This window comes from Dromaius novaehollandiae, chromosome 3 (genome assembly GCF_036370855.1).
Source record: "Dromaius novaehollandiae isolate bDroNov1 chromosome 3, bDroNov1.hap1, whole genome shotgun sequence".
Taxonomy (NCBI): Eukaryota; Metazoa; Chordata; class Aves; order Casuariiformes; family Dromaiidae; genus Dromaius; species Dromaius novaehollandiae.
In genome coordinates, this window is record NC_088100.1 from 12,163,548 (window position 1) to 12,235,636 (window position 72,089).

At 38.0% G+C, this 72,089-nt stretch overlaps 1 long non-coding RNA gene across 1 annotated transcript; it reads left to right on the plus strand.

Annotated features, from left to right (window-relative positions):
• The first annotated feature begins 697 nt into the window (after positions 1–697).
• LOC135327800 (uncharacterized) lies at positions 698–16,019 on the plus strand. Its single transcript, XR_010388176.1, has 2 exons — positions 698–889; positions 2,064–16,019. It is a non-coding gene; the product is annotated as an uncharacterized LOC135327800 (long non-coding RNA).
• The last annotated feature ends 56,070 nt before the right edge of the window (positions 16,020–72,089 follow it).

Genomic DNA, 72,089 nt, shown 5'->3' on the forward strand with positions numbered 1-72,089 from the left:
AGTGGCAGCCCCACGGAGGTCATTGAGAACTGTGCGCTGACTTCCAAATGCAGCAGTCACAAATCACTCTTGCTGCAGTTAAAGCTGCCAAACAACTTCCATTATAACCTCATCTTTTACATGTGCATAACTTCCCCCAGCTTGATCTCTGTCAGAAGGCTTATTGTTGAGGACATGGCCAATAGAGGACTGACTGCATATGTAATAGAGCTCATATCGCACAGATAAATGCACATAAACAACATACTGCTTTAAAAGTTATTTAGGATGAAAAGTGAAGCTACTGAAAGTTAGGGAATGCCACATCACCATTACCTTCACAAAGGTATCTCTGCCTTAGTTTACATCCTTTCTGCATATTGCATGAGGAGGCCCTAGCTTGATGTGGGGAATGCTCAGCTTGTTTTTTTCCAGCTTTCAGATGTTTGACTTTGGAGCTCTAACACTCCTTGCTCATCAGCTTTTATGCATTTAATTTCCTATTTTTTTCAGATGAGGAAGACTGAAGAAAGAAAGTTGTGGTGAATCCACAAGTTTGGAGCATTGCATTCTTGTGGCACAGAACTGCTAATGCTGAATGATGATGCTCACCATAGAGGCTGACTGCAGGCTATTCCGAAAAGGAAAGTGAATATTATTTTACTGGCTCATGGAATAATAAAAGGAACTAGATCAACATCTAACACCCTGTCCCCCCCCCCCCAAAAAAAAAAGGGGATCATGTTTTTGTCTAACCTTTTCCAGCTTTACTCCTCAAAAGTTGATCAGTCCCTGAAAAACTTCAAACAATTCCAGACAAAGACTCTGAGGCACAGAGTTCCCTAGAGGTGAAGCAAAGGCTGTGTACTAGCAAAGCATCCCAACAGTGGGAACGAAAAGGGCTTAAGAAGTAAGTTTACACATTTCCCTTTTTTGTACCCTTCCGTATGCATTTACTTATGGCTTACTGCTGAACTTAGGAGAATGGGTTAGCTGGACTTGGTCTGACTGAATACACAGTCCTTATGTCCTTATATAAATCTGAAAATTAGAGAGCCCAGATTAAACCAGCTGCTTCAACTCTATTGTCAGTGGAGAGAGACAGGGTGATATATGGGTGGTTTGTCTGAGTTGCATTATAGAAGTACCTGTCTTTCTCCACTGACAAGAGAGGCACCTTGCATAAATCCAAGTTTGGCTTAGACTAGATCTATACTCTTAGACTGTTGAGCTAACTGAGCTGAATCCTATTCCAGCCCATAATATCAGGAAGGGTTCGTTTTGCATTGGTAGAGTGAAACAATATTGTCTCCTCTGAATGAAATGAAACTATTCAATAGAAAATTTATGCTCCTGAAACAACTTCTGCTGGCACAGTTACATTAGGCAAGGCTCACATCTCTTCACATAGCTATGCAAGAAAAGTCTGCAACCTAGTGATCAGATCCTGATACTTTTACTCACTGTGTTTAGAAGTGGTGTCTTTCTGTAGTCTCACTGATTTTAGTGACCATCCTGTGGGAGAAGACAGTGCTTCAGTGTAGCAAGGTTGATTCTCCTATCCTGTGTGTGCAATTTAGGGAAGAGAATTACAGGCAGTAATATTCATGAACATAATCATTCACCACCTTTGCTGTAAGAAGTTTATTAGTTCTCTTTTCACATAAATATTAGTATTAAAATAGAATGTCCTGACTGGAAGATGCTAGTAACACAGCAGACAGTCTGAGTCATTGCCCTATTCTATACCCAGGTTGTTTTTTCACATGGCGCCCAGACAGGATGAATGCAAATTATGAATTTTTTAAAAGCAATTTACTGCACAAGTGGCAGAAAAAACTCAGACTCCAAGGATATAGATTATTCAAGATCATTCTTTAATTGTATATGTGCTTTTTAAAAAGAAATATGGGAGAGATTGATTACCTGCTTGTGTTATACAGTTGCTGTCTGTGTTTTAAAGGAGTATTAACTGTGCTTAGGAATAGATCTTTGTATTGTTTTTAAAGAAGATTCAAATTCCTACCATGCCATTGTTTGCTTTAGTTTCTCTTCCTTTATTTTTTTTATTTAAAAAAATGCAGAAACATGCCGACTAGAAGTAGAGATGTGTTCAGACCTGTAACCTTACAGATTCAGGAATACTTCAAAGTTGAAACTGGTAGGATCTGATTACATTTCATCACAGAGGATAAATTTATGCCTGTAAGCCATAACCTTTGGTCAGTCTTCTCTGTCTCTTCCTATTGGCTAAGACATATAGTTGTGCTGTTCATCAGCCATGCAGTCACACTGAATACAATTCTTGCTGTTTTTTTTTCTTTTGTTTCATTGGCTACTTATATCTTCAACAAAGATGGGAGCTATCCAAATTGACTGTGTGCTTATATACAGAAGACAAGTCAAACTTATTTTATGATATCCACTGTGCTAATGCAAGGGATAGTGGATGCTCGTGTTGCTGTAATAACTGGAAAAAGAATGTAGAACAGGTGTTATTCACAAAGCAATAGAATCCAGAAGGTAAATGTTCAGCTTTATTGGCACTGCAGTTGGGCAGCCATGGTGCAGAACTCTGGGGCTACTTTTATATCAGTAAATAAAATAGGCCAGGGAGAAGCTTTGGCTTTATGGCCTGTTGACATGAGTAAGCTCAGGATCAGCCAGCTAAACTCTTTAACTCTATAAAAGTGTGGCTATCTCCAAACAGCCTGTTGATTTTTGGGTTAGCTAAGACCTGAAAACTGTGTCCAGGCATTATCTGGAAGAGTATTATTTTGGACCAAAACTGTACCGGAAAGTGTGCTAATAATTCAACATCATGGCCTGGCCCTGTTTAGTGTGCTACTATAGAAGTAGTCAAAGATGCCATGTGTTGCACAGAGCCAGAAACCAGTGCTTGCCACTCAGACACTGAGGTAGGCAGCAACGTCAAGAAGACAGCTAAATATAACCCTGGGTTCTGCAGTGATATATATCATTTTCCTTCTGTGCTGCAGAGCAGAATGAGCAGACAAACTTTCTGAAAAAATTTGGAAACAGATGTATGCTGTTTCTCCTACTCTCAAAAGTCTGGGAGGGGGCATTTGCTTTCTGTCATTCAAAAATGCTCCTTTTATCAACGGAAGAGCAGTGTGTGAACAATATATTACAAGCTTGTCATGAAAATTCAGCTTCTCAAAACCAAAACAATATGAAGCATTCTCTTTTCCCCAACTTATGAGAGTTTCAAATTTCAACCTGAATGAACAGTTCTGTTTCCCACCCAACCATATTTCTTGGACAACTCCTGTAAACCTGATACATGACCACTGCTCTTTACGGGAGCTCTTCAGATTTTCTGTACCAATCTATATCTGTATTCTATATAACGGCGTACACTGAAATAGATGCTTGTTCATATTGGGAGCCATGAAACTATGCAGGTCTGTCTTGTGTGCCTTTATTGTAGAGGTCACTAGATATTACATCTACCTTCTGCTTTTTTAACACATGATCACTGTACTGAATTATGATGGAGTGCTCGGTGCAGGCCAGCTGGTTTCACAGTGAAGAAACTAAAGCTCAGGTTCCTATTTCACCTGACTGGGCAAACTCCCTCTGGATCCCCTCCTCATTTTATGGTGAGAATGGGCCAAGATCTTCTGGCACAAACAAATTATTGTGAGAAGACACTGGAAAACAGACAAGTCCTTCAATTTGTTGTGAAAGACATAAGTACCTGAGTTGGCTTCAGGACAAGGCACCTCCAGCTTCTACCTATGAATCAGTGCACCCTAGGAAGGACTCAGTAATTTGGCTGCGAATTTCTTTCATTGCTGGCTAAAGCTAACCCAGTCACAGAGATGCTGGTGCCGATTATCTAAATTATCTGTCTACAATGAAGATAGTCTGTTTAGATTTGATTTCAGAAATCAGTTCTTGCCTTTGGGCTGAGAAGAATTTGGCTGCTGGTCTTTTGAGGTACCTGCAGTAAAACAGAGGATGTTGCAACCCAAATTACTGGCTCCAGTTCTTCCTTGAGAGGAGGGATCTTTCTGCTGGCTGATGATACTTATCCAAGGTGGGGTTAAAACTTTCTTGCATTCTTAGATGTGTAATGTGCCATCCTAACCAAAGGTAACTTATTGTTAAAAGTACAGCTTTCCTGGCAAGCGGTGCACAAAAAAAGCAAGGCACAGCTGGTGCTGAATAAGGCTTCTCCACACTTTTGCAAAACACAGACTGCAGCCCAAGATGAAGCCACTAGAAAACCTCAGAGCAGGCAAGATACACAAGACTGTATAGCCAATGATAACAGGAAAGTTTAACACTAGATCAACACAAGTATAATTAGCTGTTTCAAGTGGAGACATTATTCTTCATTTCCTGCCCTCAGCTTGTTGCTCTGAACTGTTAAACAATAGCTGTGTTTCATGCAGGAAGGGTAGTATTTCAGAGGCTGGTGAAATGGCTCTCCTGCGGGACCAGATCCAAAGGCAGATAGATTCACTGCGAGTGTCACTAGGCTGCTCCAGGTGGGCCAGAACAACCTGACAAACACAGAAATGGTGGAGAAAGGTGGCTAAGTTGGCAACCAAAAAGACATTAGCATTATTTCAGCAGCATTTGTATTCACTTGGTTTCAGTTCTTTTGCCTCACATAGGCTTCATATCTACTGGACTAAAACATGACCAAAGAATCCTCTTCCTTTTTTTGGTGAGTTGCAGATTACTAATATGAGGACAGATTTTACATTTTTTTGCCTACTAGTCTGTGTGGGCAATTCTTTTTTCTCCTCACTCTGCCAGTCTCCTTCATCCATCTCCCACCTTTCAGTCATAGTTTTTCAACCATATTTCTTTCACTGCTGTGTTTTCTGCTTTCTACCAAGTTTCAGATGCACTGAGCCTTCTTTCTGTGGACCCAGACCTCTTCCAGTCCCAGCAGGCCTTGGCAAGGATTACTAGCCTTTGGAGGCAGGCTGGCCACGATCTAATTCAAATTCCTGGGGTAACAGGCAATCAGGAGCAGCTAGATCCAGGGAAAAGCTGCCCTCTTTCTTCTGATGATAGTTTGTTCTGCAAGTTTTGGCAGAATCTGAACTCAATATTCAATAATGAGTCTAATGCGAATGCAGTGATTTTGGGTCTTCCTCCAGGTTCACACCCACTCTGCAAAACCAGCAGTGCCTGGCATCACTCTGTGAGGTAGGAAAAACAGTTGGGAAATGTCAGGATGAAAAGTTTATATAATGATACCAATCATTAGATGCTTTGTATAGTATATGTGCAGACTGTAGTTATGCACATGTGTGTCTAATCCTTTTGGCTTAACATAGTAAACATTTGATTATTCCAGCTGTGCCAAACTTTCTGCCATTTTAAAGCCTAGGGAAATTCAGGTTAGATGCTCCAAACACTTAGAAGTTATTTGAATGTATACATGCTATCACTGAGACAAATTTTGTCGATCTGCATATGCAAACAACATGACAGGCAAAAAGGATTAGACATAATTATATGGAATTATATTCTTTTGCTCATACTCTATGCCTTTATTTGTTCTTGAATGTCTTATAAAAAAACCACACACACACACACACACACACACACAAAGAAACAAACATGTACACTATACATAAGAACCTGGCAATCTCCCAAACCACAGTCTAGCATTTGGCAAAACTATCAGATAAGACTGAACAGAAAAACTACAATGTGATGATGAGCTAATTTTGGAGACAAGATGTACTAGGATGACAAGATCTACTACTAGATGTAATAGGGCTCTGAGACGGTAAGTTCAATTCTTCCTTCTGCTACAGGTTTCATGTTTTATAGTGAGTCATTTCTGAGTCCCATGCCTCACTTTCCCTATTCTAAATAGTAGAATAAAACTTTTTTTTTTTTTACCATATTTTAATTAGCTTCACTCTTTTAATATAAATAACTCTTCAAGGCAGAAAATAAGCAGAATGAGACCTTATTTGTAACAAGAGTTTCTAGTGCACACTATTCTCTGATAAATAATAGCATGTTCATGCATTCAGGTGGTACGTATGAAGCATTTTTCTGCAGAGGTGTTTTTGTTTTTTGTTATACATAACAGTAGGTCACTCTTTCCTTGTGCCAAACATTTTATCTTGTCCTCCTTTTAAAAAATATACAAATGGCAGAATGGAAGGGTTGCATGGATGGTGTGGCCTGGGATAGATAGGACAGGAAGATTGTGAAGAAGCTGTGGAAGATATATAAATGGCTGGGGAGTGTGTGTAAAGACTTTCTCTGCAATCTTTAATCTTTAAGTAACATTAAACTGTCTGCCTTAGGTCTTCTTCAGCTGTATCACTCTACACAACAGATGTCGATCCCGTGAATCTTTCAAGTGAAGACATTTCGTGATTCACAGAAAATTTATGATTAAAAGATGGTATAAAGATGAGAAACCACCCGCCATTATGAGCCATGATGAACATGTGTGCAAAGTTATTGCAAAAGACACTCTGCATTCTACTCCCAGAAAAGGGAAAAAATGTTCCCTTTGGTTGGGTAAAATGTATAAATTAAGTAAAGATGGCCCTCTCCTACTGTTTGAGTCTTTCATATCAGTTTACAAGCAGTAAAATCATAAGAGCTCAGCAATGAGTACAACATTACTTCTACTCATCTGTCAATTTCAAGAAATTGGGGTATATAATTTGTTGAGTAATCCTTTGAATTTCCCTTTAAAAAAGAAATGTGGTATCACTTGATGTACCTCTCTATGACTTTTCAAACTGTAAACAACTCTCAGTGCCTAGCTCTGTTTGGCTATCTGAAATGATAAGGCAGATATTTGAATTAACAAAGAGTTTGTTTAAAACGGCTGTTTTTATCTAATGAATGCTATGGTTCTTCCCCCTCCTGAGGATGTATGGAAAAGGCATAGAAATGGTAAAATTTTCATGGTGTTACTGGTTTCACTGGGAGAAAGAAGAAAAAAATGCCATGTGAATTAAGTAACTGCCAAATTGAAGAAAATTGCACAATTCTGACTATTCATAGCCATTTCACAGAACAAGAAAACTTAAAAAGTTTTGCTGTGCATTAGAAAATAGAGATAAAATACCACTTTGCAAATTTTATCTTCTTTTTTTCCCCCAAGCTCTCGCTAAATTAGATATTGTCAAAATGCCAAGAATTTTTTAGCAAATTGAAATCTGACAGCAAATATTCGCAACACGTGTGTCAGGGAGCAGCGAGGGCCAGCTGCTCCCGAAGGGACCGGGAACCCAGTAGTGCTTCCCAGCACGGCAGAGGCCTGGCCAGGCAGGAGCAGGGGCTGGAGCTGGTAGCGCTGCGGTATTGCGAGGCAGTGACTGATGGCGTGGACACTGTGATTTTAATTTTTGAGTTAACTTTGGTCTTTATCGCTCTTATTATACTGACATTTTCAGTTGAGGTTACTTCTTTTCTTATTCTGAAATATTTTCTTAATCCTACTGTAAAGTACTGGCATAACTTGTAGGATGGATAAGAGTGCTTTGCACTTCATTGATGGACGAATTATAGAATACAATGAGCTTGGATGCAAATACTGAGCCTATCTCTCTGCTAAATACTAAATAAAGCGCAGGCACAGACCAAAACTGTTGCCCAGTTTTGGCTCAGCCATGTAGCAGTCTCCCCAAAAAGTCCGAACCTCGTGGCAGGGACAGCTCCCAACAGGCAGTTCAGGTGGGGACACCTAGTTTTGGGGGGCACACGAGTGTCACTGCAGGGACGCAAGACATGTTACGTTGTTTGGCCTCAGGCACAGGAAATACTGCATATCCCATTTTATCTACTAGTACAGCTATAGTTTGAGAGCTTTGCGATAATCTTCTTTTGCTAGAAACCTTATGGGCTTGTTCCTCAGCTGTTCTGATGGACCTCATTGACAGAGTAGCTTAAAGGTTTGTCAGATACTCGGTCTTATCCAAAGACCCGGGAAAGGTTAGTGGGAATTTTATATTTGGGCTTTTTTTTTTTCTGAAATAAATGAGGAAGATTAACTTCACCTGAAGTTAGCCATCTACAGACTATAACATCTACTCTGAACTCGTCATCTTTTCAGTCAGTGGGAAAAGACAGGTGCGTCCAAACTAAAAATAGTCAACTGTTCACTACAGCATGGCAACACTAAGTTATTATATTCTATAATAAAAAAGAAGAGTGAAAAACAGAGGAGCTCTTTACACTTCAAAACCTTCTTTTAATAAAGCTGCTGTGCACATCTTGAAGTTCATATGTTTCATATTCCTATAAAGGGTGTCCTTGACGTGATGGCCCCAGGCACTTCTGAATATGCTGCAGTTTTATTCTGTGTGGATATGCTACTTTTTAGTGGCAGTTAGCGTTATGCCCTTGAATGAAAAGAGAACAACCAAACTACAGACCTTGCCTGGAACAGAGATTAGGAACGCTAAAATGTTGTCAGACCTTGGCTACAGTGAAGGAAGAAGATTATCTCTATGGTAAGGAATTATCATGATGTCCTCTTCTGTTCCACTGATAAGCTTAAGTGAGGAACCGGTTAAGGACATTTTTATTCCATTTAAGACTTCTTGTAATAATTTCTGTAGCCTTTTTGGATAAGTTGCAATATTAAAATATAGCTGTTTATCAGTTAAGGGAACAGATCTTTCTTTCCTTTTTTTCTTTTTTCTTTTTTTCTTTTTTTTCCTTTGGATACTCTAGAAGCATTTTCTCAGGTATCCTTGTCAGGCATTTTTAAGATAGTGCAGAATTTGCTTGATCATGTTCCAACATGATTGTTAAAAGAATGCCTGCCTTTTCTTGGTCATGCTATCCTGAGAATTGTGAATTGCTCTCCTGGATCTGGGATGGTTCCAAAATAATTTAAACTGGGCTACAATCATTCTTTTGTTAGAAAAGATGTCTTTGTCCATGGATGATTTGTTTAATAGCCAACCAGTTCATAATTTACACATTTCCGTTAACAAGATGGAAAAAGTAGTTTAAAGTTCAGTCTGGTTTTTATATACGTTGTAGTACAGATCTGGGAGACCTAGCTTTTGTCATTGTCCCTCGGCGTTGCTTATAGTGTGACTTTTTGTTCTGTCTTGAGCTGTCTCCTTCTTGGTAGTTTACCTTTTGGCAGCAATACGTTGAAGAACTTAAATATCTGTTTACTTTTATGCACAATCCTTTTCTAATAGCTGTTACTGTGCTTGCCCTTCTATGGAAAGCAAGATGATACTAGTGTCTTCTTAGTGAAAGGACAGTATTAATTCTTAACGCAAATATTAGTCTTAGCAATTAAGTTTCAAAAAATCATCAACATGATTGTCAGGAAATGAGTAACTTAGAAAACTATAGGTGAAACATTGCAACACGAAACCCTAAGATATCTGTTAATTCTGATCCATTTTGCATGAAAATCAATGACACTGAGATTCCCTAAGTTTTCTGTAAGGTAGGTAGAGAGAAATGAACACTTTCAGGGAGTTATTCGTCATTAGGTGAGTCATAGACTGAAAGTACCCATTTCTTTCCATTGTCTCATGAAGGGAAAAGGCTCCCTAACGTAGAATAGACCATTGCTTAGTTCAGCTAGATTAGTCTGGGAGGGCTCCTCTGGCAATAAACTCCAAGTGAAATAATTGGGGCTTCTTAGAGTTAGGAAGGCCAGCCTGTTGAATGCCAGTGTCAAGGCCAGGGTTTTATTTAGCATCTTTGCTTGATGAGCGCTGGTGATCTATAAGTCTTTTATAATTTCTTAGAGATTGACACAGGATTGCCAACTCTTACAATTTTTTTTATTTTTTTTATGTGGGTATGGTGATCTTTGGTAGTTTCTCATTTCCCTCATTGCTGAATTATATGATATGTAAATATGCCAGAATTCATTAAAAAAAAAAAAAAAAGAAGAAGCAGCAGCTTTTTCTAGCCTTCAGGACAGCATAAAAGAAGCTGTGAAATAGAAACCATATTTAAGTAGTAAAGTTGTGATACTTAATGTTTTGGAATAGTTATGGGGCCTGAATTATTACAGCCCCATCATAGTTTCAATCTTCTGAGAAGCACTCCTACTCTTAAGATAAATACATATTTTAAAAGTGAAATCTCTCTTCTATTAGTGAACCTACTGAACTATTTATTGGGGAAAAGTTTAGCTAAGTTTCAGGAAAAAATCCTAATGTATATGGAGGAAACAGAAAATATCCTTCCAATAGTCTCCATACCAACAGTCTAATGGTGGGGAGAGTTTCACTGAGAGTTTAAAGCTTTGTGTGAACTTGCTGTTAGAGGCTGTGAGCTACCTTCCAGCTCTTTCAGTATCAGTTGGAAACGAAAAAAAAAACCTTTATGAAAGATTAAAATAGTGTGCTGATGTCTTAATATTTCATATATCACACCAGTCTTTCATGGAGGGACTTTTCTAGTTATATGAGAAAAATAATTTCTTAAAACCTCTCCAAAAATCATAAAAAAAGTTTTAAAATAGTATAAAACAATTGTAAAAATGGCAAAAATGGTTTATACTTATTCACTGCTTTAAAGAACATTAGTTTAGCAAGGACTGGATAAGGAAGGAAGAAAGAAATAATAACACGAAAACAAAACACTTCATTTGAAAAGGTGAGTTCCCCTAATGCAGATTATGGTAAGTCTGACTAAAACCTTGATATGGTGAAATTGCAAACATCTGGAATCCTCAAAATCAGTAGGAAATTATTTTAACACTGAATATGGGATTCATTTGCTCAAATTTAGACATCTACAAAGTAAACATCTAAGCCTGAACTGGTTTTCCAGGCTCTAGGTAATCAATAAAGATAAACAGGCTCTTGCAGAGTACAATTCATCCCCATTCTAAAGCAGACATCTGAAATGGGCCAGATGAATTACTCCCAGAAAATGTTTATTTTTCATTGTTGAACACAAAGACAGACATGACTGACTGCCTTGGATGTGCAGCGTAGTCTAAAGTTAGGCAAGACACCTTCAGTACCTTCAGAACTATAATAGCATGTGTGTGAATATGTAGATTGTCTACTCCAAATTCTGCTATGGAAAACAGCTGCACCATTGCATTTCCTTAAGGTTAGCTTGGTTGCCTTGAAATCTGTGCATGTATGTTCATGCATACATGTATCTACTTGTGTGCACATGCAGGAATGTATAGTCTCCATCAGGACTACCATGTTACATAATATCAGAAATAATATTCTCGATAACCTGACTCTATAATGTCACATACAAAAACCAATCATGTTACTCAGACAGGATTTTCAAATTAATGCTATGGAGTTAATCAAGAAAATTAATAGCACTGGGGTGGAAAGTTCTTTAACTCTTTTGTCAGCCTGAGCTCCAAATGAGTGCCACATCATCTCTCCCAACTCATTCCTACATGTGTTTGGAAATTAAAAGGAGATGAGTTCTGCACCATGTCCAGAAGGTTAGTGAGGTTTAGAGCATCAAATGATAACTTCACTATAAACATCTTCTGATCCACAACATACAAGGTAAAATGTGGAATTATTTAACCAGTTTAATTCACTGATTATAAAATTATGAGAACCATCCTATGAGAAATGGGCTCATGGAGGTAAGTGGTTGCTTAGCTGTTAGGCAGTGCTTAACAAAACGTGAGATATTTGAGGTTCTGCAATCTGTGTGAAACTCTTTAATAAGCAGTCAAATGCTTAGCTTCCATTTTGTTTGCATAAAATCTACTTGGGAAGTGGTGAAGACAATGCTAAGTGCAGTGCTCACATTACAAAGACAAAGCTTGGCTTGTGTCATATGGCATAGATGAAAAATAGTTCTTGTGACAGTCATTTCTGTCTAAGACCACCATCTTACAAACCCCTATAGCAAGTGCTGAAGCATTTCCCATAAGGGGAGCTGATGCAATCCTTAGCATCTCTCCTAGTTGTTTCTAACACACTAGTATTTTATAACAATATTCTCTTGAATTTCAGCCAGTATCCCTAATCTATTTTAAACAATTTCTTTCATTCTATTGCACCCACCAGGATGAATGTCTATGGGTATCAGATTGCCTTCATGCCTCCTTCTTCATGTCCTCATGACACACAGGACATGATCCAGTTTAAGGTCAACAGTGTCTATAACCATGCTATAGTATCTGAGATCCCATTAGTGCTATTGGAGAACTAAGGCTGAACTCAATTGCCTAAACCTAAGCATCTAGCATCATTTAAAATGCCCTGGGTTATCTAGGACAACTGGACAGGGCTGGAAGGTATGACACAAGCCCTTTGGGGAATTGAAGCCTGTTGGATCACTGGAGGCTTGACAGGACACCTTAAGGCTAATCAATATGTAGTTGATGCCTGTATGTAGGCAACTAACCTTGAGCCCTTGCTGTATGGGATGTTGTTCACAAACATATAAGTTACATCTATATAGGTTGTCTTATGGATAGTATACAGCATATAATATGTACCTAGGATACAGGCTATATGTATTTGCCACCATTCTCATAGTCCAGCTTGGGCTAGAAGTGGTGGAATTTGAGCCAAGCATGGATCTGTAGCCCAGGGATTGAAATCAATCAGGCAGGAGTTCTGGGTATGGCCTAAATGTTATAGAGGTTGAGAGAATGATTTTTCACTGACCTTGCTATGCTTTGGATCAGGCCATCTGTGCATGAAATAGCTTCCAGGATCAGACCTATCATGACTTTAATGTTCACTGCAGATTTAATGAAACTGCTTCAGCAACATAAACTTGACTGTAAAATAAAGATTTTAAATCAGCATTCGTTCCTTGCAGTGTTTTATGCATATGATCCACTTATAAACTTTCATTAAGGAAGCTGGGTTAAAGCAGTGAGCCCTAGTTTTTATAAGCTTTGTCTCCTTCAAATCTTATAAAAATAAATTTAAGTAGCTTACATATCCCTAAATAAACTATAACAATAGTAGAGCACAGTTCAGTTAATTTAGTGTGGTAGAAAAAATTTCCTTGCTGGTTTTGAAAATGTTAGAGATTTGCCGGATATATCATTACCACCAAGTTGGTACTGACTTGTGGAGGCTATAAAACAAATAAAGTCATTAAAAATAATTTGAACAAAAGGGGTAACTTGATATCATAATGCCATCCACATTTGGTTAAAATGACTTATTTTAAAGCTCTCTTTCATCTTACTAAACAGATTTCCAAAGTTAAAAAAAATGTGATTAATAAATTATCCTCCATAAATCTTATGATAACTATGATAGTCTTTGGAGAATTATGAAGCCACATCTGGAAAAAGTATTTTACTGCCTGTAAAACAGCATGCCATGTATTTTACTAGTGCACATTAGTAAGTAAAATACGGTATATAATTTTTGCATTCATCAGTGTGAGTGCAAAACACATCATTTTCTCCTCCCCAAAACTCTTAGATTTATTTCACAGTAAAGGTTTCTTGTAAAGTTTATAAGGAGCTTGTTTTCTATTATTCATACAGAGATATTTCTCCATTATATTAGCTGTAATTTACAAGATGAACTGGAGAGTACCTAGCATCGGAACAGAAGTAAGTAAACAGTAAGAGTAATAGGGTTCATTTGTTATTATTATTGCGCCAAGGCTTAAATGAGCAAGGCCAAGCCACCGAATAAATGCCAAAGCACTAATCAAAAGAGAAAGCAAATAAGTTAATTTTCTGCCATGTAATCCAACAATAGCTATTACGTTATTCTTTTTCATTAATGACATTTTAAAATATATAGATTTGAGTTGCAAGTCATTCAAGATGAGTGGCTGTAATATTTCTGGAATTAAAAACTTGATTAAACTTAAGTATTTCTTAAATAAAATGAGCAATGTTCTTTTAGAGCCAAGTATGTCCCAGGGAAATATAAAACCCTTTCTATTTCCAAGCAGATGTTTGCAATAAGAAATGGATGGTGAGCGAAAGGGAAGAACACCATTAAGCTAAGGTAACCCCTAAAGATTTTTATATAGTTCTGCAATCATATAAGCTCCATCAGTGATAAATATCACAATAGTAGTTGTAATGTACCTGGTTTTATTTATGTGTAGATCCTTGAATGTGCTTTACCTCAAGTAATATAATTCACTTAATGACCATAGAAAAGCTATATTTTAATGTAAATGAAAGCAACATAACTTTTTTAACCTGAAAAGGTTCTTTCTCTAAAGATAATTTGCAATAAATCTGAACAATAACATCTGTAAACCTATGTTTTGTTTTTAGAATATAAATAAGTAAAAATTCCTGGCTAAACACTTACTAATGTATGAGGATTAGATTCTGATATTCTTCTTTATTACAAGTGATATTTTGCATAATCTCAAAATTATTATAGTTGTTTGTATAACGTTATTCAGTGTGAGAATGTGGATCATATTCTGGTTGCAAAATTCAGATAACAAAATCTAAATCTCTTCTCTTCTGCTTTGAAATGGCTGTTATTTTGTAGTATTATATTGCTGATTGTAGCTTATTTTTTGAATATTCAAAACTGAAATGGGCTTGCACCTATTGATGCTTGTTGCCTTTACCTAAGGCAAAGACTTTGATTGGTTGTGTGATTTTTATAGAGGATAATGAATAATTCCAGGATCTCTTCACAGCTATTATGATGCTGTTACAGAAAGAGTTGTCTAATGTCAAAATCAGGTGTCCTCAGACAGACTACTGACTGAAAGTCAGCATTGATTTAGGAAATGAACATTCAGATATCATGACCCTATGTGTAGAAGCTATGCACGTAAATAGACTGGTGCAGTGCAAAGCATGTGCAACAAATCCACGCTTGAATAGCATGGAGGTATATCTATCTTAGCTTCATTCATGCAAAGTCATCTCAAAGTGAATGCAACCCACTTGGAAAGACAACTACAGAATATGCATAAGCTGGTCACATAACTTGCTGTATGAATTCCAGTGTGTAAAGTGTCTTGAAAAAACAGCAGTGTGAAAAAAGATTACTCTGTATCAAAAGCCTCTCTCCTTACTAACAAGGTGGAGCACATGCATACTCTGCAAACTCTGGGTCACATATAAGAACACGAAATCAAATGCACAAACCAGCCAGGAAGCATTAATTGTAGAAAAGGCTCTAGGGACTACAGGGAAGCACAAAACCTACACATTGCTCTTTGATGCTACTGCAAAAAAGACACATCTCATCTGGGAGTGTGATAACAGGAGTGTTGCCTGTGAGACAAAGGAGATAATTATTGCTTTCTACTCAGCACTAGGGAAATCTCAGATGGAGTACTCTGCCTAGTTTCAGCACCACACTTTAAGAAAAATGTTGACATATTGGAGAGAGTCCAAAGGTGAGCAAAAAACCAAGGGATTAGGAAAACATGACCTGTGAGGAAATACTAAAAGAACCGTTTTTTTAAAAGAGAAGATTGGAGTTGAGTGGAGTGGGACATGAACTGGTGACATGATAAGATATGTAAAAGACCTCAGAAGAGAATGATTATGAGCTATTTTCCATGCCTTTCATGAGTAGGATAAGAAAAAAACTGACAATCTGGAAAAGGGAAAATTCTAATTGGATATTAGAAAAACTTTCAAACTAATGGAATAGTTAAGCCCTAGTAAATGTTTAACTAATAAAATTTTTGAAAGTCCATAAAGCTGTGAGCTCAGTGCATTAACTCATGTAAGTACCAACACTTACTGAGGAAGGGTTATAGAAGATGGCCTTCTGAGTGGCCTATGCTGATTTTATTTACCTAAATTTCTTCTGTCAATACAGTTCAAAAAGATGTTCATATTTACTTCTTTCCAGAACTACCATGTGAGGAGTCACTGACCTTTGAAAATTTATAATTTTTAGTATAAAAAATAGTAAATGGGAGATATTTGAAAATTCTTTTCTGTGATATCTGCTTCTAATTTATTTTTTAGCCAGTAACAAACTGGCAGCAATTGTATGAACTTTAAATATTTGTAAACAATATTCCTATATTGTTAGTCTTATTTCTTATACATCCTTTCCCTTTAATGGACTAACTCCAGTTGTGAGAAGTTGTTTTAAGATGAAATAAAGTTGCTTTGTTCTGTTCCTGATGTGTCTGTGTTTGGGTGAAGGAACAAAAGATTCCACACACATGTACACTGGACTGCTTTATAGTGATAGTCTTGCAGCAATATAAAAGCATACAGAACTGAGTTTGGTGGAAGTGATAATTCCCTCAGCGTCTGAACAGCATGTCTGTTCTTGGCATTGACCACCAAATCTTTGAAATATGGAACAACTGTATATGGAATATGTTCAGTCAAATTATCCACTTATTTGCCTATTTCTTGTAAATTTGTGAGTAAATTAGACATCATTCAGTAACAAAACAATTACTATGTTCTCACATTCTCTTTCATAATTGCGAAGAGACTACCTGCTAATTTTACTTCTTTGCAAGCAGCACTGATAGCCAAATGTAGGAGCTTAGATTCTTCTTTTAATAACGTCTCTCTTAGTCACTTAACTTAGGAATAACTGGTTGCCATAGGTCCATTTATAGTCAGTAAAGAAAGACGTGTGCTTCCAGAGAGCAAGTCATATCTTCATATGGGCTGAACGGCTTTCCAGAGGTCCCTGTCTCTCTCCACTAATTATGGATGATTAGCTACTAACTCAGGAGGTTCAGTCAAATGCTGAAGTTTACACCATGCAATGGATGACCACATATACCTAAACTAGTTCCTTCCCGGGTTTCTGATATAGCCTGGTTCTACTGTGCTTCAATTCATTGCTCTCTAAAACAGAGAACACTTGAAGTGCTCAAAAGCTAATTAATACCAAGACAAGGTGAAGAATATCCAAGACATGGGTGACAAATACGTTTCACAGGTCATGACCATGGGAGTCTCACATGACTCTGTATTTGCTCTGTGAAAGCTGCTCTCCAGATGGGAGGAGCATCAGGAAGTGGCTGTCACCTCAAGGATTTCAAGAGGGAATGAGGATGGAAACCTTTTCTCTGTTACGACTCATCTTGGGGAGAGACAAATAGTTTCTTCAAGAGACACTCTGACCAAAGGCCAATTCTGAAACAGAATAAAAGGGATATATGCCTGGTGGCTACAGAAGGGAGATACCACTGGTGAAGGGCAGAAGCACAAGGGAGCCACAGAACAGATATGCAGAACTAGCTGGGGGAACCCTTCATTCAACCCATCATAATATTAAACTCATTTACTTTCCAAAACACATTCAACTCCATCCAAACTATCTATTGAGTGTGGTCCTTGAATTGAACTAACTGCTGTGCTGTGCTGAAAGTTGTTTAAGAGAGTGTTGGTTGGTCACAGTGAAAGGGGTGCCAGCAACCAGTCTAACACTTTTAACAGTACAGATGATTGAGTTCCAGGCCCCAGCGATGTTCCCTGTTTAATTTCCTGGTATGAATGAAGTCAGCATGTCCTGAGTTAATAAGGGCTGGCAATTAAGACTGCAACTCTATCTCTTCAAAAGCATCTGTTCAAATTCAGAGCACAGTGTTCTGGATGCCTGGAAGAAAAGTTTGCTAATTTCTCCATCACGTCTCCTCCTGAAGAGCAGAATGGACATCCCTCCAGTGTAAAACACAGGGCCTGCCTACCTGTGATTAAGAGGGTTCCTCTTTACATCAAGCTATAGAATCATAGGTCATAATCTTGCTGTACTTTTTGGTGTCTATCTGTGAATGGTGACAGTGGTCCTGCAGTGCAGATAGTTGTTGTGAGGGTACATATACAACGGCCCGCGACAGTTAGATGCTATTGTGAAGTGTTCTGTTACAACCAAGACAGAGAGACTGTGAGATGCCACAGCTTTAAATAAAGATAGATGCACATAGGTATCTCTTAATTGGAGAGCCACTGCTAATTTGAACAGAGCTTGTGTGCTTAGGAAGACTTAAGGGAATTTGTCACTTCTTTGTTTGTTTGCTTCTTTTAGGCAACATCATTTACCTTTTCCTCAGTTTGCCTCTTCTGGTTGAAATCAAGATGTTAATAATGTTCCTTACAAAATATGTATTAAGTGATTTTCCCCCATTTGATGTGTATTTTAAAATCTATATTCCTAGGTTGCAAGGAGTTCTGCTCTAAATATCCTAAATAAAATGTTGTTGGGTTTCTGCTGTCATTCAACCATAGAAAAAGGATTCTAGAGAGATAGCAGACATGACACTGAAAAATATTGATGGTACTGATCCTCTGGTTAGTCTAAAAAGTTCTTCTGTGTTTAACTTTCCCATCTCTCTGCACAGAAAATCATAACATATCTCTAGGCTTGTAAAACTCCTGGAACTCAAGAGACAGCTAGTGCCATTGATTTGATGATGTGTGAGACTCAAAACCTGACATTTTTCTAACATAACAAGATGGATAATTTAGGCTTTTTGTCCTTAATTTCCACATTCTTATAAACACAAAAATGATTTGTTTAAATAGTATTGTTACAAAATACATTGCAAGCTCTTTCAAAGTGTATTTTCTGGAGGAGCCATGTGGGGCAATTGCTTTTGTCAGAAATGCCTCTTTAATTTTGAATTTGAAAAATCAAGAACTATAACGATGATGGGTCACAACCATGGGTGAAACTTCTGGGATCATCACAGGCCAAGACAGCTACAGGGAGTTTAACCAGAGTAATTTGCTCAGCTGTCACTTCCTAGCCTGGACTACCAAAGAGGTGAGTTTACCATTCACTATTAGTTCAATGAAATCATAAAAGCAAAAAGTGATTGTTACTACTTAAGAACCAGGACCTTTAAAAGAGTAATGTTATCAAATGAAAGCCCAGAATTCTTGGTATTCATTTTGAGGCTGGAATTGTTTTCCTACTCTCTCCTCTAGAAAATGTTGCAAGAATTTTTTTTATTTTGAATTACCTACAAAACTGAACTAAAATGCTGTGAAGGTATGTATATGTGTATTGCCAGATTATTTTGTCTGTTTTGAACTCCAGGAGAATCTCTTTTAAGTTGGAATCTCAGAAAAACCTTTATGGTTCCTTCAGTGCACCAGAACACCAGCACTTCTCTAGATAAAGAAATATGAAATCACTGCATTTTATTTTTGTAGCAACCATAATTGTGGGATGTAATGTGTGAGTTATGATTAGAAGATATATATATATATTTATATATAAACCATTAAAATAGACATTAACATAGATTTACTGAAAAATTATGGACAAATTTACAAAGAAACAAAATACATTTTCCTTCTAAAAGTCTTACATGATTTTTGTATTTTGAGGGAAAAGAAAAAAGGATGAGAATACAGAAAAAAGGGAGAATAAAGAAAAAAAGGAAGAAAAGTCTTAAAGATTGAAGGTGAATAATATTTCAAAGTAGTAAAAGTGACTGAGGAAATGCTAACCACTCAGCTCCAAAACATAACATGAACAAATGCCTTAAACACTGTCACAATTCACAGAAAGCAGAGCATGGAGGTTACATTAGTGATGCTAAAAGATGTCTCCTACTGGCCATGGCCACAGAAAAGCTCTCAGTGCTCAATGAGCAGGACCTCTCTTCTGCTACAGTGAACCTTGAGATTCCCTTGGGGTCCAGCAAGAGAAACAGCTCCAACTGCTTCTCTATGACTCCTCAGAGTGCAAATGATCCTCCCCACCTCAAAGGCAGTAGGCTTAATGGGGTGCACTGATTTTTCTTCTCTTGATGTAACAAAATTGGATAGGTTGGACAGGCTGGCAGCAATGTGTTGATGACATTCAGCTTTACATGTCACTCCCACTGATACTATTACCAGGACATTGTCTCCAAATCAAGCAGCCCAATTGAAAATACTACTACTACTAGTGCTACTAGTGCTACTACTACTACTACTACTACTACTACTATAGTATTCTAGTGGCCTGGGGGGAGGGGAGGGGTGTCTCACATCTTGCAATGGCAATGTAGTCAGTTTGCTTAATTAAAAAATGTCTGTTTATTTTCTGAGGAAATTGCACTCCTTCCTCCTGGGAGGAGGAGAAGGAGAGGTGTCGGTGATCTGCATCCTTGTAACCTTATTGAAGGTTTCATTTGAAACTGAGGGAGGCAAAATTTCCAGCTGGCACAGCATACAGCTGCACCTTACTGAGGTCAGAGATAACATGATTACTCCAAATTTATGTTACAAATCCTCTAGTGGCCATCAGTCAGATGCAGAGCTGGCTTAGGCTTTGATTTTATTTTTTAATCACCTTCCAGATACATAGAAAATTAAACTGCAGTCCATGAACACTCTCTAATCAGCCTCAGGTGTCTGGGGCAAAGCTGCTCTCACAGTCCGGGAGGACAGCTTTAGAAACATCCCAAAGTCTTCCTCTTTAAGACAGTCTTTCCACTATAAAGGACATCACCTTTTTTTATTCCTAAACCCCACACTGTCCCCACTTCCCTGATTCTGATCTCAAGCAGAGTTTTAATGCTACAAAATGAGAAGTGCTGGAGGCTTTGTGAACTCCTGTGAGGACCTTTCTGTTCAAGATGTGTGACTTGCAAACTTTGCAGCAATGACAGGCAAGTTAAAACTCTAAAATAAATAGACAGACAGACTTTTACTGCCAAAAATATTAGAAAAGACCATTATTTAATGCAGTAATTCAAAGTAGCTGTAACACTGAGATAGGATTATAAAGTAATTCCTAAAGTTGTCTGGCAGAAATTTAGCTATACAACTTGTTCACACCATTAAAGGGTAAAATTTCCATTACACCAATAAGGAAATGGTGTAATGTCTATCTTGAAATAGGAAAAATAGCATGACAGCCATCCTGACAGCTGACAAACAAGGATTTGGACAGGAACCATCAGCACTATAACTATGCTGCTGAAGCTTGGAGAGATAAGCTAAGTCTCTCTCTTTCTCTGAGACAAAGAAAAGCGTATTTCCTTGTCAGGCACAGGGATGGATCTTCGAAGCTCACTCATCCCGTTATGCTGAGAGAACATATGAGCAGAGTACAGGAGGTGAGATGCAGGGAGTGCTTTGCATTTCATTTCCCTAAAAGTCTATGTAGTAAAATTTATTTAATGTCCTTGATTATGCAAATTTTACATAGGTGAAGTATTTTACCTGGCTTCAAGTACACTGGTTGTCTTTGTCATGAGAAGGTGCTTCAGTTTCTACATTGGCTGAGCAGTTTTCCTGCTATTTGTTGCGCAGTGTTACATTAGGCTTACACCTCTTCTCTTCTCTTCTCTTCTCTTCTCTTCTCTTCTCTTCTCTTCTCTTCTCTTCTCTTCTCTTCTCTTCTCTTCTCTTCTCTTCTCTTCTCTAACATGAGTAAAAGGATGTTGGGACTAATGCTTTTGCTGGCTTCTAAGATGAGAAATAACAATTCTGTAAAAAATTAAATTCAGATCTTTCCCTAAGAGAGTGGATAAATCAGCACTTGTTTTGATCTCCAGAAGAGAAAGGAATGCATTTACCCTAATTTGTCTTAAAAAAAACCCAAACAAACAAAACCCCCAACTTGGCTGTTTTGACCAACATCACACTCCTAAATGTCTAACTTCTTAGTTTTTTAACTTAGCTTTCATTTTGGATATTTACTGTGTTTTGGATCAGTTTTAAGTTTGTTTGGAAATATAAATAACTGCCTGATGAGTCTATGTGCAATCATGTCACCCGAAGAGAAAAGTACATCTCTTAATAACAGAATTCTTTTATGGATGGAGAACTGCATTTGGGATTTGAACCAAATTGATTTTGAATAAAATGAGAACTGACTCTTCCCACAGTTTCAAACCCAACAATTGTTTTAAGGTTTGCTGAATGCTTTTTTTTCTTCTTTTGTCTTCTTTTTTCTTTTTCTTTTCTTTTCTTTCTTTTTTTTTTTTTTTTTTTTTTTTTTTTTTTTTTTTTTTTTTTTGCTCCCCTGCAATTCCTGGTTTTGGCTACAAAATGGAAATACCAGAATATCACAGGAAAAGGTTGTTCTCAAGACTTACAGCCTCAACAGAAACCAAATTAGTTTTCCATTTTGCATGATCTTGAAAAAGTTTGTGTTTGACTTTCAGTTTAAAAGCAAAGACTCCTTAAGCATCTGAATAATTGTTCATTAATAGCCTGTTTACAGCAAGCACTTTTCCTTCACCCAGAGACTGGATTCAGCATTCCTGTATCAGAAATTGTCTGATATCTGATTGGAGTCTTTTGGTAAAATTAAAACTAATTCATGTGAATAGGGCAATAGAGAATTATTTTCTGTACCAGTCATCATCAGCAAATAGTCACGTGTTAATGCAGCCACCAGAGGGCACCCATATGGCCATGTGAAAGTAATATGATTCTAATGAAGTTGCAATAGAAGAATTAATAACAATTATTAAATGAGGTCAACAGATGTCAAACAAAGCACGTTCACTACTTCCTGCCAAATTCTACATGTGTGGAAAATTAAAACAATGCCTCAGCATTAAACAATCTTAAAACAAATCACTCAGGTTTTACGTAGGAGATAATCTGTTGATTGCCAAATCCTGAAGTCCTTACACTTTTAACCACTACCAGTTCTAGAAAGCTTCTATTGATGTTCTCCTGAGTAAGGACTGACATAGTATTGACTAGCTACTATATCATACAACTCCATGGGACAACTTCTTGTCTACAACAAAGGGATTTTTAATTTTTGGCCCCAGACAATGCAAAATGATGCTGGTAAGATGTTGACAGAATTTATATTTTTTAATACAGAATGTGAGGAAACTTTTTTCCAAATATCACAGAGCTAAAAATAATATCTTCTTACACTGTATGTTCCATAAATATAGGTTCGACAGGCCCAGAAAGGAATAAGAGGTCAATGGATTTATGTCCAGAATGCCAGTTTTCCACAGTAGTTTTGAGAAAAGTCAACAATCTCAGTACTGTGAAACCTGAACACTTTCAAAAAGTGTTGATTTCTAAGAACTTTTAGGAGGGAATGGTAGGACTTCAGGAGTGGAGGGACTTTCAGGACTTCAGATTTTGCACTAATGTTGAAGAGTGTATCTCAACAGCACCATGAGGCCTCTAGGAACTGTAGCTATGCCAAGGACTGTGCTGTATCTCCTACAAGGTGATGTCCACCACCATATCCTGCTCCCAAACATATTAATATTTTGGGGCATTAAACAATTGACTACATATTTACATAGCTAAATTCTATGCACTGTGGGTAAGGCAGAACTCATTAGTGTCCTGCTGGTTTTGGGGACAGTCACCATTGCTGTCAGCATTCTCAGAAAACAGCTCCTAGCATACAATTTTTGGACTATTTGTGCTTTTGTGTCCTGTTCAGTCAATAGGTGGTGAACTGTTAAGCTAAAAGCAACACTCAAGCCCATTGCAGGGATATTGTTTATGATGTACTTATATTCTCTTTATTTTACAAATGAAGTCCTACTCTTTGAGATATTAATGCATCTTCTTTGAGGAGTCAACGCTTCCAAATCCGAACTGGACTTTAAGGAAGAAGGTTTTAATTCAAGGCAATAGTGCATCAGAGGAAGAAAGGAGAGTTAGTAGTAGTTATAGAGAGTGCCAAAGAGTTGTTAGACTAAAGGTAAGAAGCTTCGCAGAAGACTGCAAACAAAATTTCAGTCATTGATAAAGGATGAATAATTATCTTCAGTTCTGTGTATGAAAAATTGTATGTTACTGTAAATATTCTTACTAGCAGGCAAGTCTGGTGATATGTATTATAAGTAATTAGTTTAACTGATGTGGAATCACTATAACCCCAAGACTTCAATAATTGTTTAAAGATTTAAGTTTCACAGTTGGTTTCATAAGCCAGAATAGTCAGCAGCCAGGTTTGTGGCTGAATTGTGAAAGTTAACAGAACACTGTGTCGGAACTCACTTTAAAAAAATATTAAATTGAAGTCACGAGACTAGCAGTGAAAACTTTTAAGCACAATGCAAAATTTTACCTGCCACAGTTTAACTTGTGAAGAAACCCGCAGGCTCTATAGGCAAGCTACCTAAACTAAGACACAGATTTCTTCCTGTCCGAGTTTGTTGATGCAGACATTTTCCCAGTAAGATCTGAAATATGAACTGATGCTTACTGTGATATACCAAGAAAAACAAATACATACTAGACAGGAAGCTTGAAGTAAACCCAAATTTTTACACAACAACACGTGCTTGAGAGGTACTGGTCCTGTGAACTTGGAAGCTTTACCATAGGCTGTAATTTGATAATATTTCAATGGTTTTCTTTAAAGGAGAATGGCTCTGTCTGTTTAGGAAGGTCCTATAGAAGGCCCTCCTATCTCAGATAGCAATTCTAAGGCATAATCAACCAAGAATAAACCTAGAAGTCATTTGGCTGTCTCCTGTTTGAGGGAGAAACCCAGTCTATTATAATAACATCGTCTCCTGTACCAATAGACATGTGACTGCAAATTAACTGGGCTTGTGTCAGTTAACTGAGTTTATTCTAGGGACTTTTTCTGGCTATACAGATTCAACACTAAAGTGACCCCAGCTCCAAGTGGTGGAACCCGCTACTGACAGCAGAGGTAGCTTTGCGGAGGCACAACACACCTACTCCTTCCCTCCACCTAAACGATCCAAACTTTGGCGTTCAGAATGTCAGATTTTCTCTTTCTATAAGTTCAGGACTGAGTGGGATCTGTGTACAGTCTATAAGTTCAGGACTGAGTGGGATCTGTGTACAGTCAATGGAGAGAATGTGCACGGTTAGCTCAAGCTAAACATCTAAGTTTGAAGCAGCTAAAGTTAGGTGAGAAAAAACTCAGCCTTGTCTTACAGCACAGACTTGTGCCTGTGTACTGTAACAAAAGGTTCCTTAGGCAAATCTTCACTGGAGCCTAAGAAGATAGGATGTGAAATCTGTTTTTCAATCTAGAGCAGCTTATATACAAAGATATATAAACAACGCTCTGTATTGAGACTATAGGAAGTTAGTTTGTATCTGAAATGAAATAAAACAAACACTGTAAGTTCCTTACAGTGGTGTTCACATTCCCTGCTAAATTCTGCAGGCCCTAAAACAGATGGTGAGGCCTTTCACAGTCAGATATGCCACACATCAAGATGAGGACAATGTTTTAATTTTCAGCAGGCAGAGCTGATGACAAAGAAATAAACTACTGTAACAGTTGCTTTATAGGTTTGATGTTCTGAAGATGCACAAGAACTATAACAAATAACAAAATTTAGAACAGTTTCACTATTTCACTATTGGGACATTTCATTCTAGGTAATGAAGAATTGATTTGAAAGAGATAAATGGCAACAAATAAAAAAAGAAAAAAGAACTTAAAAACCCTGTCCTCAACCTTTTCACACTTTCAGAACCAAACTACAAACAAGTATTTTTGAAGTTCTGGAACTACTAGAGAGTTTTGGTTTTAACAATTCTAATTGCCAGCAAAGTCTGAACCTGTAACACCAGAAAAATGATGTTTCTGGCCAGCACCGGAAAGGTAAGTGTCAGAAATCTCACATGAAATGATTTTCAGGCGCCTGCCAGTTCAAACTGGTGATTTGATAGATTCAGATAATTTCAATAAACATTCAGACTTTTGGATGATTGTCTGAACCAAACTTTCACTCTGAACCTTTCCATTCAGTTGTCTGAACAGAAAATCATGTTCATAATATACAGATTATAGCATTATCTGGTGAATATATTACTTAATGAAGAATATTTAGCCAGCAGCTTTTAAGACCTATCTATCAGCATATTAATTTTCTCTCATGTACAGCCTCAGTATTTTGCAGAAGATAGACAGGATTTGGGAGATTTTTTTACATCTGAAATTTGTTTTCAGGAAGCTGGAAGTAAAAACAAAGTCTTCACCGAGCTGTGAAAGCACAATTTATTTATTTGTTAACCATGTTGACAATAATTCGTTTTTTTCCCATGCACGTCACCCAAGTCTGATATACAAAAACATTTGATTTTCATTTCAGATTTACTCCAGTAGTACTTTTTTTTTTCTTTTGGCCCAAGGAAATCTCTGAAATGAAGAGCTCAGGCAGGTCTCTGATGTGTAAAATAACACAAGTTTTTTGGACGCTCAGAGCTTACGTTAAGCTACCAACCCCCATTATATCCCAACTTCAGTTCGGATTTGTTTAAACAAGTTTCCACCTGCACAACAACCCCTTTTACTGCCAGTGTAACACACTCTTCCCCAAGGAGTCCGGAATTATAAATCACCAAAGTGCAAATGCTGCTGTTGCCAGCATGAGAGGGGTCTGGCATGATGAATCTGAGGAGTAATGAGGGACATGGAATAGCCCACACACATTAGGAAAGGAGAAAACAGAACACAGCCTTAACATGTAGAAAGCACTGTATCAAAAGTTTTTAAACACAGCATAATAGATTCCGATATGGAGCTTTAATCTGTTAGCTGTGACCATGAGGAGAGCAACCAATCCCAAAACAAATACCAGCCATCAGATGATAGCCTAGCATGCCTGTGTGCATACACCTGCACATCATAAAACAAGAATAAATTATAACATCAGAATGTACTGCGTGCATTTAATAATAGCAACAAGATATTATCTTCCAATGTCCAAATACTTGGACAAAAACTCTACTGAAACAAACAGGCTAGAATCTGAGACCCAGTCCTGCCTGAGCTGCATATTCTCAGCACTTCACCAAATTTGTTCCATCAAATTTCCTCTTAATAAGATCTCGGGAGCTAGTTCTCAGTAGGAATGAACAAATGACACCCAGCCCCTCTCTCTAGCCACAGTTCTCATTGGTAACAGTAAATTGTTTTCTGTCACAACAGTCTTTAATGCCTATATGCATTTACCCCAGCCTCCTTCCATTTTCTGAACGAAACCGGTGGTCTTACAGAACCTGGGGGTGGTCTGCAGACCTCCTCTTAGCTGTAGTTGCTCTGGTTCCTGTCTATGCTCCAACCAATTCATACCCAGCTCAATGCCACCCACAGTGTGCAGTTGCATGCAAATATCACAAAAGTTCTCTGAAAGATGCCAGCTCTATCTTCCTTTGATGCAACACATTAGGTTCTAACAACAGGCCAAATTCTTGCCTGACACACATGCAGCTCCTGCTGGCTTTAATCCAGGCTACAGACTCACAACACACAGCTTTACACTAAGTAGAGTCTAACCACAGTTTCTGAAGTATGTTGGAATACAGCTCAATCTAGTCCAAGAAGTCATGTTCTTCAGTGTCTCAGTTATACTAGTTGTTGGAATCTGTTTGTCCCCAGAAGAGGTCCATATCCCTGTGTAAACACATTTTTATGGGTACACTATTGCAAAAGACTAATTGCATTAAATAGTTCTCACTGCCTGAGGATTTTTCTGTACTATGTCTACAAATTGTACATGTAGATATGAGCCATTTCTAAATTAACTAGCTTGGACACTGCTAGAAATGTAGCTGTACCAGGGGATTCAGTGCAGATGCAAAACTCACAAAAAACCTGGGTAAAGATTCATACAATTTACCCATATCAAGTTCTGTATTGCTGTAATTGCACTCCTACCAGTACCTGCACTAACCAGTTTAAAAATAAATCAGCTTAATAAATGTGTATGAATTGCATTCATAGTACAGACATCTCCACAGACAGTGATTGTTAAGCTCATGCAGTTATTTGCAGGAATCTTAATTATACCATAGCTGTTACTCTACATCCACCATATGTGCAGACTGTAAAGCCAGGTTAACAGAACATGACATGCACATGCCTGTGGATATTTGATTCATTTTTTAATAACAGACATACTTTTTGTGCTAGGATTAGAGTGATGAGCTGGGTGCAGTTCTGAAAGCAATCAGGAGCAGTTATTTACATTTACTTTTGAAAAATGCAACATATGTTGACCCCAAGGCATTTTATAAAAGCATAGGCTGGCAGAAATACTTCAGAACAATCCTTTCTAGACCTTTGCAAGCTTTTTTTTTTTAAATAAATAAATATGCAACTGCGGAGCCAATACCAACTTGAGAATTTCCCACGTTGTGTACGTACATTTGGTATTTTTTGCCAAGTACATTAGTGCAGGATTATCCCAACAGCAAAGGCTACATTGAATTCTATATAGCAGAGACTCGCGGAATTTGTACCACATCACTCATTCTGTAACAGCCTGCAATTAATTTGTTGCAGGAGGGTAACAGATTATTCATCCATGAGTGGTAAAGTTAGTACAGGCTGGAAAATCTGGTGGAAAAATTAGGATTGGAATATTCTCAGCCAGCAGAGGCAGGAGTGTCTTCATAAGATAAGATAAGACAAGACAAGACATGACAAAATAAGACAAGACAAGACAAGGTAAGACAAGATAAGACAAGGCAAGACAAGATAAAGTGCAAAGTTAGGGTATAGTGAGGAGGTTTGCAGAATCCCTTGTCACATCCCTGCTAGGGAAGTGTGGCGATATTGTGTTACCATCATTGAATTTCTCCTTTTGTATTGAAGTCTTCCAAATATCTTCTCAAATAGCCTGAAATGAAATACAGGCAGTAGGAGTCCAGTAAAGATTAAATAGTGGGAATAATTTCTCTGTAGTGCCTTCATTCCCTGTCTTCTCTTCTCCTTTAACTCATTGTTTTTTCCCTTTGCAGGGTCATGTAATGCCGCAGAACTTGCAAAGTGTACAACTTCCCTGGCCTGATGACTGCCTTGGCATTCATCCCTCAGAGTCATAAGGCCTAAAGCTGTGACAGTCCAGCAGTCATCTTACTCTGCCATGTGTCCTGGCACCACGGTGACAGAAGGAAGCTCTGCCAAAAACATCAGTGAAACAAACTGACTTCATAGGACTGATTGTTTTAGATTTCACTGAAATGAAAGCAGAGAAAGGACAAGATAAAACTATTTCATCTGGGCCTCCTGTTTATCCCAAAGTGTTCAACATCTGTATCTACAGTCCAAGCATCTTTTCCCCTAACAATGACTGGGTGAGACTTTTAAATCCTAACTTGGTCCTTGGAGGATCTATCTTCAAACAGGAACAGAGGGGTCCAAATCAAGGCAATATATGCCAGGTGGGGCCTCACCCGTACCAAATGGGAGGGGATAATGGGAATTCCCTAGATCTCTTAGCCATATTCCTCCTAATGCAGCCAAGTATGCAGTTTGCATTATTCATGATGCAAGGGCCCTGTTGACTCATACTCAATCTCACACCCACCAGGGCTTCTCTCAGCCAGTTCCCAGCCTGTACTAATGCATGCAGTTATTTTGTCCCAGGTGCAGGACTTCGTGCTTTGTTGAATTTCATGAGATTTCTGTTGGTTCAGTCCTTAAGTTTATCAAGTTCCCTCTGCTATTCACTTTGCCATCTGGCTTCCTGTAATTTATTAAAGTCCTCAGATTTGCTGAAGGTGTGTATTCTGCCTCATTGTCTTACTGTGGAGTAGCAAACACTGCAACATGGCACAAAAGGTAAGGGCCAAACAAAAGAATTCATATCCACAGATTCCCACGCCAGAAAGATTCATATCACAATGTTCAGCCAGATCTTCTTCCCTCTTTACATACAGGCTGAGAGCCATCTCCTGACTTTTCTTACAATTAGTCCAGTGTGAGTAAGCTGTTCCAATATTTAATCATTCTCACTGCTAGGAAATTCTATCTTGTTTAAGTTTGTTTAAGGAAATTCTTTCTGTCCTTTTCCAACTGTTCCAGATTTTAGTCTAAAGCCTTACTACAGTGTTACAGGAATTTCTATGGGAAAGTGACCTTAGACACACAATTTTCTTTTTTCCCAAAATTTTTGAAATTTATATTTCAAATTTTCTATTGCTCTGAAAATTTTTATCAAGAGGAAAGGAATTTTTGAAAAAGTTGCACGTGTTTTCCCACCTGATCTGCATTTTTTGAAATTTTATATTTTTTCTGAATTTTAGATCAGTTCCACTGTAAGGGCACCCAGGCCGCCTCCAAGACAGTAAGAAACTATTTTACAACTGTGTTTTACAGACTTGCATGTATCTAAAACAATGATAATTGTGCACAATGAAGTTGCCTGAATCTGGTGCACACAGGAGATGGCATATCTGAAATCTGTGGATACACCTTCAATATCATGATCAGTTAAGGAGTTCCCAGGCTCATCTCGACATTTTGAGAAACTCTTTCTTTAAGAGTTGAGGAGCATGGCATGTTGTTACTAACAAGAACTAATTTAATATTGCTAGAACCCCCTACAAAGAAATGTAGTTGTAGGAAGTATAAAAAACACAATGGTGGAATTACGCTTGCATACTTACTCAAGAAACAAAAGCTAGGATCTGTTTGGGTTACTGCTGTCAAATAGTTTTTCTTTGTTCAAGAATTTATTTTCTGGGTTTCAATGTATCTGGAATTGGTACTAATCATTGATGAGAAAGTCAGAAAAGTGAGAAGGTAGAAAAGGTAAAATACTGCAACAGAGATTTCCCATAGATTTGCCATAGATGTTCCAGCTGCTCTGTACTTCACTGGTGACACACAGCAGCCCTACATTAGTTAATCTAGTTTTATGACTGTCACTGGGGTAACATAAAGCCACTGGAGCATATCTGTGAATCTGGTTCTGTGAATATGTGTTTAGCCAAGTTTTACTTTTTTTTTTTTCTTTTTTTGTCTGAATAACTCAGCAAAAATAATTCTTTGACATCAGTGGAGTAGTATTTGGTATATACATGAGGAACCTAGAGCACATTTCTGAGAAGAAAATTCTTGTATCTGTAGCATTGGAATGGAATTTGAGAGATTTGCATGCAATTCCTGATTAAAACAACCTTTCTGTGGGGCCTTCTGCAAGACATCACTTCTCCACTCATGATTTTTTTTCCCTCTTTTGTTTGTCCCATTTACCTGCATTAAATACTGAGGTACAGCAAATGCCTCTTGATATGTGTTAGAAAAGTGCTCAGCACAACAAAGCCTTAATTTGTTAAAAAGTTTAACTTTCCTTAACTCATGCCCAATGATGCTTTAGATGAGACACAGTAAGGTTCACATGGACTCACTCTTTCTCCTGTTTACAGTGTTAAACAGTTTGAATAGACCTGTTCATATTTCCTCTAATATGCTGGTAGCATTTTCTATGCTACTAGCCAAAAAACTGAACCTCTGATAGACTCCTGGAACAGCTCAACATCTGCCTTTTTTTGCCAAAATATTTTCAAGGTGTTGTACAGTGGTGAAAAGCAAGTTCTGAAAACTGCTTTTCCTCCCTCTGCTAAAAGTCCTCCATTCCCCCCCAAAAACATTGCTCATGTCTCAGGCACTCTCTGCCTTATAGGCTATTTTATGAAGAACAGGGGGAGGGAGGAACATTCTGCATAATTCCTCACAGTCCCCTGCCAGGACCTACCTCAGCAGTGGAGCCAAGTCCTAGAGGTATTGTTAAACCCCTATGCCATCCTTCTGAGACTTATAGCCGGTTTTGTCTCCCTTTACATGTGCTTTCAAAGCCACTGGGATTGCTTCAGCATCAATTAAAAAAAAAAAAAAGGCAGGGGGACCTCAGACCTCTTTATTACTGTGGGAGGTCTGAGCTCCCCCATAAGGCCTGTGAGACCTTGAACATGCTCATTTGGAGACAAATTTTGGCAGCTTGACATCCCAAAAGGACATTGTGAGAGCCTGAGTTATGTACAGCCTCTGCTGCTGTACAGGTTTTTGAGAAATGATAACTGTTAAATAGATAGCATGAGTTCAAGCTTGCTTGTGATGTGGAATAACAAGATGATCTCCTCCCTCCTGTCCTATTTGGGCTGTCTGCATTTGTGGCAGTTGGTGGGCAAAGGTGTAAACTGCTTTAGTCTGTGATCTGTTTGGAAAGTGCTGCTCTTGCTGGCCAAGAATGCAAGCAGGTGGGCAGATATTTAGATTTCTTTCCAAAATTTCCAGTTGCACTATTTTCCCCCAGCCAGGTATGAGGGTAACTTATGTATATAACATTTCCATTAATTTGTCATCATCTTCCTCTCAAACTACTCATTTAAGAATCATATTTTTGATTGATTGCACTGGTTCTATTTGCCTAGTTCTCTTTTTTTAATGCTCCACCTTGTTCCGTTGTTTATTCCCAAGCCACCTATGAATTGACTCACCTGTTGTATGCTGAGAAGTCTGAGTTGATGATGAATACCAGTTCTGTAAAGCTGCTCAGAAGAGCCAAATTACATGGCCATTATAAGCCAGTTGCATGAAAATCCTTGGGTAAACATCATGTAAGTCAATGAACAGAGCTCCAAGTTGGCACGTTTTCCTTTTAGGTAATGGATAACCCTGCATACAACTACTAGAGTGTTCCCTCTGAACTAATAATGAGGAGGAAGCAAAGATCATACTTGGATTTAGTACAGCCAAGTGTGAGGGCAAGAGTTTTATTAAAGGAGTTCAAACAAAAGGGCAGGCATGACCAAGATGTTATGCCTAAGGATTTAAATTTAGTTTCCTGTGTAAGTATGCAATGCCTGCCAAGAGACAAATTGTTTCCAGGGTAACATTTGAAAAGAGTGATCATATATCCCTTAGAGTTAGGCTGTTGAACAGTCGTACAGCAAGACACCACCATGATTTTGTGCGTGCATCAAGTCTTATGCAGGAACTGTGCTAAGTGAGGTTATACTGGAGGGAATGTCATTTACAGTAGGCTTTTTTTTTTTCCAGCCATTTTCCAAGAGAAGGGCCACCAGCAAAGGATTTCCATCTAGAATTGTATTACTGTAGATACTGCTGAGTGAAAGGGCAAATGAATGTGTAACAGCCCAAAGACTTGAATTTCCAGGGATGGCTGATGGAATTAGGTACTCAGTCTCCACCGAATTGCAGTAGAATTTGTGTACTCTCTGCCCGAGTTGTTTTTCTGGAAAACCCAGACTAACAGTCCATGACACTGTGAAATGGCTAAAAGATTGATTCTTCAGTGCATTTGATGTCTAATGGCTGAAGTCAAGACTATGCTTATTGATGCACTCAGTCTACCTATTGCTTAGGTGTATATCTCTGTTTCATTTCTTGTATGCGAATGATGATAAATGCAGAAAAAAATGCATGAGTACTTTGGTTTTGAAAAACATGGACAAATGCTCAAAGTAGTCCTGATGATTTGTCGTGCATTTACACTATTCTAGGATGTTGAAAATATTGTATTGACAGCTTCATGATCATTTTATGAAAACATGAAAATAAATACCGATATACCTTTTGCACTTGAGGTTTATAGTATTTGCTCCTTTTTTTCTGGGTTCTGGTGTGAGGCAGATGAGAGAATAGCTGATCTTTTTTTTTGGTTTGATGGTAGTTTTTAAAAATAAGGAATTTGAAGTCACTTTGAGTTGATTTGATTAAAGAGATTTCTTGGTTAACTACAAAGTTACAAAAAAATAATTTATTGTTTTGCCCATGCCTTTGTTCTTTTTTTAGTGAATTGAAGCCTCTTATCAAGATGAAACATCATTTTGAAGAAAATCTTTTGTTCTGAAAATGTCAAAATGAAATCTTTAGAGTTAAAAAAATCCATTTGCCAGAATCAACACCAATTTAAAAATATTTTGGTTTATCAAATTTGTGTCTTCTTGAGAAAAAGAAAAAATTATATATTTTTTACTATTTTATTATTTTGGCCTAGATCTAGTCAGAACAAGATGCAAGCTGAGTAGAAGAGCCAGACTATAAGAGAGTGCCAGGGTATTGTATTGTGTTCCATTTGTCCTGGTGTGAACACAAAGATATCAGTTTTCAGGGTTGCATTTTTCTTCTGTTAGTGCAGAATCGTTTCTGTCTTGGGTGGCTGAGATAGCAGTGTGCAGATTTTAAATGTCAGCTCACGCTTTTCTGCTTGATGGAGCATACTTATTTCTGCCTTCTAAGGTTGATTTAGACTTTATTGAGAGAAACTTTTCTTTTGAACCAAAGCTAAGAAAGAAGTTGGCTTCCTTCTACTAAAAGCTGAACTACCCAAGATCATGATCTCCTATAAATACTGAGATAACTTCTGCTCCTTAGAGCAGAAGTGTTTAAAGGACATAGCTGGCTAAAACAAAATCTCTTTTCTCAGGCGTTTTCTTGAGAGAATGGGATGTGGGGGAAGGAGGAATTGATTGTTTGTAGTTTTACGTCAGGAAGTCTAGCAGAAGCCACTGCAACATCTCATAAAACATTGTGCAGCTGTGTGCAGACCTCAGGGTGCACAGATGCGTATGTATTATATTTCCTTGGAAGGGGCACAAGCTGAACTTTTTGATTTTGACACCCGACGGCATCCAGCAAAGGTGAGGTCTGCTACTTGTGCTTTAGGTTTTAAAATTAAAACCGTGTGTGTTGTAGTGCTCACATGACATGTATAAATGTATAAATGAAGGCCATTAAGTGAGTGCGTTTACACATCATTTAAATGAAACAACACACCTAACCAGATGGATGCCTAAAATGAGTAATTGTGTACTGTTATTTCCATAACCATTGCCCTTCCTGGTATACCCTTGCTGTTCTGGTATGTCCATCACTTTGATTTGAGCTCCCAGACTGGGCCAGGATCTTTCTTCTCCATGTTTTCTGTGAAGCTCTGGACATTATTATGTCGAACTGGGAGTGGGATTTTTCTCACCTAACTTCAGCCATCAAACACTTACCCACCTAGTCTAAGCTTGCCAGTTTGGCATCCTCACTAGTCAATGGAAAGAAAAGAGGTTTTACAGAGTGTCGTTTAACCTATCCAAAGAGATAGATTTAAGACAGGCAGGTCCACATAGTCCTCTATATGTGCCTACCACTCCTTGCTAAAGATAAAAGGAATCTGGACAACTAACTTGGATAAAGTACTAACTTCTGGATGGCAACAGTTAGTGAGATGAAACCAAGCTTATAAAATAACAGCAAAGAACAACAACAAAAATAGAAAGGTAGAAAAGAGGCAACATCCGGGGGCTTTAGGAAAGCACTGAACCCCCTATACCACATGCACATCTCTGCATATAGCAATTTCTATAGCATTTTATTTGACTTTCCATAAGTCTGTCAACAGTGCTGCATCTTATTATGGTTTCCAGGATGGCTGCTCAGTTTAAAACAGGAAAATCAGGTCTCAAATCTTGATGAGGACTCCAGAAGCCAGAATCTAGCTACATGTCTGTAACAGTTGGATAGAAGCACCAAACAAAAATAGTATGCTAACCCACCTAAAATCCCTCTTTCAGCTGAGTCCTTACATGTCAGTGGTGTGAAGTATGAACTCTAATATTTTAGATTTTGTTGTCTTTGTTCTTCAAAATTGGCAAAGTGTTCCATGCAAATACCAGCCTCCGCCCAGCTAATTCTAGCCTATATGAAGTTGTCAAAACACATCTACTTCTTTGTTTCTGTTATATCGGCTTTCATTCTTTTTCCCTCTGCAGATGGTAAGAGAAAAATAATAATAATGCCAGCTTTTCATGTAGCTCTTTTTTCCTTGGACTTCAAAGTGCTCCACAAAGATCAATATCATTATTCCCTATTTTACACATGGGGAAATTGAAGCATTGAGCTGTGAAGTGATATCCAAATATCGAACCAGAATACTAGTTTCCAGTTAAAAACAGAAGCTGATATTCTTCTCAGTAACATTTCCAGCAGTTGAAGTGGGTCTTAAGAAGTACCAATATGCTAGTAGCAGTGCATTTAGGAGTTCTGGCATACAGAAAAAGAAATCTGCAAATGTCATTCATTATTGTGTCCCATTTTGCTGTCATGGCACTTGCTCTTTGCCACATGAGTATGCCAAACAGCTGCACAGCAAAGTGTTGCAAACTCTGGACTGTTCATCAGTTTGTTTTTTTTTTTTAATGGTGATAAAGTGAAAGCTGAATTTGCAATAATACAGGGTATGTGTTCATGTCCATGTGCAAGGCATGTAACATAGGTGTGTATCTGTGTATGTGTAGTTGTTTGGCTGTGGCTGAGCTGCATCTGTTAGCAATGAAAAATGTGTGTTTTCTCACACACATAAAATTCTGGGCCATTTAGAGTTGAATATTTTCATCAGATGTCTCCCCATCCTGTAATTTATAATCAGTGGAACTAGTGTGCAGTGCTGTACGACCATAAAAAAGATAGAAAGTAATCATGAAGTGAAGAGTTTGTAATGCTTGCCAGATGATAATCCAGAAGGTCTACATGCCCAGAATTTAGATCGGTGACCCCTGTTACCTTCTTCAACATCACAAGATGGAAGAAGATAATAATATATGTTGGAGAGTAAATAGTCAGCAGTGTAATGGGGCAAATTTCTATTAACGTGTATGGACAAGATTTTATAATTAAGGGCTAGTTTTATGCACATCCTAAACATATGCTGTGCGATACAAGGGGAGAGGTGGAAAGCATGTCAGAGGACAGATGTGAAAAGCTAAGGGAAGGTAGCAAAACAATACCACCTAGTCATCCATCTGTGAAAAGGGAAAAATCTTAAATGAAGGATCCTTTCTAGGCTTTTAAATATGCCGTGTATAACACACAGATTTGTACTTCCTGTTTATGCTTTGTCTATTTTATGAGCTCAGGAGTGTGATTCTAGTCAGACAGTGTGAAAATTAAAACATTTTGCTGGAAAATGCTCTGCTCTTTTCATGTGATATGAATCCTGAAGTATTAATTTCTTCTGCCTTTAGTTCTACTAGTACTGCAGAGTGTATATGCCTCTTGGAGACACTTCCCAGGACAGCCATACCAGTAAGACCATGGGCTTCCTCTGTCCCTGAGGCCAGTGGCGTAAGGAGTTATTAAAATCCCTCAGTCTTCAGAGGAGGATACCGTCAACCAAATTGCCTTTAGGGAATGGTCCCCGACTCATGCATACTTCCAAACCATACCCAGGAATTCCCTTATGAGAGGGTCAGTGGCCCATTTAATTTACCTGTTTAATAGATGTACCCTATTTTGCTGTAAAAATCATCTGTACTGGTCCTGCAAGTATTCACACATACTCATTTTTCCAAGGAGGAGGAAAAAGTAGTGAAAAAACATCTATAATATACTGAAAATAATTGTTCTTATTAATGCTAATGAGATTGTGATAATAGTAATATGGTTAGTCTGAAAATCAAGCCAGAAGTCACAGAATTTTAGACAAAAGATGATACAGCCATTATTTTTTCAAACATTTAGCTATTAAATTTATTTCATAAATTAATTTAACTCATAAATTAAATTTAACATTTGACTCATTAAGTAATGATTGCAATATCTAATTGCTCAGTTACCTAAGGTTTTGTTGTCCTGGACCTATCTGATGAATATGAATCAATTTATTTTGAAATTTAGGGGACATTTTCCACTGATTTTGTTGCATTTTATATCATTATCTATTTTGAGTCGAGCCAGACCATACATTAGTAGCTAAATTACCACATGGATAGTGGAAGAGGATCTGAAGTATAAAGACTGAAAATCCTCATGTAGAAGGTATCATTTACAGGCGTACAAATAAGCTTCTGATTGACTGTCTCAACCTGACCTGAGCTCTGATCTGAGCTGCACAAAGCTTGAAGGGTTTTACATCCAAAGTAGCGTACTCTGGAGTTCTTCCAGCAGTGTCCAGTGTCCTCTTTGTCCCAGGACATATTGCCTTCACCTTCTGGCAACATCACATGAAAATGTGTGGGTAGAAACAAAACATAACATTTTCAGCCTATAGCATATTATGTTAAGGGAATCTCTTGTATTGACATATGGGTAACTAGAGAGGAATGAACCAGTTCAGTCTAATAACAACCAGCCCCAACCTTTGCCCACTCGAAAAGTGACCCTAACCCAAATCTTTTTTCAATTTGGATTGGTTCAGAGAGATCAGCTGTCATGTCTGTCAGCTGGTACCCAGACACCAGAGCCGACATAACTAATTAGAACATATTCCCTTATCTGGAGATTAAACATATTTTGTGTGCTCCTTGCATATTCCCATAGTTACAACTTGCATTAAAACCTTCTGGTCTGAAAGCAGTGACTTTAGAATGGAAGCAAGTCAAAAGTAGCTTTTTTTCTTGGAGAAATGTATGGAAGATGAGTTTGTATCAGCTGGATATATTTGTTAGCATATTTTGTAATATTTTCTCTCCCAGTAAAGTTTCGTCTATGGAGTTACCTGACATGCCGTCCTCAGAGAAGATCTGATTTTGGGTTTCACCACAACTTTTTTCTTAGCTTTTTCAAGCTTAACCCATCTATTATTCAGATTTGTCCAACAACCCTAGGTTTTCTTCAATTTTGTGTTAATAGCAAATATTGAAGATCCCAAAGCCCTAAAAATATGCAAAACCTGAGACTTCAGTGAGGTGCCATAAATTTTGGGGGACTAGAACATGTGAGATATCCTGGAATAAGGATAACCCATAGAACTGAATAAATTTAACTGAGGCAGTTGAACTTTGGGCTTGCTGGCTGAGAGAGGCAGAGTTTGAAGCTTCCTTGTCTTCCAAAAAATAAACACTTGTGCTAATGTATGTGTTCTTCTGCACTTGCTATAACTGGAGCTTGTGAGTGACTTTGCTCGACCATTTATTTTTTTCTGCCCAGATTTCAGTCTTGTTCCCCAGTGGTCAGACAGTGTGCTAATGTATTTGTGTCAGAGTATATTTACCCTGTACTTCAATGCCAGAGTTATTCGGAATCTGAGGAAAAGTTAATATAATGGAGGTCAGGATCTCAGTAGGATTCAAAAACAGAATTAAACAGGCTTACGGATGAAAGGACCATAGGGCAACTTTTTGATAGGAAGACTATAAACTCACATGTTCCGCATGTGTCCGTGAATGATAGAAAAGAGATCTGAAGAAAAGTGTTTCAGAGAAATTAAGCATCACATGCTCAATTTATTTTCAATATGTGTTGGGCTCCCGAAAATCAGTTTAATTGATCCTTTAAAGACTCCTAGATTTCACATATCTATTCTCAGAGATGAATTAGCCATTCTATATTGAGAAAGGTAACTCTCTAATGTCAGAGTGCGATGATACAAATAGTTGTCTGCACAACTTTTTTTATTTATGCCAAGCTGTGGACTAATTATATATAATGACAGTTTTATATAACTGGAACAGGAAACATTTCTACAATCCATGTATCAAAGCTGTAAGACAACTGGAATGCCTTTGTAGAAAACCTACTTTCTGACAGCCCATAGCCATTTCTTTATTCTTTTCACAAATTCAGCTCAAACTTCACTTTGCTGAATCAGTCATTGTTTGTAACAGAAATCAGCTGCTGTTGAAACTCACTCCTTAAAGATTTAATGGCATATTAACCAGGACTGGTTAATTAACTAGGATTGGCCTAGCAGAACTCAAAACTTTCTGTACCAAAAGGGCAAAGGAGTTACAGCTGCTGAATGGGCACAGTTTTCACTGAGTGTCTTTCAAAAAAAACTTTTTATACATTTTGTATGCTATAAATGCTTAGGAGCATCTTCTAAACAGTTTCCATGAACTTTGTGAATCAATAGTTGGGACCAATTTCACCTACTTTAGCCACAAACATATCAAAGTATGCACACCTTAGCAGATGCCTTACTTGCTGGACTCCAGCTGCCAGTTGAGGTGTGTGAGGTCTCCTGTGGTTCCTGTGCCATATCTGCCTACACCCTGGAACATGTGAGGTTCCCTAAAGCATCTCTAGAGGCACTGGACACTTATGTTTAGGCAGCTGAGTCTTCCCCAGACCACAGCTGGCTGAATCACTCTCTATGCTCTGTTGACTGTATAGACTGCATCTTCATTGACCGTTGTGGGAGCTTAGACACCTGGCACAAATGTACACCCCTGCCCATGGGCAACTAAATTAGGGTGTCTAAATATCTCATCTAGTCTCTCAAAGGGAAGAGATAGGCACTTTGACTGATCCATTTATCCCAGCCTAGGATGGTGAGTCATCTCTTCATCGGTCTCTTGTCAGTCTCCATTTACTGCAGAAAGTCAAGCTTCCAGACAGGGGGTGATAAGTGTATTAGTCCTCGCTGAAACTGCTTTATCCTGGATCTTTGGTGAAACCACACAGATGTGAGGCGGTGGGATTCTGCTCTCTCTCTGTGCTTCCCAGCAGCTAGGAGAGGTGCTGAACCTGCAGCTCAGAAGTCAGTGGAGTGCTGCTTTGATGTCAGTGGAGCAGCTTAGGACCTTACAGAACAAGAAATACTCTAAGCCCCACAAAATCCTTCTCCTGGATCAACTAAATGGATATACTTGCAAACTAGTAGGTATCTGACCTGAAGAGGGCCAAAACATATTGTACTGAATTGTTACATACAGTTATTTTCACGGTCATTATGTATTTAATCATATATGATATGAAAATATTGTTACTTGGCTGCACAGTTGTTCCACTATTTCTGTGAATGCTGGGTATACATATCAGCACCAAACTTTGAAATCTGACCTTTAATCAGCCATGTCAGTGGAACTCCCTCCACTTTACCTAAACTGTCCATTTTGTCTTTAGAAGAAAAAAAAAAAGTATTACACGTATAAAAAGAGATGTAAATATAGAAGTACTTTCTGTGTGCAGCATACTGCATACCCAGTCCTGTGAGGTGCTGCATATCTGTGTCTCTCACCAATTTCATTGGAAATGTGAGATTACCAGCACTCCCAGAGAAGAATCCAGTTCACAAATTAATCTTCGTACATTCTATGTAATCAGTGGGGAATGCTCCCTTTGTACTGATACAGTGTAAAGAGGGTGACTAAAAAAATAGCCTGCGTTAAGCAGATTTTCTGACCTCCTTTGGAACAGTGGCCAGGACTAGCAGTTACAGCAGTCATTTGATGACTTTTGTTAAAGCAGCAAGTATCTAAGTGTTCTAAAATATTGCACAATTCTATAGGTATATGTCTGACTTATAAATCTTTCATTCATTGCTTTATCATAAAAGATAAATTTCTTTTCTCATTATTCTAGGAAACAGGCATGGGAAATATGCATACCTGTAAAACTGTTTAAGCAGCTTTTGTAAAAGGTGTAACTACCTTTGTTAATAATGTAGACTGATTCTCAGAAGTGTTTATCTTAATTACAAAGGTAAAGGATGCAATTGCAAAGGCTATTTTTTCTATTTCTTTGGTTATTTTTAACAATAATAAAGGTTTGATATTTTCCAGACATTAAGAATGTTCTTCAGCTGAGAATCTCAAAGCATTTTAGAAAGATTAAAATTAAGCCTGGCTGTATATGTGTATACTATGTAAGTTTTATTACGGAGAGCTTACACAACTGTCATTAGCACAGAGAATCAATTGCGAGGCGGGAAGGAGAAGCAGAGTCCAGTCATCCAGTCTAATAACCTTGCAACGAGCAATCTCTAACATACAAACAGCTCTTGTGGATTAGGTGCAATGTACCAGGACCATCACTGGAAAGATCAGTGCTCAGCAGCAGCTGCGATACTATGGAACCATTAATGGAACTCACTCATAATAATCACTAACAACATTATCAGTTCTATCAAAATGCATGGGAAAATGGAGCTGAACTTCTGAATTGTTCATGTTGTCAGATTAGTAAGACAACCTTTGTTACCAACCTCGTATATCCTATTTCCCTCCTAATGACTTTAATATGAGGAATGTATTAAAACAATTGTAAGCTCCTCCTAAGCAAAGCCATAATTTGGTGCATAGTCATATGGTCCATGTAGTGCAAAGCCACTCTGTGATCCCCTCAAATCCAATGCACCTGTCTCCATCAGCAGAACTGTACAAAGGGTGCACATTGACTTCAGTGAAACATTTCTTATGATCAGCAACAAGGGATTTGGATTTGTCTTATTCACATTATGCTATTGATATGCAAGAAACCTGACAATATAACAAAATACAGGATGAGACATAGCCCCTGTCATGAAGGTCTTAGTCCAAGGGCCAAATCTTACAATGCTTATTCAGGCACAACACCAATTGCCTTGGCGCCAGTGGTTGAATTATTTCGCCCTCGACAGAGAAATACAATACTGAGGATGGGCAGAATGATGTCCCCATTTACCCCACTGCAGTGGACCTAGTGAGTTCAGTTGATGGGTGAAACAAAATAGGATATGGACCACTGTGTTTAAATGACGTGAAGCACAGTTTGTTTCAGAGTTAACAGAGTTTAAGACCAGAGGTAGCACTGTAATCATCTAACTCATATTTCCTGCATAACATAAACCAGAGTGTTCTGCAGATTAATTCATGCTGTGGAGAGAATCATTCTTCCTTATTTCTAAGTCAGGAATACTGAGCTCAAAAACTTGTGGTTGGACTAGACATCGAGGTGATGGGTTAGAATTTATTTGTTCAATTATTTCCTGGAGAAGCTGTACAAGCAGAGATATAGTAATCAATTTTATCTTTTCAAATCTTCTTCCTCAATTGTCTTATTATAGCAGTGTTTATGATCTGGCCCATATTTATTGCATTCTTTGCTAGCATAGGTCTTGCATTCCTCACTTGATGTTTGCCATGTGTTGGGCATTACTTGAAATACATAGTTCTGGTTTCTTTTCTCCACAGTCACTGGACAATTAGCTAATATAATGTAGGCAGTTTCTGAAACTTCATTTCAGGCCATCAGTCATAAAGATAATGTGTTACTATAATAATGATGTCAAGAAGAAGACATCAGTGATAGAAAGTACGAGGCAATAAGCAATCAAACTGGCACTGAAATCCAGCAAGGCTAGGAAAATGACATAAGCGGCAACCCTCATTCCATCTCTTCCTCTCTTCTTCTTTCCATATGTACATATCTACCTGTATTTATATATGTGTATGTATGTATGTGTGTATGCGTATATAAACTGACTCTTGTTTCCGACACAAAACATAAAGGATTGCATTTATTTTTTCTTAGCCATGAGATGAGCAGGAGCAAGGTTCACCAGTTTGACTTTGTGTGTCCAGATTTTTCCTGTGGCTATTATTACTCGGCACCTGTACTTCCACTGCGTCTTGTCTCCTGTATGAAAGTAGGTCTGTTCATTATCAGAGCAGGTAAAGTGAAGGCTCTGTCTGAAGCCACTGATTTCTATTTGTACAAGCAATAGGTACAAAGTGGACATTAAACAGGCACCCTGCTGCGTACCTGATCAGGATCTGTTTCATGTCTGTAATTTTCATATATTTATCTTATACCTGCCCTAGGAGCTGTTTCTCTCTCTCTGTCTCTCTCACACACATACACGCAAGCACACATACACTTCTTATTTCTTCCCCTTAAAAGAAGAGATGATGATCTAGGATAAAAAGGGGCATTTTGGGGGAAGACTAGATAAACCAGTGCCTCTGGGGTAGAAACGTGAAAACCTCAGTCAAGTGTAGGGCCGATAAAGTTAATCCATTAGTGAAGATGGGCCAAGAGAGAAGAACTCAGCCCCAGAATAGAAAAACAGGTAGGATTCAGTCCATGTACAGCACTTGCCACTTCTGCATGTACATACCCTCTGCTCATTGCCCAGCTTTATTTATGCAGCAGGCTCCAGGGAATTCACTTCCAAATTTAAGTGTTTCAGTTCTGTGGGCTCGATCCATCTCTGAAATCTTCAAGGACACCTACTCTCTTCATTGACTTAAATGGATGCCCCAGTTAGACAGCTAAATGTCAGTTCATGCTACTAACTAGCCCCTAACAATGAAATGAGTTCTAATAAACTAGGAGGAAAAGAGGAATTTTATTTTTCCTTTCACGTATTTTTCTTGCAGCTGGTATCTGCTGAGACACTGCAGTATACTCAGTGTCTTTCAGACTACTATCGCTCTTCTAAAAGTCGTCTGATGTAACACTGAGACTGCACCTTTAAGTGGTGCATGAGAGACATGGGCAGACAATCCCCAGTAGCTCAAAGAAAAGAACTCATGGGTGACACTGGTGAGGATCTACAAGAGCAGTTATGTGCTGGCCTCTGCTATTTTTAAAGACCATCTCCCTCCACACACCAACTCTTAAACCCTTTTCCTTTCCTTTCTTTAAATCCCTGCCTTTAACACTCATGACTAATCCTGCATGTACAAGAAATTAACCCATTAATTATGGCTAACAAAAGACTGTTGGAGACAGATTTCATAGGAATTAGATATACCTTACCTGTGAGATATATATACATATAAATATAAATATATATAAAAATATATATATAAATATATATATATATAAAAATATATAAATATATAAATATAAATATATATATATATATATATATATATATATAGCCTCTACTACTCTTTGCTTTAAATGCTATTTGGAATCTTAACTTGCTGGTCAAAGGCAGAGCAGATACATTCTTACATATTGCCATGATTTCTCCTTTTTTTTTTTTGCTTCCTTGAGAGTTCATATTTCAGGTGACAGGCCTGCCTTCCTATCGGTCATCCTGGATGTAACTACACAGCCCAACTTACTTCATTTTATTGCATCTTGGGGCAGCAGCAACTCTGTTCCACAACAACATTAACTTCATGGGTTCAAATGCATTTGATCCCAAAGTCTTTTCCTCTGAGAGCCTGTGACAGTAGCAGATTGGTCACTGCAAAGATATAGCATGGTTCATTTTGTTCCTCCAGGGAGTACAGTGCTCAGAGCAAAACATTAAAAGAACAAAGATCTAAGGACACGTTTCTCTTTGCCTAACCCTTGCTTTCCACTTCTGGCCAGAGGGATTCACTGGGTATATCATGACTTCCTCATCATCCTGATAAATGTGTGATCTGGGAAGATGCAAACCTAGCCTATGTTTAAGCTCTAGTGAAATTTAGATGCCATTCCTTTGCATGTGTGAGCCTCTCTAAAAACTGAAGAATGAGGTTGAGGTGACAGTGGCAGGGATGCTGTTTGCCTGCCTTTTACACAGGCCTTATGGGTAGGACACACATCTAGGAAAGAGGAAAACTTATCTTGTGCGTGTGTGTGTGTGTGTGTGTGTGCACATGCATGCGTGTTGATTGTTGAACAGCTTTCTAATGTAAAATATAACTATCCAGGCTGCAGTGAGCAGAAACACATGTTTTTCCACATCAAGTGAGTGAATACTAAAACCACTGAGGCTGAAGAGCCTGGGATCCACTTACCTTTCCTTTTCCTGGCCCCATGAATCTTGTATTTGTGGGTGCAGAGTGGCCCGGGAGATGAAGCAGGCTCTTATTCAGACTACTTCACAGGCTCTGGTTGATGAGCTCTCCTACAGCGTGGGACTGGGGGCTTTCCACCGCTCGTGGCTGACAGGGGTGTAGATCCTAGACCTTTCCCTTCCTGGCCCAGTCTTCATGGTGTTACACCCTTCTCTGGTGGGAACTGGATGTTGCCAGCGTATGCTGAATGTCATCTGTGCAGACTAGGCTCTTTGTGGGACTGAGTCAGAGAGGTCATTAGTCTCTGCAGCTGAAATGGTTTTACACTCACATCTGTTCATCTGAGTTAGTCCAGCCTGGAGGATGGGCCAGAATCTTTTAGCACAACGCCTGAGCATTTAAATAGGAATTATCATCAGAACCAGGTATCTGAAATGCACTTTATAGGTTGGATTCAGTTCCCCTAACCTACGCACATAGTTTGCACCCAAATGTAAGGTTCTTAATGAAGCAGGTCTCATAAAATAAGTGACTAACTTCCCTATACAATTAAGGAAGAGAGGCAGGTGCCTTTGAAGAACCACAGATGGTAATTCTATCTACCTAATTTGACTGATCTGCTTTGATCAGCCTAACAGGTAGATAGCAGACTAAAGCTGGGCAGCTCTTTGTTGATATTTTTCATCTCCTAACTTGAGACATCTCTGTTAGAGAGAAAATACCCCTCTACGCTCAGTGTTCTGCTGAGATTTTCCCAAGAGTAACAATGTAGTTCTAAGTATGTTTTTCTTTTTTAATGAAATCATCACCTTGGTACTAGATACTGGACTGAACCAGTCAAATTGTTCATATTTGCTAACAAACATAAATTTCAGTTATTACTGCATTACTGATCTGTACTGGATTTAATCAGTGACCTAAGAACTCTTTACTATCAGGCCCCTCAGCTATTCCAGCTAGATCTGGTTTTAACCAGGTTTTATTAATACTAATTGGGGATACCATTCAAGTATCCAGATAGGATGTTAATTAAAAAGGCATTTTTTTGGCTGTTGTAATGGTAAATTTTATGATATCTGACTCAGAGTCCATAGACTTCGCAGATTTGTCACTTAAAATATTTCAAGATGCATCTTCTGCAGTATGTCAGATCACTGTAATGACAATGATGAAGTTGTTCCAACTAATGTAAGAGGAAGGGGAAAAAGTCAGTGGTGTTCCAGTACTTCAGAAAGTTCTAGATTTCAATTAAATCAAATATAGGCATAATTCTTCCAAAAGATCAGTTCAGCTTCAAGAAAGATTGTTGCTATAAAATTAATGAGATTCTGGAAGAAGGAGAGATTGATTTTGTTTGTTTGTTGTTTAAGATATAAATATAGAATTGCATATGCATATAAAAATGAGAGTACAATTTCATCATGGTTTTTGTGATAAGCCAAGCCCACACTTTAGAGATGAAGAAAATATTTTCTCTCTGCATGATCAGGTGATTCCATCTTCTTGGCTAACAGCTTACAATATGCTCACGGACAATTCGGAAAGCAAATATGCTGATTTTTAAATTCCAGGTTATCATAAAGCAAAACTCTAAAGCAAAAACTAAAACCAAAACTTAATAAAAAAAGTGTACTGCATTCTTTCATGCATTGCTTGTATATAATCCCGCTGACATGAATAAGTGTAGACATGAATAACTGAAGGAAGAGTTTGGCCCAGGATGTGGAAACTATTTGATAGAAAACGCTGAATTAATTTAAATTGGTTGGGATATGAGCACTATCTTGTGGAATGAAAGTGGCTGAAGGACTATAAACAAAAGCAGAAGACAAAACATTAAAATATAGATTTGTGAGAAGGTCTTTTACTAGTGAGGTACTACAGGGATCTGTATTCAGTATGGTTTTATTTAACATCTTCACTAACTATCTAGAAGAAACAAGCCACCCAGTAATGAAAGTCCCTTATGATGGAGAAGAGGGTGGAGTTGTGAAAGGTGATGAAAAAAGGATAGTACAAAGAAACCTGGATATGGATCCAAGATTCCCATTGATTTCAATAAGCTTTGGATCAGCTTCCAGAGAGATTAGAATGAGGGGCTGAAAGAATAATCAAATAAGGTTCAGTTTGGAAAATATGCAAACAAACGCATCAGGTGAAAAATTGTCCTAGATCTAACATCAAAGGGAGACAGAAACATGGAGAGGAGTATTGATAAGTGAGTTTGTAATGCATTAGAACAAGGAAAAATAGATGAATACAGTTTGAGATTTATGTGCTGCAAAAGGGAGGTATCATTTTCTCTTCCTAATGCTAGACATTGTAGAATATTGCCAGAAAGAGCAACAAGGGACTGAAGGTCTAATTTAAGAAAGAGTATGCATATGTATGGAGCAATGATACAATCACCCCAAGACTAGAATATATATATACTATAGCTATGCATAGCCCACAGTGAAATGAGGACAGGTGCCCCAGACAACGTGAAAAGTGCCTGACAGGGACATAAACAATGACAGTAGAACAATGACAAAGGGACAAGGTCCTGAGCACCTTGATCTAATGTTGCAATTAGCTGTTCTTTGAGATGGCGTTGACCTCTGCAAATCTCTTCTAATTTAAAATATTCTATGATTCCAAATTTTGAACTCTAACTGTAAGAGCACTAACAGAAAGCCAGTATATTTTAAATAGTTACGCCACATCTATTTTTGTCTTTTGTCTTTAATATTCTTGTGGCCCAGCTTCATGAAAATCTTGTAGAGGTTAATGATGTTAATGATGTTAGGTCAAAGTCTTCACTGGATGAGAATTATTTAGGTCCATTTAAGAATGTCATCATCATTTTTAGCTCAGAGATGGAGTCAGAAAGATGTGCTGGTCCAGATTTTCATGGTGTATAAATAGTGCTCAGAGTATCTTTAAGGATGTTCACCTTGCTAAAGTATTTACATAAATCCCACAAGATGCCTTCGACAGTTAGCCTTTAATGACTGTCTCAAACTCAAACAAGAGATTCATGACAGGAAAAATGAGAAAATAAATACAAGAGATAGAAGTCTAAAGCTCTGTAGGATCATTATAAGTATCAAAGATCACTAAACAAGCTTTTACTAGGCATCTGCGACCTTCCACTGGTGTAGATCAAGCCACTGATTAAAAACCTGAAAACCTGACCTTAAATCCTTCTGGCCACCTACTCAGACAGTATTGCTATTTATGCTAGGATTCAGAAAAGAACTTAAGCACATGCTTAACTTTAATTTTAATTTTAAGCCTATGCTGGAGCGCTTTACTGATCTGGGATGCAAAATTCATGATTTCCTATTACAGAGACTCAACACTCCACATAACAATGTAAGCATTCTTTTCAAATAATGAATGCTTGCCACACCAGTTCATTTCTGAACATTGTTCTATATGTGCCAGAAACAAAAGAAGTCTGGGGGAATAATGTGTTTTGGAAACTTTTGATTCCCTCCAACATCAAGTGGAATTTGTTTTTAAAAATACAAACATTTTTAAAGGTACAAAGATGGTGGAGAGAGATTGGGAAGCACAGCTATAGCCTGATTCCCCTTTCATGTACCCTTGCAAATCAGAAGCAGGTCCAATAGAGTTTAGCTATTTGGAAATCTAGAGAAAATAAGATTAGAATAATGGCACTAGCTTCTCCTTTAACTGAATATATCATTTTTGTGATGTTGGCTTGAATCTGCTAAAATAAAGGCATTTTATAGAACTCTGGCACCGTGAAATGATTTTAAAGCTTGTATAAATTACATAGTCACACCCCATTTAAATCCTTCTTTGCACCAGGGTGGTGCCAAGCAAGCAGAGGCTATATTCACGTCCCGTGTTAAGGATGACAGCAGCTGGGCCAGGAACCAGGAGTGTGGGAGATGGTCGGACTCACACTTCCGTTCTGCGTGAGGCAGCTCAAACCCAGCGGCAGTACATCCCGCTGCCCAAGTGGCCCTGTGCTGGGCCTGCATGAATACGCTCTGCTTCCAGACCACGAATCATAGGTCCATCAGAGCTACGTTCTCTCCCTTAAGCTGGCATTTCCTTGGGAATCTGCACTGTACTCCACTGTTCGCTCAGGCTTAGTCTGCAGTGTAAGATACGTTATTGTAATACAATACTTACAATACGATATTGTAAGCCCAATACAGTACTAAGAACCAGTAAGAAATATAAATGGGCATACATTAGTAAAATAAGATGAAGTAATTCGGTGATGGAGAAAAGCACTTGTTCAATGATGTTTTTATCAATCTTTGTACAACTTCTTAGCTGAGCTCACTGCACTTGCCACTGTGGGGGTGTATGTAGCACCTGAAGCAGCATGTCATATTGGTGCTGCTCAGAATACCAGATATGCGTGCAATACCTTTCCAGCATGGACTGAGGAAGGAATAGATTTCATAACAGGAGTCCTATTTTCTTGCCAAGACCTCTAAATTTCCATTTTGACCAATGGATATATTACTTAACCAACAAGCTAAACAACAACAACAAAGTGATAGAGTCAAATGATATATAGTCAAAAGCTACAAAGCATCAGCTATGTAGGTTAATTGCAATTTGCCTCCTTTGTGCAACAAATGAGGCAAAAGTCCTCAGGAAAAATAGTAAGTATTCATATAACCGAGGATTATGCATAATAATTAATAGGAATCTATCTTTTGCTGCAAACATGTGGAGCAGCGTAAATGTAGGAGATGGCGCTAGGTTCTTTATGGGTTGTTTTGGGACTAAGTAAATAATTTACAATAAAAGTTTTTTTGTTTAAAGTTTAAAGTGCTTTTTTGCTCCAAGAATGCTGTTTAACAGATTTGACTGTCCTTAAATATTTATTATTAAGCTTTGATATGTGAATTCAGGTTTTTTTGCATTGGTAAGTTATGATCTGCTTCTGCTCCCTAATTATAATCTTTAATTATCTGTTCCTGCTCCTTAATTATTTCTGTTCAGACATTCATCCATGATATTTTAACATTAGATTTCCAAGAAGGCTCACTACCCTTGATCACTGGTGCTACCAGATTCTAGGGATTTGGACATAGACTGGAAATTCTTGACTTCATGACAAACTAAGAATGCTTTTTGTGTGAATTCATTTTAGGGAAAAAATAAAAATAAAATGCAACAGAAGAAAAAAAAAACTACTACAAATGTTACAGTGATGAACACATCATAAGTGCCTAGATTACACAGGCAGACAAGAAGAAATATATTCCACACCTCTGAGACAAGAATTGGGCCTGTCATACAATGAGTGATTCTTCATTGTATCTGAATGGTCAGACATCGCAATCAGCCAGAACTATAAAAATGTGACTTTCCACTCTGTAGCCAAACACAGATTTTTTTTTCTCGAGCATTCCTTTGTGATGTTTGTTTGCCTTGCTTTAATTTGCCAAAATATTAGTGTGCTATAAGTAAAAAAGGCATCTTACTTTCTGAAATAAGCATTCCAACACCTTAGTGAAAATTCTACAGCATTTCATAGAAATGAAGTCAAACTCACTTCTGGTTGTTAAAGACCCAACAGGATTTTTCATACAAGAAGGATTGTTTATCCTGACAATTTTAGTATTCTGGAAGAGTACGTTCACATTTTCTGAAGCAAATCTGGGTTTTCATCTGGTTTCAGTATTGCTCCTTGTCTACTTTATTTCAAAACCCTCAAATGATTTTCGTGTTCACTGTTTAAAAAGTCATTACTGTGCACCTCAAAGCACCATCCTCTAGGTCAATAGATTAATAGCAAAGCATCCTTCTAAGAATGAGTGCTCTATTTTGGCAGATCAATAGAATTGAGTCAGCAAGGTAGAATTGATATTATTCATATATGAAGTCATTCATGATTTATTATAATTAATTTTTAATCGGTTTAAATAAGCCAGTGTAAATTCTTATACAGGCAACATCTGGATATTGAGCTTAAATCAACATGAATGCCATTCTCATGGCTTTAGATTTACCTAAATTCACAATATTTCAAGTAGATGTATAATTATCAGCATTCTCTCTGCATCTCATGCACAAAGGATTAACAATGTATTCTATCGCAAACTGAATTTTATTCCTAGCTCACATGGATGCTACACCTAATTGAACATTACTCACAAAGACAACATAGTGTCTCTGATGTACACAATGACCCCCCAGCCCATAGCCTCCTGAATACAGTTATACACCAGTATAATTCTTAAAAGCTCCAAAAGTTGATTTGGGTTTTCAAGTGTGTAACAATACCAGGATTGAAAGGTTCTAAGATCTCAAAAATATTTCCGAGTTCATTATTTTTTATATAGTCTGTATGGTGGCAAAAGACTTTAGAAAATTCCATAGATATTTAGTACACTTGTGATGTTAGCCTATTCATAATAAATACTGGGAGTGGAGATACTTCGTAGCTGATTTAGTCTAATCTATATGGCAGCAAAGCAAACTGGAAAGAGTTTTTTTGCATACAGTTCCATTAATACATATTATAGCTTACTGCATGATTAATAACTTAGTGCTTCTCATTGGGATACATAAAATGTAGTAAAAATAAATAAAACCATAAAACAATTAAGGAGATTTGTACGCACTGATTCATTCCTGTTTATGAATATACAGTGTTAATATAAACAGACGGGGGGTCCTCATTTTATCCTTTTATCATTTCCAAATGTTGTTATAAGATGGTAACCCCACTGAAAACAAACAAAACAGCATGTCATGTAAATGTAACTTCAGTCTAACATTGTGTTAGGTCAGCTCAGCTTTGAGAAATATGTGGCTTTTTCAACTGTTACTTTTGCTGGAAAGTTCTGTTTGTAAATGTCAAAATGATAGCAGTTAAAAGCAAAAAGGAAAAAACGTGTGTAGAAAAATTGCAGAAAAAGTGCCCATGACATGCATTATTTAGATAAAATTCTTTATAAGAATTTGCATTTTAAGTGTTTACTGGAGTTTTTCTCTAATGAAGCAAACTTCAGCTCATAAAAAAGATTCTCTATTTTCATGTATAATCCTGAAATTATACCTGTCATAGTAAGAAAGGTGTGTTCCCGCTGACATTTTCATTTCAGTGAACTTTATGCTCTCTTTAAGATGCACGGTTGCATACAAACCATGCTATACTTCATCCCCACTTTGCAATTTGCAAAAGATAAGAAATTTTTCCATGAAGATGGCAGAGTGTAGCTACCATGTATGAAGGATACCCAACCGCATAGGCAAACACAGCCGGGGCCAGGAACCAGTCTGCAAAGATGTGGCACGGTAATGAGTGGTACCTCGTTAAAGAAGGGAGTCCTATCTAACCTCCTGTGTGGGTAGAAACCCTGATAACCCACAGAGCTGCTGTGTAATAAGAGGAAGGTTATGACAGATATTGCAAATGTTGTTAATATTCTTCTGAAAACATAATGTATGGGAGTTTGCTATCAGAAATTCAACTCAACTGCAAATAAAAATATATGTCCCTCTTTTGTATCATGAACTATGAATAAAAGCTGCCACAAAATTTAATGCCAAAGGAATACTTTTTCTCATAACACATACTTAAACCATGGAACTCATTGCCACATGGCATGGGATTAAAAAGTATAAATGGGTTTAGGAACTATCAAAAAATCATGGAAGACTTAGATGTTGAGATGTGTGTTGAAAGACCTGCCTCTCTCTGAGCCTCTAAGCTGCTGACTGCCGGAAAATGGAATTATGGCGTAACAAAGGAAATACTGCTGCAGGTTGGTCATCTTGTACTCTTTCCCTCAATTTCCCTTCCAAGCAATAGACCTCACCAGGGTCAGAGGCAGGATGCTGCCTAGAGTGTCCTCCAACCCGACCCAATTGGGTTCCCCCACGTTTCGGAAAAAACAAAGCTAGGCCCAAACATTTGACAGAGAAGGAAGTGATGCACAGCCTAATGTACACAAAATAGGTCTGGAATGCAAGAATTTGAGAACTGTAGCTGTGGCACTTATCTTGTAGTGTTTACCCAGTTTTTAATCTTTTCTTCATTTCTTGAACTACCATTATGATAATGGTCAGGTGATCTGCTGAATTAATTTATGTGAGCCAAGAACAGTATTCCTGTCTTTCTCCATGCTCAGATAAAACAAGCACATAGCAGTGTCAGCAAAATTCTCTTATGTGTTCATCATTTGATCTTCTTTTTCCTTTGCTACACACTAAGATTCACTGAGCTGTAATGTTGAAAAATAAATAGCTTTTCATACTGATAACCTTTGATCGCAAAAGATACATACTCAGGTCCTAAGATAATTAATGAAATTGTGATGGCCATACTCACCAAAGAAGTACTTCACTGCATGAGGAAAGACATTATTCACCATAGGTGTCTCACAGTCTGGCATTACTTTTTGAAGATGTTCTCAGAACAGTTCATTTTGAGATTGCTAGGGAAAAGAAAAGGGGAAAAAAATGCAAAAGGAAATATGTTTATAGTGTGACTACATGTTGCTTTTTCAATCAGCATAGCCCCCTGAGAACTGGTGCTGCAAGATGAGTGTGTGTGGCTCCGCGTGTGTTTGCATTTACTGAAGGTGTTTTTCATTTCTAGGATGTAATAAGGCTTGGACTGATGCAAGAATAGGACATCTCGTTCTACAACTTTAAACTACAGGAAGAGCTCAAGAACAACAAAAATAAATTCAAATACTCTCTGTTCTGTTCAATAATGGTCTTTTGCAGGACAGTCAAATTTCCCACAGAGTAAATACAATCCATATTATGTAAATATGATCCTGTGTACATTCATTTAATTTAACATTACCATCAGAATAGCACATTTCACACGTGGGAATGCAAACCCCAGCAAGGGAGCAAATTAACTGCCCACAAATTGTTTGCTAACTATGAAATTTTCCAAAAGAAATCTCTAAGGTATATCTTTACCAAGGGCACAGTATTAGAACTCTAATACCACATGTTTCCATTTGAACAGATGGCAGTGAAAGGTTTGGCTGCAATGTGTTATTAGTTAACAGAAAAAGACTTACTGATAGAGATCAAGGGTACTGTTTAAATTTGCTTAGAGGAATGGTGGTTTGTAATCCATTCATACTTGCACATATAACTACTTTATAATTACTTGTAAGTGGATAGAACCTAGAAAGTCCTGTGCCTTTTGTGCTCCAGAGACTGTATCTTATCTGCTATCATAATCTTCTCTTTAATGTGTTAAGAGATGTATTAATCCAGGTTCATCTGCTGTTGAACTGAGACAAGTTATAACATCATTTCTATAATTTCATTTCTAAAAATTCAGAGGGAGCAGCATATTTTATGAAGGCTATGATTTTAAGAAACAAGAAACCATTGCTTAATAATGTCACGGTTTGCACTGAACTGCCTAAAACCTAAAGCAAAACACATTTTTATGTTATTCTTATTACTTATTTGTACTTCAATAGAGCCTGTTGGGTGCTGGAAGTCATGTAGTAGACACAAAACAGTGTTCTCCAACTGAGAGTTTCAGCTCAGCTTGCACCCCAACTTTCCCTCACCTTCTTCCAGAGCAGAAAGTGTTCGGTGTGGAGCAGGTCCAGCCCTTGGTGCCCTCTTAGATCCCTAATGCCTCCCAGTGATGGGCAGGACTCAGTTAAGTGACTTCAGAACATCTGAGAGTCTCGTCTGAAGTTAGTGGGACCACTCATATGGACATAGTTAGCTGTGCACATCGGCTTCGGAAGGACAAGGCTGAGGGGTGCTGGGCTAAGCTTGCCTTTTCACATTAAAACAGTTGTGGAAAGAGGTACTGAGTCAAAGTATATTGTATTTATTTGATCTGAATAGACTGAGGATAAATGAATCTGAAGTTATATAAGATAAAGAATGATATAGTATAAATGGAACAGAAATATTTATAGCAAACATATGCTAGCGCTTCAGAAATATAAGGATGTTTTTGTAGTTCAGTTCTGTGCAATGGTCTAAACAACAACTGAATACATGTAGTGCAGGTAAATAACTCAGCTTTCATTCTGCAGGAAATTTCTCTTTGTCCAGACCCAAATTTCTCTTTTTAGAAAGATGGCGATGTGTAAAATAAATGCTTTTCTTAATTTCATTGAAGTTGAAAGTTATTGCAGTCACCTGAATGCATTCAAAACAGAAGCAAAGTGTTTCTTTAAATAAGTAAAATGATACAAAAGCACTGTATTCCTTTTTGCATTACAAAGCTTTGCTTGATTAAAGCAAAAATCCTGTAGACATGCAATATCAGATATCTATATATACTTATCTCTGACATGCAGCAAAATTTTTGTTAAATTACTTTCAGGAAAAAAAAACCATAAAAAAGTTGTTCATTTGATATTTAAAACACTTCACTTGAAATAATTATAGTTGTGATCTATAGTTCAGATCTCAGCAAAGGAAGTTAGTGCTACTAACTCATATTTTTACTTAAACATGATTTTCTTTTGACAAAAACCCAGAATGTCATGAAAATATAACTCTGATTCTAAGAGAAGTGCTCATGGTCTTTTACACGATTCAGCTACGTATTAGTTTCAAATACTAATAAAAATTCTCAGCTGGCATTTTACTCCATCTTAAAAAACGTTTACAGTCTGTTTTTGGCCATCTCTGATAGAAGATGCTGGGAACGTGATGTCATACTCTTTTGAAAAAAAGGCAAGAATCACATATAAAGAGTGCCTGTACCAAAAGTTCAGTGTAAGAATTGTAATCCCTCTACTCAGCACTGCTAAGCCTTTCCTAAAGCTTAGCCTGACTTTGCGAACCTACACTTCAGGAAGAAATTGTAGCTATTAGAGAAAGTCCAGAGCAGAGATCAGAGGTCTAGAAAATATGACCTCTGAGGAAAGATTGAGAGAAGAGGGTTTGTTTAGTCTAGAGAAGAGAAGTCTAAGGGGAGACATGATAACAGTGTTCAAATATGTACAAGCCTGCTGCAAAGGAGTGGGGAATAATTTGTTTTCCTTATCCACTTAGGATATGGCAAGAAATAATGGGCTTGAAATGAAGCAAGGTTGAATTAAGTGAGAAGAAACTATTTGTTGGCAGTAAAAGCTGTGGATGCAACAAGAATTAGTGGAAAAATAAGTAAGCAATATTAATAGATCATTTATCTGTCAAGTGAGATTCTTGTCTTAATCACTTTTCTATTCAAGTAAGGTGGGCTGCTTGAATTCTACAAATTGCAAAGTCATAGCTATAGAAACAACAGGATGAATATCCTACCTATAAAAAGGGAAACTGTTTTAAAAAGTAGTTCCTGAAGAAGAGCATTTGGTTGTCACAGGGACCTAGCTGGGCATGAGTTCTCCATGTGATGCTATAGCTGAAAAACAACTGCTGTTTTCAGACATATCACAGAATCACAGAATGGTTGAGGTTGGAAGAGACCTCTGGAGATCATCTAGTTCAACCCTCCACGCTTAAGCAGGCTCACTTAGAGCACAGTGCCCAGGACCCTGTCCAGATGAATATCTCCAAGCATGAAGACTCCACAACCTCTCTGGGCAACCTGTTCCAGTGCTCAGACAACCTCACAGTAAAGAAGTTTTTCCTCATGTTCAGATGGAACTGCCTGTGTTTCAGTTTGTGCCCACTGCCTCTCGTCCTACCGCTGGGCACCTCTGAGAAGAGTCTGACCCCATCCTTTTTACACCCTCCTTTCAGATACTTATATGCATTGAGAAGATCCTGTGTCAGCCTTCTCTTCTCCAGGCTGAAGAGGCCCAGCTATCGCAGCCTTTCTTCATACGAGAGATGCTCCAGTCCCTTCATCATCTTTGTAGCCCTCTGCTGGACTTGCTCCAGTAGCTCCATGTCTCTCTTGTATTGGGGAACCCAGAACTGGACACAGTACTCCAGATACGGCCTTGACAGGCCTGAGTGGAGGGGGAGGATCACTAACCTCGATCTGCTGACAATGCTCTTCCTAATGCAACGCAGGATACCACTGGCCTTCTTGGCCACAAGGGCACATTGCTGGATCAGGATCACCTTGTTGTCCACTGGAACCCCCAGGTCCTTCTCCACAGAGCTGCTTTCCAGCATATGGCCCAAGTAATACTCAGACAGATTTGACACATTATGCTAATTGTGCAGATAGCATTTGCAAAACTCTTCATGTTTCTAGGACTCAGTTCAGTTGCCTAAACAGAAGCATCTAATGCCCTTTGAGTCACCAGTGCCTAGCATATCTGAGATGTCCACACAGGACTGGAAGATGTAGCCACAGATCGAAAGGAGGCTTCCTTACTTCTGAAATTGAAGCTGGAGGCTAGGCGTGATAGGTAGAGCACCTAAAATAGTACTAGAATCAAGAAACTGAATTAAGCTCCCAGTATCTAGAGTTTGAAGGCATGCCAGCAAACTGGAAAGTTTATAAAAGTAAGGTTAAAGTTATTCAAGGTTTGGAAAACATGTTTTATAATGACACTGGAGAAAGTGCACCAATTAAGTACATAGAAGTGAAGGCTGGAATGAAGTATTTGGAAAGATATTCTAATTTATAAGAAGGACCAATTTTTTGAACAACTTATATACGAACATGAATTTAACAAATTCACACTGGAAAGTTAACACATTTTTAACAGTGAGAATCATTAAACACTGAGACAATTTGCATAAGGATGTGTTACATTGCCTTACTATTTGAAATTCTTTAAATTAAGAATAGGTTTCTTTTCAAAAGATGGGCAGTGTCTAAAAGAGGAATTATAAGCTGGAGAAGAACTAAATTTCTTGGGCTTATGCTTTGCAGAAAGCTAAATGACATCAGCAAGTCTTAAGTGGGGCTGCAATTTAAAAAAAAATGTCCTCAGTCTTTGGTGAAATTTGAAACGCATCTATTGACATAGAGGCTGTTGTAGGTTTGCTGTAGCTGCACAAATAATAAAAGCAAAAATTAATCTGACATCCCTAGAACAGATGTTTATAAGTCTTCCCCCTGGTCTTAAAGTACATGTACTTACAAATTAATCTAATCTTTAGTTTTCTATTACAATGCAAACTTCAGAGGAAGGCCAGCTTGTGTAAGTTTTGTATGTAGAAAGATATGAGCATTCTTCCTCCCACAGGCTAAAATTTTAAAACTCTAGGCCTTCATAAACTTGAGCATGTAGACCCTGTTATCAGTAATAGGGGCAGTTTCTTAGGACTCAGAGAATTAGGGCAGGATTTAGAGCTATAAGACAGAAGTATAAGACATTCTATGCTGAATAGTGACAGCAGATATTTTTTTGACACTGCATAAGTCTAGAGCAAGTATGAACAAGAATTGTATTCAAGTCACTTTGACGAAAGTCACATGAAACAGTATAAAGACAGAATGGAATCTCTTTCTAAATTATTGCAAGAATGACAAAATACATTAAAAAATGTTGCCCTTACTGTAGCACATTAAAAAATGTTTCTATGATAGTCTTTATATCGATATAATTAAAACAAACAACAGCTAAAAAAAATTATGTCTTTAATTCCATAGTCTGTTTTCATTCAGTCTTTCATTCAGTCTTGATATCCTAAAGCATATATCCTGGAGAAAGGAAATATAATCACCCTGGATCTTCAACTAGCCAAATTCGGCCTCACAGGTAGGTATCTGGTATCCTTTTCATAGGTTTCTGGAGGAAGAGTGCACGCTTTGAGGGCCCCGCCTCGGTGGCGTGGATCCTTGACATAGCTAAGGTCAAGTCTAGGCCAAGGATTACTGATACAACCAGCTCAAGCCTGTTGTATCCATAGGGCCAGAGCTGGAGCGAGCTTGGGAGAGGGGAGTAGATGGCTTGCTCTTAATAGGAGCCACAGCATCAAACAGTGTGTAGGCAATATGTACAACTTGAGAACAGGCTCCAGAAGAAGCTAGGAGGATGATATAGCCACCAGCTGAAAGTCATAACCATACATGTGAATGGAGAATTTGTCATGTGAGTATTCTCACTGTAGTGTATTTCTTTTTGGTCATAATATTCATTGATGTCTTTTTCCCTTAGTGCACTGCAGTGCTATTCACCTCCTGCCCTGGCCTGCCATACAATTGGCTGAATATTTGTGATATCCTTCTGCTTCTAATAGCCACTTGCCGGTCGTTGGCGGATAGTCACAATGAAACTAGACTAGAATAGATGAGGTGGAACAGAAGAAGATTGTCTTCTTTTAAAATACATGGTTTATAGCCTCAGGAAATTGCTATAAACCATTGCACCTTGGAAAAGGAATGGGGATTTCTATTTAAAGCAGCCTTTGCAAACAGCCCCTTGACTCGCTGTGTAGCTTGTGCAATCATATGGATAGGACTGGATGGAACTTATTATTTTTAGTAGAGTCAAAGAAGACCTGCAAAGCTGGCAAACTAGGTGGGCTTTCCTGATGGCTTGCTGATCTCAGGGCGTCTATGGATATCTCATAGCTTACACAGCTGTAACGTTCTTTCACACACTCTGGCTGGACTATCACATATGTTGCCACAAAATGTTAAGACATCAAGACTCAAATGTTCTTTTGTTCCCTTTTCCTCCCTGTGTATGTTTTACTCAGTAGCTTTGTTTATTTTCTTAAAATATTTCCTTTTTGTTTGCATTTCTTGGCAAAGACCTCCTTGTGTTTTTCTAACTGTAATCTTCTTTTGGTCCCTCTGCCAGCTATATTACCCTGGATTAGCCATGAGTGTGTTCCAAGGGTTCAGTTCTTCCGAACCACTCGGGGTGTTAACAGGAAACCAAAAATAGCTTCTTGTTTGCCTTTCAATCTAATTCATTCAGCCCAGGTATAACACTGAAGTGAAGAAACATTTTATAACATTGTTTTCCTTCCTTTTATTTATCTACTGTAAATAAATAAAAGGTAATTTTATGTTGAAGAAATGCTGCAAAAAGCAGACCTTTACCTTTGTTATGAAATTATTTATTTGGATTTTTTATGTTGTCAGGAAATGACAGTTGTAAAGCTGAATTAATTCCTTCGAATGGTATTTCTGAATCAGAACTGCCTTAACAGCTACTGGTATTTCAGTTTGAGTTCAGTGTCAGGAGTCTGTGTTTTTGGAGCGGGTGAACAAGAACACTGTTCCTGTTCCAGTTAGGAATGGCATGTGAGACAAAAATGAACTTCCAAGTGCTCTCAGAAATGTTACAATAGGATTCTTTGAAGGAAAAGATCAAGTATTACTTTGCATTCAAGTCAAATGAAATGCTAAAATGTACATTATGATCCATATTGCTATATAGTCAATACTGCTTATGCTGAGGGAACAGAAGAAATCTCTTTTTTAAGGAAATTAGTATTCCTAAAGGTTTAATTATGCAAAAGGCTACCATCCTAAGCTTGTGCAATTCTTTTTTAATTCTATTTTACTAATAGGCTGAAAGTTGTTGGCTTATCAGAAGCCTCCTTCAAAGAGCTAAATACCAGCACCTCCTGAACTAACAATAAGACATGTTTTACTAGTAGTGATGAAACATCTTCTATAAACACTCCCTACCTTACTGACCATCCTTTCCCAGTATTGATTCACCACTGAAATATTTGTGTCACTTGAGTTCAAGTACATGAAACCAAACCTTTCAGTGCTTGAAGTTGTATGAGTGCCACTAAAAGCAGCATGCACTTCAGCAGTTAGTGAATTAAATAAGCAAAAGCATGCTAATGGTCTCTGGGAGACCAGTGCTGCTGACCTTAGAAAGAAAATGATAATAAAATGAAGAATACAAACAAGAGATGGAACTATGGGCCTTTTATGGGTCATATCAATAGAGCATGCAGGGATTCAGAGTTACATGTTATCATTGTCAGACCATCAAAAGAAATGTATTTTCTGTTTCTTTAAAATTGTGAGATCAGAAAGTACTCTGAATAATTTCCCTGAAATATTTGCAAAATCCTATCCCTATTATATTTCTACTCAATCCAGCAGCTGATAACCATTGTAAAAATTTTGAACAAATCTCTTAAAAACAGGAAATACTAGTTTCTCCACTGCAGTTAGGGAAAGTTTTGCTTTTATTTCACAAAAGTCATGAACTGGCCAATACAGAATACAAATACATTATATGAAATTGTTTTATTGATAGAGCATTTCAAAACTGACCAGAATTTGACTATTCTTCTACCTAGAATTATTCTTTTACTATTTAATTATAAGGAATTTATTTAGTTATATTATAGGGTTTATATATAGAGAGAAAGAGCAATATTTAGTTATGATTTCCCTTTGTTAAAGTATCTCTTAAAATATAGTTAGCTACAAGGGCATAATCCATGAATATATAAAAGATAGAATAGCTAGTAAGAGAAAGAAAATATATTTTTAGAGCATAATATGTCTGCATAAGCTAAGAGGCTTCCAAATAGATTGTGGTTCAGCTTTATTCCTCTTATTTATTTGTGTTATTTTATATATACTGTATCTTACAGTGGATAGAAGGAACATGAACAACAGTTCAGATCCACAGAATTGGGCCAACAGCGCCATTGTAGAGGTCTTTGTATTGGTTTGAATAGTCATTTTCTCCTTTGCTTTGAGTATCACTGCAGGGTTTTATGTAAAACTATTTTCCATCTACTCAGGCTTTAAAAATGAAAGAAAGATTTGGGCCAAAGCTGGGGGAAAAAAACCCCAACAGAATACCTGTTTCAAAATATGAAAGTAATCTGGGATGTTTCTTCTTGACATGGGCAGTGGTTGGCAATCAAGCTATTTGACCCCTGACCATTTCACTAACTTTATTTTCAAGGATGAATCTTTGAGGTTGCTGAATTCTTGATGTAGTATTTTAAAAATCATTTAATTTAGGGCGATATAAACAAACATACATAACAACAACTGGGAGAACTGACTTGTTAGACAACACAGGAAAACAAAAAACAGAGTGAAATAATGTACTTCCTCTCCTTTCTCCTTACCCAGAAAACATTAAAGTTGTGTGTCTCAACTCTGTGAACATTTATCCACACAGGTAATTTTACCTTCAAGAATACAGTCCTATGCATGCTTAGAGGTTGCAAACTCTTTGGATGATCGTCCGTGTGTCACCCAACACAATGGCTTTATAATACCAGTCAGGATTTTATGGGTAGTATAACGTTTCATGTTCTTAACACATTTGCATCCAAAGCTATGCTTATCAAATAATCATTTAAAGCTGATTTAATTTTTTTTCCTTCTTCTTACTTAGCAATGCAAATTTACTATGTTGATCTAAGGTCCAAGTGCAAGTAAGAAAGGTAAGATGAGGAGAAGGCTTATAATATTTCAGAAACATCTCCAGTGCTCGAGCTATTCAGCCAAACTTTGGCTAAGGCTAAGTAAAAAGCAAAGCCATGGCTCTTTGGAGTATTGCTTGCATATTCTAGCTGATATAAACTTGGAAAAAAAAGAAGAAAAGGAAAAATGAAAAGTACCTCTTTCACAACTAGTGGCAATTAAACACAAAAAACTTGCACCTTTACTGACAGACAGTAGCTGTGTATCTCTTTTTATCAGTGTGTACTTTATTGTGAGCAAATTTTAAAGAAAGCAATAAAGGTAGACTTATAACTAATGCAGTTTAACAACCAGAAAAGTTAAATATGATGCTGCCAGCCATGGCCAGCCATTAGTCCTACACTCTTGTCTTTAGATGTCTTCTCTGTCCTCTTCTTTTTCTACTTCTTGCTTCTTATTGCACCTTCATAAATTTCCATTCTCCAACCTATACTGTCATTCATGGGTGCACACCTCCAAAGTATTATGGACCAAAAATACGTGTTTGGGTTTTTTGTTTGGTTTTTCTGTTTGTTTATTTGTTGATGAACCTGAAGTACAGAAACAAGAAATGTCAAGGTCCTGAAAATATCCTTCTCTTATTGCTGTGGGCACTGGCATGAAACTTTTCCTCTCCAAGTTAAAAAAGATAAAATATACATAAAAGAATATATTGCTCAGAGCTTACCGGAAGTGATCTCATAATTATTTGTCTTCCCATATATATTTTTGCAGATATTTTACATATCTGCTACTAATTTCATTACAGACACATTGCTGCTTCATACTGCCACCAAGGGAACTGACCTAGGGCAATTTAATGCTAAAACCGAGAACTGCTAGCACTTGGCTAAAAAATCCTCTCACACTGTCTAGGTAATGCATATTTTCCACAGCCTGGAGAGAGGACAGGTTGAGTGACACTCTTACCAGTGACACATTCATTTATTCACACTTATTTATGACTCAGTCATATCCTAGCACAAACCTCTGTGTATACACTTTATATACATCTCCTCTCTCTGGCTTCCATCTCTTCAGCAGACATTAACCATATCTACATTTTCATTTTTGCATCTGCAATTGACTGTGTATATGTGTAAATCTGTGTAGTGAAATCACCGATGTGGCTGAGAGACATGCCAGGCAGATGTGCACGCACAAGACACTAAAAATCTCGCTCCTGTTTACCTTGGTTGCACCTTAGCAACAGTTACACAGTACTTCAGCTACTTGGGTTTCGAGAAGGAACATAAAAACACCAGGAAATGAGGGAAATTAAGGGCTCTATGAATGAAAAATAAATCCAAGTGCATGCTGCTAATTGCTCCCTCTTTAAAAACCATGATTCAACAATTACTCCTACACAGCAATGACACAATAACACACTTTTCTTAATAGAGCAACAGCAAGAAGAGCTGCTAGAGAAGCTGACTTTTCCTTTAACTACTGTTCTTTAAAAGTGATTCTGTTCAACAATGTACAAGGTCGACAAGTCAACGCAAGACCACCCTGCTTGGAGATTTGCTCTCAACACAGAGTTGTGTCGAATCCCTCAGCTGAGAAATGTCAACCAGCACCTTTCATATTTATGGTGACTCATAAACAGGAAATTCAGCCCTGTCCACGACACTGGCGCTTTTTCATATCTTAGATCCTTTTATGAAGGAAAAAGAAAAGGGTAAAAAAAAAAAAAAGAGAGAGAAAGAAACCCCTCAAAACAAAACAAAGAACTTAGCAGGACATTTAAAGCAGCTGCCTTCTATTTTACGTGCCAAAACAAATATTGCCAAATTAGTAAGGCATACTGAACAAATTAAGCGCTAAATGCAAATTTATCAACTGAAATACAATGGTAGAGAAGCCAAGGAGCTTGCAATGGTATAGTTCATCTTTGTAAGTAGGTGTTTTGGTTGGCCAGTTGCTGGAGAGTGACATGGGAACGGTAATATAAAAAGAGAGCATTTCTGTTACACCCAAGATGAACAGTTTGTTTTAGAAAGTTCAAGTAAACATTTTCTAACATACATTCACTAGTTTCAGAGTCTCTTTTGCTACCAAGAGAGAGATAAAAAATAGTTTAAAAAGTCTCTTAAGAAAATACAGCATTTCATAATGGTAATGTCAGCATGATAAATTATCCAACAAAATTTTGGTGGAGTTCCTCATTTCAGAATAATGAGAAAGTCTTGGTTCCATTCCCCCATGTTCTTACAAGGACGCACATGGTCTTTTAATCCATCATGTAATTTAACCTTAAATAACTAGAAAAAGCATCACAAGAACTGATATACATCGGTTATCTTTGCATATATACATATATGTGTGTATATATATATATCTCTATGTGTATATATATACATATACACATATACCCAATATCCAGAGGGAAAGAACCAGTCTTAGAATTTAAATCTAGTGCCTGGGCAGTTCACGCACATGGTTTACATGAGAGCTCCTGAGCCATTTTTGTCAGTGTGCTGTTCACTTTTGCATAAGGAAATTTCAGTGTTACTGAAAACATTTTATTTGCCTTTGGGAAAACTGAAGCTCAAAGTTTTGCTTCAGGTCAGTCCAACCCAGACTTTGTTGGTTTTTGGCATTACTAGTTTGTTGACTTGACTCAAAACATCCAGATTTAAAATGAAAAGTTTAAGGTCTCCCTTTAATAAATCTGATAATACGCTGCAGGAGACATGGTGTGGCCAAGAAGCTCAATCCACATGGAGAAAGCAGAGATTTTATGAAGTAATGAGTCTCACATAGAACAATAAGGTTCTGGAGGTGATACAGTTAATGTGGAACTGAAGCATTAAGATTCAGGGAAATCGATGTATTTTTCAAAAAATTATATCAAAATATAATATTTAGTGACTGGTGACTCGCAAGTGGTTGGAGCTTTTTCCTTGGAGAACAATTTCAATACTTAAACTTTTTATCCTAAATTCAGTATGAAACAAACAATGAAATACTAGAATGTTTCTTGGAACCAAGTCTCCATTTTTTTCCCGTCACACTTTTCTCTTTTGGCTCACTATAGATAAGAATTCCTAGCTAATAATCTCACCTTTGCAGTTTGAACAAGCTATACAGAAATCATTTCTATTACAAGGCTAAAAGAAAACTAGCACAATCTCTCCCCAGGCCCTTCCTCTCATACCAGAGCAGAAAGAAAATGTCTAGTTGCAGCTGAAAGGATTACTTCCTTTCAAATAAGGTGGTAATAGTCTGGATTCCTATCCCATCAGTGTAGTTCTTGTTAACCTTGTGTAGATCTTCTCCACATTACAGAGTCACAGCCACTCAAGAAGCATTTTTTAGGAGCAGACTATTTGAAATCAAGTCCTACCTCCTTCTGATAGAGAAAGACTTAAGCTTGAAGTTTGCTCTGTCATGCTCAGCTTCCTACTCTGGTTGAGCATCTACAGAGATGCAGCTAAAATTCATCTCCCAGAAGACTCCAGGGAGTGACCACTGCCTTGATTATCAGCAAGAACACTTGGCAAAATATTCACAAAACAATTAAAAAAAACCTGAAGTTGTGAAGTTTACTGTTTGAGTCAGCCTAGTTCAAGACAAACAAATTTATTCCAGTAAAATGTTGTTGGTTTCCTTGGCTATAGAGCCCTTTTGGAAAAGAAAAAAACCCCACAAAAATCCCAGTACAATTTTAAATTCTGACGCATGTTGGGGGTTAGATTTTCCTCACAGAACACTGCAAACACTCTTTTTTTTTTTTTTTTTTTTTTTTTGCATTCATTTAAAGTTGGACTGGATATTTTACAGAAAGCTGGATTTCTGTGCTCTAAAGAGGCCTACATTTTTCCTCATTTGTTGTGAAACTTTGGTCAGGGTGAAAGAGGGAATATTTCCATATGCTGAAAACTTATATAGGCCTTGATGAGGTTGAGACAGAGAAGAGAAAATAAGAACAGATCCAGGAGTTTTCTTATAATTGAGAATGAGACAAAACCTAACTCCCATATCGGATTGAGATGGTAAGTTTGCATCACCACAATTTTACTTACCCTGGTGGAATTTAAAATACAATCTTTAACCCACACCAGTACTGCTGCTGTTGAGGAAGATGCCTTTTTCCACATCCCAGGAGGCCAGTCTTGCAAGACAAAATACCAAATTATTTTTCTTTCTCAGATTTATACATGTTTATCTTTTTTAGTATTCATCTGAAGTAAAATGAATCCAGCTTTCTTTCAAATAATGCAAAACATATGGGAACAGGGTTGTGTAAGTCACAAGTTGACAAGAACCAAAGCCCTTCAATGATTGTCTCAGATCCACATGATATTCTCAAATCTGACAGACCCGTTACGCGAGCAAATACTTGTAGCCAGGCAGCCAGCTTTGTACTGGCTGCACAACACGGAAGGCTGCGAGGAGTTATTCCACTGACTTCTTCTTCAGACTGATTTCTGCCGCACCATTTCAGAGGGCAGAAACGAAAGAATCGTATCTTGTGCCAACAGTCTCACTGTGATACAAGCCACTCTTGCTCTTGGAGAGCTAAGATGGGTAGAAGGCATACATCAGACTCAAGCATCTGTATGCCCTCTGTGCCAGATTGATTGACACGAGTATGTTATACAGTACATTGCCATTGCAGAGGTGTTTGCTTTAAAGGGAGCATCCATCATTTTCACCACTGGTTAATGAGGTTTTTGAATATGTTTCACTTTACATACTTCATATATATTACCCCGTGCCCTTTGCACTCACCATAGTCTCTGGGCTTAGAGGTGCCTCATTCAAATTACACTCCATGATGCCATCTTTCTCAAATATCAGATGTGTCCTTACTATGTGGATGTGAACTGTAGCATGCCAGTCTGTAACAAGCACGGCATGACCAATGTACAAGCAGACTCTCAATGACGCACAGTGGAGATGGAGGCCAACTCATCTGAAGAGCAGCATGTAGGAGACGTAGGGGCTCCTGAGTGCTGCAAGCTTTGGCCAGACGGCAATCATTAGCATCTGACCTTCTAGAGAACCTGCTCCTTCCAGGTTTCATGCAGAGGCTCAGATATGCTTCACTTCACAGCCTGCCCTCCACAAGTTGCAAACTGCCCAAGACGTCTGCACTTGCTTTCCACTAGCAGTTCAGCAGCAGCAGAGTGGCAGCCCAGGCTAACGTTGTGCCTGCAGAGTAGGTGGATGCGCCCAGTGCACTGTAGGGAGGGTAGCTTGCAAACAGGAAGCGTCGGTGGGTGTGACAAAAGCTGAGGCTGGAAGTAGTTAGGCGTGTCACATGATATAAGTAGCTCCAACTACACAAAAGCGTAAGTTCTGCATGTGCCACAGGCAGAGCAGAGCTAATCATGTTTTATCAGTCTCATACTGCTGCATTGTCCCCTTGGCTTTTGGACATTGATCTAATGGAAGCAGTGCATATAAAGGCACACTTTCACATCTTTTTCTTTCTTTTTTTTTTTAAGGAAGAATATTTCAAAGTACCCCTTCCCATCAGTAATACCATATGGTTCTATTTTACTTAATTGTTGCTCTCAGTAAGAAGACTAGAGATAAAAGTTATTTTCTGCAAAGTCACAGCTGTACTGCCAGCTGCGCTACTGGCAAAAGTAGTTATTCTAACATGATTTTTTTCTTTTTTTATTCTTGATATATAGCTTAGATTTATATTGTCCTCATTCATTTGCATAAGCTGCAATAATCTAATGTCAGCTATCCACATCAGAGTTCCTAATTTAAGAAAAGATACTTAACTGTAGCAAACTTTCTAAAACCATATGGAAAAATATCCCTCAATGTGCATACATGTGGCTTTAGTGAAGACGATCAGAGATAATCTGAGGGCAAAATTTGGCCACTTGGTTTATTTAAAAAAAAAAAAAAAAAAAAAAAAAGTAGAACTGTACCTTCTCCTCCATCCCCCATACTACCAGGAGCCAATTTTTAACAAAGTGTAATTGTGCTAGGTACACTCTGAAGAATACACTATATTCTTTAAAATGCTTAAGGATTAGTGTCTTCAGCTTGGGGGACAATCTTGCTATTGTCTCTAAAGCTTGCAGTCTTGTTGTTTTATCTTAGAGGAAGTTTATTCCTAGATAGTGATCTTCATAACATGGAGTCAAGAATAGAGACATTGACAGTTGGTGGATATAGTTTATTGCTTCTTTATAAAAGCGCTATTTAGTAGCAGGAGTGAATATTTGAGTCAGCAAAGACTTACATTTGCTCCTTTCAGCTAATCTGTCAGGTTTTGCTTATTTATAGATCTTAGGAGCTTCTTTCTAAGATTTGGCCATAGCCAATACTTCGGCTGATTTGTAGATTTCCACATGCTTTTTAGAGAGGACACAGTTTAAACTTTAACTTTTATGGTTACATAGGACAACACAAAATGCTTGCAAATCGTGATTTGTACACTGAAAGTTGCACAGATCAGAGAAGATAACTGGTACCAGGAAATTCAAGACACATTCATAAATATATTCATTTGCCAATACATCCCTAAAGCTTTCAGAATGCACTTTCTGGTGCTCTGTTGGCAGTCTAACTGCTTTCTCTGCCTCTGAAAATCTCTCTCAGTTAGAATATCATCAAAGCAGTTACAATTTCTAATTAGACATTGAAGCTACTGTCATTATTTTGTTGTTTTCTATGAAACATCATTTACTCTTCTGTTTGGAGAAGAATTACTGTGATTTTTTTTCTTTTTTTTTCTTTACTGACTTACCAAATGGATGTTACCAGAAGTAAATAAATAGGATTACCAAAGTGACTTGCCTTGTATGGTGGCATTTCACTTTTTCATGGCCACGGGACAGAATACCTTGAAATCTGAAAACAAAGTACTGATTTTGTTATTTAAGTTAACTGTTAAAATTTTAAGAGACATTTATCCTTTTGGGATTAAATTAACTTCAAAAATCACTAACATGATCCCTGATTACCATTTTTTTATCATGGTTGACAAATTAATAAATAATTTAATAAACAAATATAAAGCACACTTTAGGAAACCTTTTGGTTGTCAGTCAGTATTTACTCCTTTGGAACCTGCCTCTTGAGAGCTTCTCTAGAACACAGACACTTCTCTAAAATAGGTATGATGATATGTTAAAAAAGAAGAACATACAAATAAGTTGTCTGCAGGACAGGAGGTAACTGTGGACTGACATGCATCTGTAACACAATATACTGCTCTGAAAATCCACCAGTTCAAGCTGCAATCAGGATCTCAATTCAGGAATTTCCAGGACTGAGCACTCCCATTACCTGATGACATTAACTCGACCAGTAAAGTTAATTAGCAGTAGGAGTTTGCACCAGCCCTGGTCTGTTCTATAGCTTCTATTCCAATAGAAGAACACAACATATTTTATATAAATGTGGTTATTCTTGATGGCTATAAGAGGAAGCAGGAGGGAGAAGGGAACAGGTTTCTGTGTGACCCTGCCTCTAAACTGAAGCATCTGAATTGACCTCCCACAGCCGAATCCATCCAGAGCTCCCACCACCTTCCCCTTCTCATCCTGAATGGCCAGCAACCTTCCTCATTTCAGAGCATGAAGTCTGTCACAGACCCTTCCAGCTCCCCCATCAAGTGCCTCTGCACTGCTCCCAGCCCCCCGCTTCCCCTTTCTGCCCGAATCCCTGCCAGCTGACATCTCCCCTTGCAACCCACATCCACTCTTCTCCTTTCCGCTACTCATCAAAAACCAGCCCTGTTGAGTGCCTCCCCTGCTGCCCACCCAGACAGGCTGTCTTGCTCTTCTGCTCCCCACCAGCACCTATTCCTGCCAGCCACCACCCTCACCCTTCTGCTGCTGGTGGGGTCTTGAGAGAAGCACCTAGGCATGGCGTGAATGCAACAAGAGTAAGACCTAAATGGGGCCCTATGCGGATAGGATATGACTGAGGATAACAAAGCCAGTAGCACTTACTTGCTGGTATTACAGAGGTACTTCTGTATAGCAGAAGTATCTGCTATACTTCTGGATGGCAAATAAGAAGCACCATTGTTTCCTGAAGGCTTATTTGAGGCAATGATTTTTTCTGAGTTTCCCATATTTTTTTTAGAAATTACACTTCTAGTAAACTGCTGAAAATGTGGATCTGTCTTTAATAAAGAAAGGATTTAATTAGACACTTCTAATTAAGAGGAGACACTTCTCTATTGAATAAGAAGAAAAAAAGACAGTGAAGCAAGGGGAAGAGATTTATTTTGGTGACACTTTGAATCATAGCTAGCCTAGCATGCAAAAACTGAAATAATGTTAGAGCTGAAAGAAATGATGTCTGAAGAAAAATGTCACGCCCCATGTTTAACAGCAAACAGTAGATACAGTACAGCATGTTCTGGTGCAGAAGAGCAGCTTTTCAGTGGAATTATTCCAGATTTACACTTCAGGGCCAAAATGAGAAACTGACCCACAGAACACACCTAAGTTGGAACAACGTGATATTCTTTTTCCTCTAAAGATCTTGTTCAAGTTCTGCTTGTTGGTACCTATGGCTGGCAGCCAGATAACGCAGCCCAGCTGTATAAAGTGCTGTACAAACCCATGATGAACAGTAGTCCCATACCTGAAGAGCTTGTAGTGTGAATATAGAATAAGAAGTTATAAAGGATATATCAGATGAGGACAGCAGTAAGACAGTTACTGACAGAATGCAAGTAATAATTTTGATTGTTAGCCCAAGCATTGTCATGTTGTTTGAAGGTGTTACGGCAAAGATAAGTTTTAAGGAGGAATCTGATGCAACTTTGTGAATATTTATAGCTATCTTCTTCCACACAGAGACGTGACAGGGTTAAAGCCTCAAGCTGATTTTGGTAAAACTGGGCTAATGGACAGTATAGATGGACACTATTTGGGACAGAGGGAACACTGTTTGGGGGGAGAGAGTTCATATTTTTGGGTTTGCAGCAGTAACATCATTACCTGATGAGAGAGAGTGGGCCACGCTGGCTGGGTGGTCTTTTACAGTCTCTAGCCCCCTCATGTGATCATTATAAGGGTGGAGGTGGCAGGTGACATTTTGCTGGTGTGCAAAGACAAAGAATTAAAACAGGAGCAGAATACGAAAGCTTGTAATTTGAAGGCTGAAAAGAGGAAGATGATGTGTCTGAAACAAACAGCCAAGAAAATGATGTATGGAGCACAGTTCTGAAAGTATTTGAAGTGAAACAAGATACATTTTATCAAAACTGGGGAAAAGGAGGGAGTAGAAACCAAAAGAGCCTAGTTGTATTGACAGCTTGTCAGACTTGTTTTGATTCTGCCTGGTATAGTTTGGCTATGGGGAAAAAAATACTTACAAAACAAAATGCAATGCAGGAGAGAGTTATGTGAAATAACTAAATAAATTCATGCCAGAAGAGAGTTATGTGTCAGCTGAGAAACAGGGTAAGTTAGTGCATTTAGAGTTATCTGTCTCCTACCACAAGCTATATGCTTAAAAAGTGTCCATTTTTCAGCATGGCAGATGCTGGGTCTAGAAAAAAATTCTGACTCCAATCTGACTGCTGTTTCACACTAAATAGTGCCATGCTGATTTCCATAGAAACTAAAAATAAGCCAGGAGGAGGGAAGGCTTGTGGGGATTTCTGGTTTAGACGTATCAAATTTAATCTCACACTGCACTCTTTCTGGGTGCTTTGAAAAAATTAGCTAAGATTCAAGTTCATCCAGAAAGGAACAGGACAAGAGCAGGATCTGTGGGTTGCTAATAAGGGTATGAGGGCTGAAACTGTGTCTCGATCTATTTAAACAACCCTGCCTTCACTGTGGTGCGCTCCAAGGACGCAGCGCTGTTCTCAGAAGACAGGTTCATTCTGTGTCGCAGTGTGAGCCGAGCGGTAACTCGCATAGTTTT